This window comes from Melanotaenia boesemani, chromosome 4 (genome assembly GCF_017639745.1).
Source record: "Melanotaenia boesemani isolate fMelBoe1 chromosome 4, fMelBoe1.pri, whole genome shotgun sequence".
In the NCBI taxonomy this organism is placed as follows: Eukaryota; Metazoa; Chordata; class Actinopteri; order Atheriniformes; family Melanotaeniidae; genus Melanotaenia; species Melanotaenia boesemani.
The window spans coordinates 34,506,038-34,566,985 of record NC_055685.1 but is presented as its reverse complement, the minus strand read 5'-3'; the positions used below and the strand labels follow the sequence as shown (position 1 = coordinate 34,566,985).

Genomic DNA, 60,948 nt, shown 5'->3' with positions numbered 1-60,948 from the left:
ATCTAGACTACTTTTGGCACATATGGCTGAGTCACAGCACTGGCAAGCCTTGTGTGGGCCAGATGTAGTCCATATTCGGACTGCTGTTTGGGTAGGGTCCTGCCTGGTGTGGTGTAAGTCATGATCAGTGCCAGGCCGCTGTCCTGCAAGTTTTGGATGTTTCCTGCTGCAGCCCACATGAATCAGATAAGTCAACATACTTGGGCAGAACTTGACAACAAGCTGTTGAGGAGAGCAATTTAATTTTAATCAGGTGTGTTGGAGCAGGGAGACATCTAAAACCTTTGTGGTTATTGAGCTGGAAAACCCTGATATAGAGGTTTATCCCTCCATGATAGTTGCCAGTGGTGAATGGGGCACTCTAGGCTTTGACTTCCAAACCAGACAAGTGACTCCGATAGGTTCCAGCAAAACCATCAGAGATTTCTATCCAGAATCCAAATGTTAATAGATTTTCTTTCATGAGTTCTCTCAATTTCATAGACTTGTTGGATATTTTTCTTCATGCTGTGTTGCTGTTTGTAGCACTTCAGTCACAATCCAATTTGCCACAAAGAGGCTGTTTGGAGCCAGTAATACTCAATTTTCTCCTCATTGTAATGCTGCCTAACTGCTTGTATGTTTTCGCAATGAGCAGTCAGTGCATAATTAATTGGGCAATAACACTGAAGAACAGCCATAGTAAAAAACTGTTATAATTAAATGTGAAACAGAGGGAGAGCATGCTGAAGAAAAGTCAACATTGTCACATGACACATGTTTATGAGAAAATGTGCTATAGTAGACTTAAAACACAGAGGTGGAACAAGCACAAAAATAATATAAATGGGATAATGACATGAACTGTATTAAAGTGATAAAATGAAAAAAAAAAAAAAAAAAAAAAAGCTCAGAACTTCAGTTGTTCTGCCATTGGCAGAAATCCTGTACAATCTTGCCAATAAAGCTTTGGCCAGTTGAATTAAGCTGACCAGCGAGACAGCAGGAAAAAGGACAACAATGAAGCAACGTTCAAACGCTTCTGAACATCTGAGGAAAAAAACAAAAACAAAACAACCTAAAATGATTCAGCACTGAAAACAAGCCTTGCTTGAATCTCCCTCAACAAGATCCTGATCAAACATGGGGTTTGTAATCACCCTCTCCCAGCAGACACATAAAATTCAAAGTGAGAGGAGAGCTTGTATGAGGACTCTGCATGAAAGTAAAAGGCTGTGTTCTCTGCTGTGGTAATGATTTCTCTCTGCAGGAATCTCTTCAAGATTAAACTTTAAAGATAATGCCTGAATTTCCTCTCTGGGACCTGAATGATTTCAGAACTTTTTGGCTTTATGGTATAATCAGTATAAAAAAAACAAAAAACAAAACAAAAAAACAAACAACAACAACAAAAAACAAAACAAACAAAACAAAACAAAACAAAAAAACAAACAAACAAACAAACAAAAAACAAACAAACAACAAAAAACAAAACAAAACACAAACAAACAAAAAACAAACAAACAAAAAAAAGAATTGCTTTATATGAAATTTGGCCTTATTAAAAAGACGCTTTTCTGTATTTTTAAAATTATTGTTCTTATCAGTACCAGTATTTTTGGTGTGTGCGTGTGACTCCACACTCCATGTGCTGCTCTATTGGACATTTTCCTGATATTTTATTCTCACAACATTACTGTTGTAGCAGCTTTAATAATAGAGCAGCAGTTATCAGTCAGATACACATAATGTGCATCCAGAAACATAACTTTGCACACTGCTTGCTGATGGTTTTACCATAAAAACATTAGACGGAATGATTTTTCCCAGTAAGGATGCATGGTTATAGATCCAGGCCTTCAAAACTGGATACAATGAATATGTTCATTTGCGTTTCAGACCGAAAAGATTTTTCATTTTTAAGCCATTAACACCTAAATTTATTTATATTGATATTAAAAACAAAAAAAATGGTAAATGGTCCATATTTATATAGCGCTTTACTGTACCTGGAATGGACAGTACATGGCTTTACATTTACGTCACATTCACACACTGATGGCGGAAGCTGCCATGCAAGGCGCTCAACCACGACCCATCAGGGGTTCGGTGTCTTGCCCAAGGACACCTCAACAAGAGCTCGACTTGGCCAAGGATCAAACTGGCAACCCTCAGGTTACAAGACGACCGCTCTACCTTGCTGAGCCATGCCGCCCCGTTAAAAAAATGACTGAAGTAAAATGAAATATGATTAATTTAAAATAAATGAATAACTGCAAATAAATTAAAGAAATACTTAATATGAAAAAATACATAAATAATAAAATAAAAAAGGTTGGAAGTAGTTTGTCCCAACTTTGCTATAATAGTTATTAAGGAGTTACATCCAGGTGCTGGACCATTATATTCATAGTTTCTTTAGTTTTATAATGCAAACTTTTTACAAACAGATTTAAAACATTTGCAACAAGTCATATTGAGTAGTCTGAATCTTCTCCATGAGTTCAATATAGAAAAACTGTCAGTTACAACAAAAACAGTATTTATTTATGTACGTTTCTACTGCCTTCAGAGTGACCCATTTATAACCATTTGTACACATTTACATCAGCAACAACTACAACCATGGAAGCAACATAAAGAGGACTACTGTTGTCATGGAGAAGAAAGCCAAAGAAAAACATATCTGTGAAAGAACTGAAGCAAAGCAACTTTGTGATCATTGAAAAATACTGAAATAACTAATGAACAATAGATGTTTTGGAGAGATGCTGCAGGATTCATCTTTGTCTTCACTTTTTGCTCAGTTTCAGACACCAAAGCAACATCTGCCTGCTGAGGGGGGTGTGGAGTAATACCATCCCACTAGTTAGCAAAATGACCAAAATGCAGCCTCCCTTTATTAATTTACCATCTCAGTCTGTGTGTGGGAGCAACAGAGTTCTCATTTGGCCATCACCTGACCCTCGAACACTTACAACATGTGATATAGTTACATACTTCAGCCTGAGAAATCCTCCAAAAACATTGATTGGATTATGTAGTTTCATACTAAGCATTAAGAGGCAAACCAAATATCAGACAGCATGCGTTTGAATCGTTAGATGTTAATAATGGTGTTAACCTTGTTTATGCTTAAATATAATTAGCTATACTACATTTTTGACATGATTCAAAATGAATACAGATATACATATGCTGATCACTTAGGCTTGACAGATGGGAATAACTCATCAGTGAAACGATAACACTGAAAACAGCTCTAATGTTTTCCATCTGCCTTTACAGATACCAACACCAAAAAATATACAAGATCAGAAAACACCAATAACTATACAAGATAACAAGACATAACAAGGCTTAATGCCCCTTTGAGTATTTCTTGAACAAATATTTCTAATGTACACTGAAGCAGAGCTATCTAATAAATGCTGACAGTTTAGATGAAATATTCTGCATTTCATTCTGCTACAGATATAGCTGTACAGATACAGCTATAGATGAGCAAAAACTTTAGCTTATTTTGCCATAAAGTCGAGATATCAGTTCTACCTTTTATGACACATGTGAGAGATTGATATATCAGCAAGGAGGACGACAGTGGGAAATTCTCTGTTTCTGGTAATTCCAAGCTTCAGCTGTGAACAGAAACAGAGCTCTTAAGAGAAATGTACCAAGTGACTGAAAGAGGAGGAGGAAGAGGAGGAGGAAGGAGAGTGGACAATATTGACCTATATGCATGCAAACACATATGGCTAAGTGTTACACAATTGTTCCTCTAGAGATTAAAGAGCGGAAGTTGCACTGAGCAAAAAAAAGCAGTGGGTTCATCCATCTAGTACCAGCTGATATCTAATAGTACAAACTGGGACCAGGACCATCAAAATGTATCCATTTATATGCAGTGCCGACATGTCCATACTGTACACAAGGGTAAAAAACAAATGTTTTTGTCCTAACTACCTAACTAGAGGCTTTGTAATTAATTAATCTTATTTAATCATATTTTAATAGCATTTTTAGTCTGTAGCAGAGGTAAACATCTCCTGCATGACTGCAGGTGTGTGCTGTGTGTCTTTTGGACACAGGAGGGGGAGGGGCTTGTGGGAGCAGAAGTAAACTATATGTGCTTTCACGTAAGTCTCCAAATAACACCAGAAAACGTTGCCAGAGTTGTCACCAGTCGATTTTTTAATAGTCACTAAAGGGGTCTGAAAACGAGCTAAATTTAGCGCTAAAGTGTATCAATTTAATTGGTGTACCAGAAACTCGTGCACTAACAAACGTTCCTCCTATTTTAGAATTTAAACTATGATTAAATGCATTCACTTTGTAATTAATTCATCCTAATTAACAAGTTAACGTCCCACCCCTACTTATAATATTTAGTGAGAATAAAATGTCAGGAAAAAGTCAGTTTCTGATGTCATGTTACATTTTCAGGGAGCCACAACAAAGCACAATGTGGCTTTCTTTTAAATTTCCTCATGCAAGAGTGACTCTTGAGGCACGTTAGTAATGTTGAGTTCCTTACAGATCCCGTCTCTTTTCAGGCAAGTCCATGATGTCAGTTTTGATCAAATAACAAACAATCAAGTAATTAAGAGGGTGAGAAGAAGTGGTGGAGGTTCTTTCAACCTACGTTTGAGTCCTTCAAGGAGCTTGTTGTTTTCTACCTTGGGCATGTTACGCTCATGTACATGCAAGCACCAGTGCTATTTGGTTGGGTTTACAAAATATCTGTTCATGGTTAGAGAGATAAAGAAAAGGGTTGATGTTAAATAGAACTCTTACATTACCTGCATTTCATGATTTGTAACATACTGGCAGAGATACTGAACTCTGTCACTATTATACCTGTCAAAAGTTTAGACACACTTTCAATCCAATGGGAAAGTGTGTCCAATCATTTGACTGGTTTTGTACATAACTGTGGTTACAAAAAAACAAACAAAACAAAAACTTGACATGAGTACATAATTTCTGCGGAAACTGAGCTGCATAATATAAGTTTTTACCTACTAATCATGCTCATCCAGGAAGCCAAACCACGAGCAGTTATATCACATTTTTTAGTTAACAGTTTTCAAATATGTATCTGCATACCCTTAAACACATATGCTAGTGTGAAGCCCGCTGTTTGTAGAAAGGGAAAGGAGAGCACCTGCTGTGGAGGTGTAATAAGCCATGGTCAAGAGGAGTTGAAGATGAAACGCAGGACTCTGACGCAGGAAGCAGGCAGATGTAGGAACTGGGATATATTTAAAGAAACTAAAGGCACTGCAATACAGTATTAATAAAGTACTAGAACCAAAACTAAAAAACAAAACTCTTAATGGACAAACTGACAAAGGAAAACTGATAACTGAGGACCTGGCAAAGAGCTAATGGCTAAATAAGGATAAGGTGTGTTAATCAACAGCTAAGAAACATGTGAAACAAAGGAGCAGGAAGTAAATACCACTAAATATGTAAGTCGGTAATCCTATACACCAACACCAGAACCAAAACCCACAGATATCCTGCACATTAAAAACTTGGTATGAATGGCTGTTGATGAAGTGTCATTATGTGATAAGTTGGAAAAAGAACAAGCTTGATAATTCCAGTACCTTCGGTAATTATCTAGATTGTTTCTACTTTTGTATTGCCTGTTTAACCTTGGCCAAGGTATAAGTGCTTTACAAGTCCTCACTAAATGGCAGGACATGACACTATTGAACAAGTAGAGAACGCAGTTGTTGAGAGTAGCTGTCTTTTTTTACTCAGACTGATTCAAAATTATGGATTTTTACCACAACCAGACAGTAGGACAAAGCAGCTACTCATCAAAGCAAATTTATCTGAATTAAATCTATCTGAACAAAATAAAATCTGCAGGAGGAATTTAATCACAGTACTCTAAAGACTGTGTTTCCCAGCTTTAAGCAGCATGTGGACTTAAAAACCAGAGGAGAGAACATGCTGGACTTGGTGTATACAAACTAACCTGGTTGCATACCAGGCCACCTCCTGTCCCCAACCAGAACACCTATCTGTTATACTGGTGCATGTTTAGAAGCCAGTAATGAAGCACAGCAGGCCAGTGACTAAAACCAGGATCTGGACGGAGGGTGCAACAGCTGCACTTCAGACACATAAGCTATGTTTATGTGGACGAATATTCCATCGATCTGGATCAGAAGTGCTACATGTAAATGTAGGTACTGACTGGGAGATCTTCAAGACAGCAGCTTCCAGGTGGACATGTCTCTCCCTAGCAGACTCATCTACCTTCTGTTACACATTTTGAGGCATCTCATGTGAGAGGGTTGTGTGTGTGTTAGGTTTTGTTTGACCTTTGCATTCAGCTGTACAGCAATTTGACAATATAGTGGTTTGATTGAGTAGTTTGGTTTGTTCTGCGTTGTGCTGCTTTGTTTTTTTACTGCAGATTTGTCTGCTAAAATTTGACATTTTACTCAACTAATTTATTCTTCTGAGCCATAAGCTGTCATTCTTTTTTAATGTCATGCTGACACTACAAACAAACATGGATGTAAATAATGAATAACTCACTCAACCTGTTTATTTAAAATACACGTAGAACATTTACACCGAACGCCTCTGTTTGGTTTTTGATGTTGCTTTTGCATGTTTTTACTCAGACATGTTTCGAAGAGGTGGAAGGCAGAAAATGGAGAACAAAGATGAGCAAGCTGCTCTGCCCAGTGTGCTTTCTGATCTGAGCTTCATGAATAATTTCAGAGCGGACTTAGGAACTGGTGCTGTACTCCCATAAAGCTTGGGTTTCTTTCTTTTAACTCTCATAAATGCCAGTTTAAGAAAATGTTTTTGTGCTATGAATCAGAAGTTTTCCAGTCAAATCTGCTGACATCATGAATGTGATTTTCTTTGTGTCCTGGAACACATGAGGTTTAGATTATCTCTTTTATTGTTGACTGTTTCACTTAACTCACTCTATTTTTAATGATTATATAGATTGATAAATTAAACTTTATATGTGTGAAACTGCAACAGTTTTCTTTTTTTATCTGTGAAGGAGACGTGGTGCATCGATCTTACAGTCTCATGGTATCTAGTGTTCCTCCAAAGTACTGTAAATTATAACAATACAGCAATAAAAAACAGAATTTAAAACAATGAGCACAATTAAACGATACATAATCAAAACATAATAAGACCGTTAATCTTCAGTTTCATTAAGTAATTTAAAGTTTAATACAAGGGCTTAATGCATGCAAAACCACAGTCATATTTTCAATGTTTTTTTTCCAGTTTTGTTTAAAACTTTTGCATTTTTCTCACAAACTTTTTATATTAAATCAGTGTCGTAAAAACCTCTGCTACTATCTACTCTCAGAAACGGCTTCATTGTTTTTTGTGGATGAAAAGGAAAGAAAGGCAACACCTTTCTTAATAATATAGTGTCTTAATTGTCCTTATTCAGTTTTAAAAATTAAAAGCCATATATAAATCATACATTTAGATATGCAACAACTTTAAAGACAACTGGTGAGAAAAAGAAAAGATTACGATTCTTTACCTAAATGCCTGATATTAAGTTAAAAATGTGTTGCCTGATAAGAGGAAACAAATGGCAGCAGATGACAGCAACCATTGTGCTGCAGACTGTGTGCCACTGCCACACAACAGCAGTATAAGGTTAAACGGAAGTGGTGACGCGACAGGCACCAAACAAATGAACAACACTGGCAAAGAGAGGGAGGAAGCACTTGAAGACAAAGAGAACCACATTGTAAGAGAGAGAAAGTGAGCAAGATGAGGAAGAAACACACAAGTCTTTGTGACAATTGGACAGATGCTGAAAGAAGCTTGCTTCTCTGGAAAAGTGTTTTTTAGAGGCACTAATCATCCCAGTGAGCAATTTGTTAGTTTTATTCAAAACAATAAGACATGCTGAGTCACTACAAGAAGCACCAACTCCTTTGTTAAGCTTGATGAGTTTCCTATATGACGTCAGTGTCTGTAAGTGTTTTCAAGTCTTTCAATGCCTAAATGTCACACTTTTAAATGGAACCACTAGGGGACATGTGACAATGCCCTCCCGTGTCTCTCCTTCAAAGTTAATCTTTACACTGTAGTAATGAGGGGGGGTATGAGAGACACAGAGTGAGATGAAGCATTTAGAAACTGTCCCTCACTCATTCTCCATATTAAATCAACGCTTTCCAGTAAAATACATAAAGAATTTTAGGCTTAATAAAACTTGGAAAAATCCAGCTGAAATTCAGTTGTGAGAAGATATCATTTAAATCTTGCATGTTTATCACAGGCCTGTGAACGATGGGGCGGGCTGTGTGTTGTTACCTTGGCAACAGAAGCACCTTTATGTGGTGTCCCATCACTTTCTCTTGCATCCTTTCAAACCTGCTATCAGTGTCACACAGATTATTCTCACCGGCAGCAGACAATCCATTTTACTCATTTAGACAAATCAGGCTGTTAGAGGAAAAATCAGTTAATTTCAGGGCGTTTCACATCACAGAGTGCAGTGATGCAATCATCAGTTAATACTGCAGATAATGATGGATCAAAGTCCAGCAGAGAGTGAGTAAAAGTTGTGAACCAAATGGACCGACAGACACGCAGATGGACAGATACGCGGGCTGGCAGATGTGCTGGAGTGGGCATTGGCTGGGGAAGCCGCGTTTTGTTTCTGTGTGGGGAATACACAAACATGATGTAGCCGGTCTTCACACAAACTGAGGAGCCTGTGCCCACGCACTACTGCGAACCTGCTGTGTGGGTGACTGGCGCAACGCTGACTGACTGACGGGCCGTGGTGGCATTTAGACAAAGTTCACCTCAGCAGGCAGCTATGCAAACACACACACACAAACACACTAACACAGTAGGTGCTGTGGGTGTGTGAGAAGGGAAAACCAGTAAGGTGCTGGTCCCGGATGGCTGGTGGGCACTAGAGCTTGTGGTGTATCCACAAGTCCAGATAAGGATGAAGCAGGAGGTGTGAGGGAACAATAACACATAGCATGTGATGGATTCTCTCAATGAATCATTTGTTTATCATTCTTGTGGCTCTGTTGGCTTTGTGATGATTGGAGACTGTACCAACTGTGTGCATGTGATATGGGTTTGTATGGTATGCAGCCATGCATACACCCCTGTGTGTGACTCTGTCCTCCATCATTCATTCATCTGTTGGACCACCTGTGTGTTTCTATGAATGGCCATGCTTCTGTTGTCTATGTCGTCATGGCTCTCAGTCTGAGCAGCAGTCTACATTTATTTTCAAGGTCAGACATACAAAAAAAAGCTGGAATTATTCCCCAAGGTCGGTTCTGACCTACTCTGCATCGCCTATAACTGCAATTACAGTGGTACTACGAGGGTATTATCATTTCAAAATGTGTTTTAATAATTTTACATAAATAAAATGCCCTTTAGAAACTATGAAATAAAGGTTCAAGCTCAGAGTCTACCTCCACAGATGCAAAATATGTGTGTGAGGATTTAGAAATTTATGATTAAAAAAGCCATTCATAATCTGTTAAAGAGGACTGCAAAAGTTTGAGAACCCCTTCTTAAAACATACAGTGAATATTTAAGTGATTTGAAGACCTCTTGAAGACATTAAGTTAAAGATTAAACATTTTCAATATTTAAATGAAACGATTCGTTAATTAAATGATTAATTAGGGAACTATGAAAACCAAAACAATTGATGGTCACATAGCAGAAAAAGGTTAAGGAAAGACAGAAAAGTGGGCGGCTTTTTCCTCTTAAATAAGTACTTAAATAGGTACTTAAGAAATAGAAGGTGATAGGACCACCGAGAGTGCTAAGAAGCCAAATCAAAGCTCTAGTCTGACCAACAAGTCCTTCATTCAAAATGACCAAATAGGTCATTTACATAACCTTGAACATGACTGATAGCATCATCTTTCAAATGAGTGCTATACTGGTAGCAAGAAGGAAATATCTGAGTGAGCAAACATAATATGCTAGTGTTTCCTTAAACTAGGGATATCTTATCCGGTCCTCAAGGGCCACAGTCCTGCAGGTTTTAGATGTTTCTCTGCTTCAACACACCTGTTTCATTTTTTTAAACCTGTATGATGGTCTGTCTGCCATGTTGTGTTAAACAAATTTGTTTTGCCAAGAGCATCCTTTTGGATATGAGGCTCCCCTTGATCTGAAATGTTATTCTTTCTTTAAGCAAATGATGAACTCAAAATTGTTCTTGCTTTGCAGCAGGAACTTGGTGTAGTCTGGGTTTTGCTAAAAACTAATATCAGACCACAGACGTCTTTGTGATGTTGCTGCAACTGCCTGGATGATAAGTTTTAGACAGCAATGACCAGTAATTGGAGTGCAGAACATGTTGTCTATTCACTGAAACTACGATAAGATGTGGACTATTGCTGAAATGAGGTCAATATGGAGACGAGAAGTTAGAACTGGTTTCCCCACACCAGGAGCTTAGGAGCTAGAGATCAGAGGATGTTCTTTTTTTCACATTTTAATATTCCTAAATAATACAAAACAAGAAGATAAAACAAAACTAAACAAAAGAAGATTTGAGACATTTTAGTTTGGATCATTGGAAAGTGGACATGACAGTCTATTTTAGACGTTTTACATCTTTCTGAAATCAATCAAAACTTTGTATCATTTGAATTATTGATCAAATCAGTAAAAAATAAAAACAAAAAAGTACTTTTACAAAGTATTGTGTAATTTCAGTTATTACAAATCTACCAAAGTAAAAGTTAAAGAGTTTGTACAGTAAATTATCTCTAATTTGTTTTTGATAGAGGTGAGAAACCCTGCCCCCCCACTGTCACCATTCCTCATGTATTTGCCCTAATTACGCTTATTCAACTTAAATACATTAATTTTTCCAACATTTTGCCCTCCAAAGTTCATATAACTTTTTATAGATTAGTATTACTAATAACTAAATTAAAATTACGTTATATCTGCTAGATCGGGGTCTGCAACCTGTGGCTCTGGTGCCACAAATTGCTCTCTGGACCTTCTATAATGGCTCCTAATACATGGCTAAAATCTAAAATCCTACCTCTTCACCCATAATTAAGAATTACTCTTTACATCCATCCTGCTTCCCAACTTCTGGATTTAAGAAAGGAAACTATAATTCTATATATATACATAAATACATACATATATACAGACATATACGCAACCATACAATATATACACAGACCCATATATATATATACATATGCATGTACATACATCCCCGCATACCTGCATACGTGCCCCTGTAAATATACATACATACATACATACATGCACACATACACACACACATATATACATATACGCATACAAATTCATACATACACCTAAACCTATACATACATACATACCTACACACATATATACATATATACATACATACATACACACATATACATATCTATATGTATACCTACACACATACACATATATATATACATATACATATACATATACATGTATATATATATATATATATATATATATATATATATATATATATATATATATATATGTATATATACATACACATACATATACCTACACACATACGTACACATACACGCACATATATACACACATATACATACATATACATACACACATACATACATGCACACATACACCCATATACACATATATACATACATATAAACACATGCATGTTGCATCATATCGAGAACTGTAATCTAATAATATTATAGTTGTTTCCAACTACCAGAATGCAACACAAGGACCAAGAAAATAATACTCCAATTACCCCCCATGGAACTTGGAGCTTGTCCGTATACACATACAATTTTACAGTCCGACTCATAAATACTCCTTTATACCTGTAACTTTATGACACTTAAGTCTCCTTCAAACTCACCTCAAATTCTCATCCATGTACTTATTACAGAATATCAGTCTAAGTTTTTTTTAAAAAACAAACTCATGCATTAACATTCTTTCAGCTCTTGGCTGAGTTTATTCCAAACCCTCACCCCACTGACCGATACTCACATTTTTTTCAAGGTTGTTCGTACGCTGCTGGTTCTGAAGTTAAGGTTTCCCCTGTAACTATATCCCCCCTCTCTGTCGCTAAAAAGTTTCTGTATGTTATCAGGTAGTTGTTTGTTCCTGGCTTTATAGATTAACTGTGCCAATTTAAATTCTACCAAATCTGGGAATTTTAATAAACAGGAGTTTATAAATAACTCATTAGTGTGGTCCCTAAACCCCACTTTATGAACTATCCTAATGGCTCTTTTCTGGAGTGTGCACAGTGGTCGGAGTGAGGATTTGTTTGATATTCAAGAAATATTTAGCTTTACTGAGGACCGAAATAGTTTTGTTTAGTTTGGCTTGTACGTGTTGTATGTATGGTTTCCAGCAGATCTTTTGGTCGATTGTCACCCCCAGAAACTTTATTTCTTTCACTCTTTCTACATTTACACCCTTTATCACAATTTTAACCTCACTGTTCACCTTATGATTTCCAAACAATATAAATTTTGTTTTGTCCAGATTCAATGAGAGTTTATTTACATCAATTCACATTTTCAATTTATTCAGTTCTGATGAGATTTCCTCCGTGAGCTGCTGTAAGTTCTCCCCTGAGCAGAAAATATTAGTAAACAAAATGTCAGCAAACAAAATAAAGTGTAGTTTTTTTTTTAGAGATATTACATATGTCATTTATATATAAAATATATAACTATATAACATTTTCTATAAATATAAATATAATATAAATATAAATTATATTATTATTATTATATATTATATATATATATATATATATATATATATATATACATATATATATATATATATATAATACCTAATGACTAGCAAGAAGAGGACAAACCTTATTTTTTGAGATGTAGATATAATTATGTAATAAAAAAAAGCCTTTAGTTTAATACCTAATGACTAGAATATATATATATATATTCTAGTCATAAGGTATTAAACTAAAGGCTTTTTTTTAATTACATAATTTCCCACAAATATCTACATCTAATAGAATAAGGTCTGTCCTCTTCTTGTTTTTCTTATTTTAAACCCTAAAAGTAGAAGTAAAAATGTGGCTCTTATTATTGTTTTTATTTATAAAAAATGATCATATTCTGCAGTCATTTAGCAGACACGTTTCTCTAATCTGCAGGTGGTTAGGCACCGTTAAGCGTCTTGCCTAAGGACCCAACTGGAAGGTGTTGAAGTTCGTCCCTCTGGGCTTCAGTCTCAGGTCACCCACACGGGAGACAGATGCCCTGCCAACTGAGCTATCCAGCTACCAGAAAAGTAGTCTTTTTTAAAAGGCCTCATAACATTTGCGGCTCTGAACAAGTTTTATTTAGATAGGTTGAGGCAAATATGGCTCTTTGCATTATAAAAGTTGCAGACCCCTGCACTAAATATATTCCATTTAAAAAAAAGCAATGTTACATTTTACATATGAAGCAGTATGAAGCAACTTTGATGCAAGATATGAAAATGGATTTTACACATGCCACTGTGACCTTGTGGATGTTATTTTGACATGATATATAGTTGTTCTCATGAATGAATGAATAAATAACCCATGTGGTTGATAACTGGCAGGAGAATCTTTTCTCATTGTAAGAGACCTTCAATAACTTTCAGTAGACTCTAGAGTGGTATAGTGTTCTAACCTGACTTTTATGAAAATTTTCGCCTCAGTGTTTTAAGTAAATATTTAAAAAGGCCAGGTGAGTTTTGGAAACATTTCTTGAGGACAAAATAGTTCAAAATAGAACATTTGGCTGTGATGGATGAAGGAGTGTTTGAAGACTAAAAATAGCACTTCTGCAGCTGTTGGGCATGAGGGGGGAGTGATCATGGTTTGGTTACTGGGAGAGAAAAGAATGGATTTAAATGACTTCCAAAATATTCTGGAAAAAAAATACTGTCTATAAACAAGCTGAAGCGGAAGATAGGCATTTCACAAAAGGATAATAAGCTTAAATACACATCAAGCTCAAATATGCACTACTCCATATAAAGCAAACCATGGTGAAATAATATGGAGAACCTTACATGAGACCTACTCTCAATCCAAACCAAGAATCTCAAAGTTCTCAATTTATTTTACAAAAAGACAGGGTAAAAATCCCCCAAATAAGTATTATAAAACTCAAAAAGCACTTATGCAGTGGTATTTGAGAGGTGCCAGTATCGCTTTTTGCTACTAACCCTTACCCCTTTCTTGCTCATTTGAAACGATGAAAGATCCAAATAAAACAGAAAGTAAGACTGCATCCAACTGTAGAAAAAGCTAATGATAGAGAGCATAAAAACTGAACCAATCTGGAGAGATTTTGAAAGCTTGATTTAATTATCTACTCATCTCCACCCTAATCAGTGCCTTACCTCAAGCATGTCTGACTTTAACATTGTAAACACTGTGTCAACACTGACTTAAATGGCAAATAAGATTCTTAATTTTTGTAAATAATATGCACTGTTGAACTCTTGCATTCGGTTTAACAATAAAAAAGCATGGATGTCTGTTTTAGTGACTCATGGAACATAGGGTTTGAAGAAGTGATGAGAACAAATAAAAAGTCACAATTCATCACACTTTCATTGTCAACTGATGCTGTTTTAGAGCTGGTGTTCAAACACAAGCAGTGACAGCTTGAGGCACAGACACGCAGCAGAAAAGACTTGAAGCGGCATCCATATTAAGGCATCTGTTGTGTTCTGTCCTTTTTCTGCTCTGTCGATTCATTAGTGCTATATTTCCCACCAATTTATGAACTTAATTAACAATCGATCGTGTGCGATAGAAGCAGGGAAACTAGCTGAGATTAATTACACTTGAGAAGTTTAGATAAATTATTTATATTACAGGTTTTGTTTTAAGTAACCCAATTTCCTTAAATAGTAAAATAAAGTCCACTTTCATGTGTCCACTCTTTCCCCGTTGGAGTATTTGATGCCGTTTCATAGCTTCATCATCATTAATTATGTCACGAACTATAATTAAGACACAAACATCATGACTGCGCATGCCGCACTTAACCTCCACAAAAAATACTACTCAATCACGGTTGAGTAACTCGCTTTTGGCTCTGAATTCTCCCTTCTGCTTGAATCACAATTCGGGGGCATCCTTGTTCACCAAGACAAAACCATCTACGACTTTTTTCTGTATCTGTCTGGCTGCAGTGCGCCGGAAACAGACCATAACTGTCTGTACGTATGCCAACCAGGAAACGAACCACTCCTACCCATCCTCCGCTCCTCCACGGAGCCCAGTCACCATTACCGGGCACCGTGCCGTGGCTTGCTCCCGCCCCCTTCCACTGATTCTACATTCACTCTTTCGCACTCCCTCCCTTTTGATCCAATGTGCGTCGAAATGTCTCCTCCTCTCATAGTCTGAGCGCACGTCTCCAACCAGCTTTTACGCGCGTATAGAGAATCCCCTACGGTCGGCCCCTCCCCTTTCCGTTTCTTGCCGCCCTCATTCATTCATGACCCCGGCCAGTGACGTAGGAGATTCCACGGTGCCTACTGCCGTAGGCAATAACGGCATGCTTGAGTATAAATGGACCATTGGTGGCCCTCACCAAGCACACTCTCAGTCGCTCCGACTCGGGAACCAGGGCATCAGCGGAGATAGCAAGGTTTAACTTCCCTCTTAGGCTAACTCGCTTTGGGCTTTGGTTCAGGATGGACAACTCTTCTATTTCTCGGAGCCGACGATGCTCCTTCATGCGCAACTGCAAAAGTAAGTTTCTTACTGACTTCTTAGGCTTTGGATATATCATGGACCCCAAAGACGAATGATAGTCTCTTGATTTGTGTTAGAAATCGTTGCAGGATTTCTAAGGTTTTCATTGAAGATCTTTTTGATTAATATTACATCAAGCGTTGAAAGTGGATACATGTTTGGATGGATGATACAAGATGGAAAGGGAACTTGTGGATTTTTTAATAAGATACTTACATACTTCAGATTTATAGTGCCACAAAGAAACGGACGGCATGTTAGATGGAACGAAAGAAGAGCATTTTAATCAACTCTAAGAAATCATTACTGAGTTTTGACCGAAATGTTTGTGATAATGCTGTGCGTAATAGGCGCAATTGAAAAGCTGAGGTGTAAACTTCACTCACTGTAGATAAACAAGACAGCAAATTTTTTTTAACCTGTCAGGATTTATGACTGCAGCTAAAATAATATAGCAGTGTATAAAAGCTAATTAGAAAATAAGCAAATGTATTGAGTGCAAATTAAGCGCAAATGTTTGCCGATTTGGGCTCTGTGCTGCTGTACTAAATGGTAATAAACGGTTTCAGCACGTCGGACAGTTCCGACTCACCTCCTTTCACTCCTTGCTTTCCTTCAGGCGGTCTCTCCCTCTGGTTGGTGGTGTGGCTGGTCCTCGGCAAGCCAAGTCCGGCGTCAGCGTGTCCGCAGAACTGCGTGTGCTACCCGACGCCCATGACTGTGAGCTGCCAGGCGCAGAACTTCACCGCCGTCCCTGTCGGAGTACCGTATGAGTCGCAGCGCGTGTTCCTCCAGAACAACCGGATCACGGAGCTTAGAGTTGGCTCTTTTGGCTTTGGAACTCAGGTAATAGAGAATGAAGAAAACAGCATTTACAATGTAAAGATCTTCAGGAGTAAAAAACAAAACATAACACGTTTGCCACGTTTTCAAAACTGTTTTCTCCCCAACATATATAAATATATGTAAAAAAAAAAAAACATGCTTCAATTTCGCGATTTTTCCTTTTCAGGTTCTGTGGCTGTTCTCCAACAACATCACATGGATTGAGGCAGGGGCTTTCAGTGAGCTGAGGGACTTGGAGGAGTTGGACCTGGGGGACAACCCTAACCTCCACAGGCTGGAAGGAGGAGCTTTCCGCGGCCTTGAGAAGCTCCAGAGCCTCCACATGCACCGCTGCCGGCTCACTGCCCTGCCCCATGACATCTTCCACAAGCTATACAGCCTGCATTTCCTCTATCTGCAGGTAGGGGCGCTGGGAAGCCATGGAAATGCATAACTGATACATATGCAGCCACCCACACTAGTTCCTTCACACACAGAATCACATATTCAGTTATAAATGTTGCAAATTAATACAACCTTCTATACTAAACTATCTTTTTCTTTTCCAGGAGAATAATCTCCACTTTCTGCAGGATGACATCTTTTCTGACCTCATCAACCTGAGCCAGCTGTTCCTGCATGGCAACCGTATCCGCACCCTCTCAGAAAATGTGTTCCGTGGTTTGGTCAACCTTGATCGACTCCTCCTCCACGACAATCGCATCAGGCAGGTGAACCGCCGCGCCTTCCGCGACCTTGGCCGCCTGACCATGCTCTTCCTCTTCAACAACTCCCTGGCTGAGCTGCCCAGCCAGACCCTGAGGGACACCCAGGGTATTGAATTCCTCCGGCTCAACGCCAACCCTTGGTCCTGTGGTTGTGAGGCCCGTGCCCTGTGGGAGTGGTTCCGTGAGGCCCGTGTCTCTTCATCTGAGGTGATCTGTGCCTCTCCTTCCACTCGCCGTGGTCAGGACCTCCGCTTCCTTCGTGAGATGGACTTCGCTCTCTGCCCCCTGCCTGATCCTGGCTCCATCGCTGGTTCCACCACTACTACCTTTAGCACCAAAACCCGCTGGTGGTTTCACAAGAACAAGCCACAATCCTCCACTAAAGGTGTGTTTGAAAAGGCCTCAGAGACTGTCAAAGCTGGTTTGTATGGGAAAGGCCCATCCACAACCACTTCAGTAGTCAAGTACGAACTGGGGGAGGAAGAGTTGGCACTGCCCAAACTTGACCCAGAAGAGTACTGGGAAAACTATGGCAATGAAGACTCAGGTGTCACTGTGCGGTGCTTTGAGCTTGAATGTCCACCTGAGTTTGATTTGCCTCCATCTTCCTCCTCTCCTAGATCCACTGCACCCTCTTTCCTCACACTACTAGCCCTTTTGGTTTTCACCTTCTGCCTCAACCTCCACCAACTATTTGGCTGAAGAAGACTCTTAGTGCCACAACTTTTCCCTTCCAGCCTGTTTTAGAGGCTGGGGGATCCCTGTTAGACTCTCTATACCCCCTTTGCCCACTTTGCTGTAAGCACATTTTCAAGGAACAGCATGGGAGATAGGGGGATGGCTAGATTCTGAATCTACCACTTATAGGGCTTAACACTTTTCAGGGCTGCTAAAAGTTCTTCAGCTAAGTTCACATATATCTACAATACTCTACAGGTATGGCTTTCTGTGTCTTACCTGTATGATGTCATGTTACGATTCCCTGCAATCAGGGCTATGAGGGCTGAGTCCATCTCAAATATGAACGCAATTTGATAGCACTTGTGAATGATGATGTTGTCGGTTTTGTCACCTCAACTTAGTCAATAATCTTCGCTCTTTTAGTGCATCCATTTAACTGGTTGCAACAAATACAATTACTGTTTGAATCAGTGCACAGTAATTTTAATACTGTAATCACTTAAAGTGTCATGTAAATAGGTATGTATTCTGTGAGTGTTCAGACTGACATCTGTGGTCCAGCTAAATCACTTTCATCTTGATCCAAGAAAACTGTGAAGGCTTGTGCCTCTACATGACAGAGCACAGCGAGGGGAAGATAGAGAAGAACAAAGCCTAATGTGAGGAAGGGAGAGAGAGAGACAGAGAAAAGGGTGAATGCTTATTCTTCAACAGAAGAATAAGTGGTGGAAAGCAAAGTAACAGAGAGAAAAGAGGGGTTTCTTTCTTTTTGGAAAGGGAGGGGGGAGTGTTTATGCAGCAATAAGGAATGAGAAAGTGAACAGTGAGACTAAGTGAAGGACAGTGCTGGCAGTAGAAGCAGCAACCTGCAGGAGATTAGTAATAAATCTTGCCGTTAGTTGTTGTACTACCTATTTGACTCATGCCATCCACCATTTTCTGTAAATATGGTGTTGTTTTGCGACAACCACATGGATAGAATGCTTCCTGTCAGGAAGCCAGAGATTTTGATTTTGAATGTCTTTCTGTGACATATTAATATAATGTGTGATGATTGTTGACTTGAATGATGAAGATCTTGATAAAAAAGATACACTGAATATTTCCTGAATCCTATTTTTATTATTTGTGACAATTTTTACAAAGTGTGTTTTAACTGAAGGGGTTGTAGGAGACTTTACATTGGTAAAAATCAATTTGACCTTAAGAAATAATAAAAAAAAAAATTAGAAAAGTACACACAAAAAAGGGGGCAGATTGCCACTCTGTGACAAAGCTGTGACTAAAGGTAGACTGACCAAATGGCGACATGGAGTAGTTCTGGCTCTGATCTGCATCTGTGAGTATAAAAGAGAAAAAATGGATTCGCAAGCTGGTAATACTGCAAAAGGCAAATACGTCAGTGGGTTTATCACTTCTGTGACTCATCGCTGGGCATCACCAAATGGACAAATGAGTTGCAAATTGGCTCATTTGTAGATGTACTAAGAGAGCAATGAGATAATCTGGAAACAGAGGAAGCAGGTGATAAATTAAGACTGACAGAATGATGTGCAGACTGTTAGAGGTGGTATTAACTGACAAATTAGTGACCCAAAAAGTCAAAGGCAGGGAATTAATAATGCTGAGGCTGCAAAAATCTGGAAAAAGAATGTTCTGAGCCAGCAGCGGAAGCAAAGTAAATAAGCAGAAGGAAGAAGTCTCCAAATATAGGCATCCTCTTGTTCTCATTTTAGCAGTTTTTAACTCATCCTCTTGAAAGTGGTCTTTCTATAAAGCAAGCTAACCCACTGATAATTAATTCTTTTTGTCCACTTTCCTCCCTCTGGTGCACAATTTTTCTAAGACTTCATCCGTGTCTCAAGGGCAAGGAAAGCGTTTTTTAATAGAAGTGACTAGGGGAAGGATGAAATGAAGTAGGAGTGAAAGAGTGGGTGGTGATTTCAGTGATCAGCACGCACATATGGGCACACTTGCAGATACAATCAGAGAACCTTGCAATAGTTTCTTTTTGGCTTGAGTTAGAAGAGAAAGAGGTACTCTTTTGAGATTTATTGCCATAATCCAAAATGTTAGTGGGAAATATTCAGTGGCATCTAATGAAATTTAGTTTCTTCATGAGTCTCCTGGAGGAGGTCAAACTGCTCTTCTTCTGGTGCTCTTCTGTGGCCATGATAGTGAGGTCACTTTCAGACGACCAAAGTGCCAGTTATACCATTTCCCCCAGTTACCTTGTGCAGTTTGTCAGTCTGCATGTTTTCTGTTTCTCTGAAAGAGAAATAGTTACTCTGTATCATAGATTCGCTCATTTGTTATTTATTTTTACTGTAAAAGAAAAAAGATGTTATTGAAAAATAAATTCATAAGAAAAGAAATGCGTTGTTTCATGTGTGTGGGATTTTAATTCTATGTCTTGGCAACTGTCCAGTCAAACATCCAAAGCAATAAAAAGTGTACATGCACATGCACACCCACCCACACACAACATGCTTGGACACAGACATAGTTGGCATTGCGCAGGTAGATATCTATCCATCCTCCTTAGCTACAAAACCTTTAAAAAGGTAGTGAACAGAGTGTGAACACTGTTACTATTCACTGCATAGTGAGGCTATATAATAAGCAAAAGCACAACAATTAACACTGGAAATTACTCAAAAAATACTGGCAACATTAAAAAAAAAACCAAAAATATAAATACCAGCAATAAATAATGAAAAAATGACAGAGGATGAGCAGCTTCTTCTTGGGAACACAGACGGGACTTTCAAAAGTGCAAATAAACACAAAATTTAATGTTTTGCTGTCCAAAACTGATACAATACTGTCAGGCAAATGAACAAAAGCAAAAAGAAAACAAAAACAAAACATCAATGACATCAGTTCTCTGCAGACTTTGACCAGGGACCCTTTCAGTAATTTGCTGCTGGCTGTTTCCCACAGCTTGAAGACTTTCCCAGAATCCTTGTTTATTTCTCAACTGCAGGGTTCTCCAAGTAGAAGGATGCAATGATATTGTTCTGCCTGATAAAGTTGGAAAGCATCAACTGTTCCTGAGAATATTACACTGATAACACTGGACATTGGAGAGATATTCAAATTGACTCAAGTTTACCAAAACTCCCCCAAACCATCCTCCAAATGCTTAATGCTAGGGGTAAGGATTTGTGCTTTCATCTATCTTATGACATCAATACATAATTTGACCCAAAGCACTTCTTTATCCATAAGCCTTTTTTCCAGTTACCTTTAGTGTAGATGATTTAGTTCGGATGATCCTTTCCCCACTTCATTCTCTTTTTCTTGTTATGGAGGTACATAAGTGGCTGTCTCCAGACAGCTGATACTACAGGACATGTGTGATTAAGGCGAGCTGTCAGTTAAGATTTGTTATAGACTGAAGTGACAGACACACATATTCTCTGCAGGAGATGTTATGAGGAGCTCATCCAAATTCCTGTTCCTGCTATCGTTTAATTTCTTGAAAGACTGTGTAGTGTCATGTTTTCTGTCAGTTCTGCACTCTACATTATCACATGTATCTCACATGCGTTCATCAAGTTCTGTACGTCCACACCGTCATATGCATTCTGTTAACCCTGGACATTCTGTATGTGGGTAGTATTATATGTCTCTTATATACAAGTCTTATAATTAGATCCAAATGTTAGCTGAGGGAGTTTTTTTTGTCTCAGCTTCATATATAAAGTGACTTGTGACTAGAGTTTGTGGGATTTCCACATTGATTCATGAGTCTACCTGGATTATGTAGATCTGCGTTCTTTAGATACCAGTCTTTTTGTAATAAAATATGTTTTTGTAATTTATAGCTTTTTATGCCTTCAAGTCATTTTTCATATAATCACTCAGCCCAAGAAAGAAACCTCGACTGAATGTATGACATTGAATGAAAAGTTTTCAAGTGATTTCAGATGGCCTTAAAAGTCTTTTGCAGCATGGAAGAATATGAAAGTGCTATTATCTCTAGACTCTTTTGACATTTTTAATGACTTTCTGAGTGGGAAATGAACAACTATTAAGCATAAAGAACCTTAAGACCTTTGAATGAAAGTAATGTGCCACTGGAGGTAGTAAAACCTTTTTTTTTTCTTTAGTTATAGTTATATTTTTTGAGGGAACCTGTAATAAAATTTTGTGCATGAAAACTGGTTTTAAAGTATCAATTCCCTTCTAAATAATGAAAAAAAATCTATATTATAATTGTCACACTGAAAGAACCAAAAGAGATTAAGTGTTCTTTGTTGTCCAAACAGACTGTTAAGAGATTACATTGTAAGCAATTAATATGATTAATGTGTGACAGTCTAAGCTCACAAATCCTGTGGATTTTCAGTACATGATCATTGTGGACCCATTAGGCTTTACTTTGGCTCATTTGAGCTTTGAGTTAAATGCATTTGGAGATTATTGTGTACAAAATCTAAAACGATCTTTTCTAAAGCTGCTAAAAATAAAAGTGAATCAAACAAGTTACCACTGAAAAAAGGCTGCATAGTGTTGTCAGAAGGTGTCAGTAGGCTACGTTGCATCTGGCTGTAATTGTAGAAGTAGTTGTCCTACCAGGAAACCAACCTCAACGAGAAACAAAAGAACTGTGGAGGAAAGCCATCACAATGAAAAAGAGAGCTTTTCTTTAAGAATGTCTTGCCGGCTCTGACTAGAAGCAGCTGATGAGTGATATAATTTTGTTCTGTATTATGTCTGATGTGATTTGCAAAAATCTATTTAACTTAATGTGTATCAAGTCTTCTTAAAAGCAAACCAAAACCAGCTCACTATGAATAAACACTAAATTTTTTCAGTATTTATTTTTTTCTTTTTACGATTTCATCTTTACTTATTCACACATTCAACATTTTAATAAAAACAGCAATGGAAACCCAGCTAGTATTTAGTTTCCCAGGCATTGGTTGTGCAGGTTATGAATATTCTGATGGTGCTAAAACAGCAGTGGAAACCCAGCTAGTATTTAGTTTCCTTGAGGTAGGTGACATTCCAGCTAGTGAAGGAAGGGATGGTTCTTGTACACAGACTGTGGTACAACTGATTGCTAGTTTAATACTCATCCTGCACAATGTTTTCTATAATACTTGCACTTTTTTGTCTCTTCTACTTGCATCTTTTCTTTTCTGTTGTGCTCTTATGAATGACAAGGGTTAGAAGTTAAAAGTGCATGGTCCAGGTTAAATATTGATGTACATAGTTCTGCATATTACTAAAGTATATTGTTGATCAGATACAAAATTCTGCCTGGTTGCTGTGTTATGTGGAACAAATTTTCTCTGCCAAGAGGAGCTTTATGGGTATGAGGCTCCTCTTGATAATCTCATTTTTTTATTTCTTTACTTGTTTAAATATATTGTTTTATCTTATTTTTTTGGTTTCACGGAATTTATGTAAACTTGCCGGACCTGAGCGGAGGGGACAGAAGGAGAAAAAAGGACAGTAATGGAGAGAAGTAAAAATGAAAGTAGAAAAAAAAATGAAGTAGAGATAATAATATGGTGGACAGAAGCAATGACCCTTCAATCCAAAAATTAAATTAGCAATTCTTATCAGTTCACATGAATATTACCCAACAAACAAGCATGGATAGTTATTTGGGGCGAGTATACAGACATACTACATATTCAAGTGCTACTTAAATACACAAGCCAGACAAATTTTGATGGGACTCTAATATTTATTACATTCCTGGAGCCATCGTTGCCCTGCAACATCCCCATGTTGAGAAACTGCATTTGATAACTTTATTTTCTAGCCCAGGGCATCACATTTTGCTTCATGACACAGCTCCATACGCCAACAACTGGATGTCAACACACTGTCTGTTTTGAACGTGCACTGTTCAGTTTCAGCAAAGAAATGCATGAAGACATTATCGGAAGTGAAGAAAAGACAGAAAGAAAACAAAAGTGCAAGAGTTAACATCAGAGTGATATTTTTTTGGTTAGAGAGAACTCAGAGAGTAGACAGGATCCATTTAAATTATTTAGATTTAGATTCCTGGAGCCATCATTGCCTGGCAGCATCCCGAGGCAGAGAAACCACACTTCACAATTTTTTACTCCAGACCACTGCAACACTTTACAGCAATATTTTGCTTTCAACACCGCGTCACATGCCAGCAACTTGATATCAACACACTGGCTGTTTTGAACGCTCACAATTGTTGATTCATTAAAGAAATGCAAGATGACGTCAATAAAGGAAGCAAGGAAAAGAAAGAGAAAGCATTAGAGCAAGAGATAAGGTAAGAGTCATCATCAGACTGACTTTTAATGGCCGGAGAGAGCTCAGAGTACAAGTAGGATGCAAGATGGATGCTGAATCTGCTTTATAGGTCCTCAAATAGTTAGTCTGTAAATAGTTGTTGAACCAATGTGGTGGAAAGACAAAACTTTGGGTTAACACCAGAAACAATAAGAAAACTTTAATTATTCAGTGTTCTGAGTTTTCTTGCAATTAACTCTGCATTCTGCATGGAGAAGGACTGAGATGTGATTTTCAAATGAATTACAACATTCCTTGTGTGTTCACATACACACATTCATAAAGCTCTTACTCACTCCACATTTTTTCCTTTTAGTAGCTCTTACTTAAATTGTTGCATTGTTTTCATGCAACTATCTGACCAAATACTTACTTAATGTTCACTTTGAAGAACAGTATGCCTGTTGCAGACTGCATTTCTAGCAAATAGAAAGTTGTTACATGCAAAAGTCACAGACTTCTTCTGCAAACACACACAGTTCACACTCTGTGGCTCATTCAATGGAATCACAGCATATCATGTCTATATAAGGATGAAACCGGCACATAACACAGCTCATCCTTCACATTCCCACTGGTCTCCGAGCTTCTGTTTGGCAGAAAAATTCCATGACGCACCTTCTTCGTAGAGTACATCGAAACTGTGTGGGTTTGATTGGACATCGTCCATGTCATTTACCCATCAGAACAGGCACAATCTCAACCACTGTGAGCGAGGTGGAGAGGCGGGACGAGAGTGTTTGTCTGTCGGAGATACAGTATGTTATATTGATGAATATTAATGGCTCCCAATTTATCACAGAGAAGAGAGAGAGCAGTTGAGAAACAGGGAGGAAGCTGTGCACTCGTTCAAGTGCGTCACCACTTTGTCACACTTATCTCCACCTGCTGGGGCCTTATTTCTTTTTCAATCTCTCTTTCTCACACACATTCTCAGCTTGTTATCTGCATACGCAATTTCCAATTGCCTTCCACTTTTTGTGTGTTGAGGAGTTTAATTCATGCCACCTCTCAGGCTCTTTCTGCGCTCTTGTTTTCACACATTTCCTCTTTTTCTGAAGCCACGTTGACGTCAGGCTTTGTATTTCCTTCTCACCTTTCTAAGATTATTGTTATTTTCTTTTCTCAGTTACCTCATAAGCTGACAGGCTTCCCTGATTCAAGCTTCCTTTCACTCATTCATAGTTAACTAGAAATCTACCACTTTGATCCTCCCATTTGTTTGTGCATCTGGTTGGGAACTTTGATTATGCTAAACATCTTGTTGCTTATATTTTCCTTTTTCATCATTCACATCATTCTGCTGCATGTTCTTCAATAAAAAATTAACTGTGTGGAGTATTTCACTTCATTTCTTCTTTAGCTGCTTCTTGCGGCCAGCAGGAATCAAAGTGTCTCAGATTACAAAATGATGAGAACAGGAGTCAAATACTGCAACAAACCAACATGAGAAAACAAAACAAAACAAAACAAAAAAAAAAACTAAACAAAACAAAACAAAACAAATCTTTTTGATTAAATCTGTAGCTATGAAGGTCATTTAATTGCCATAAGTGGAGAATATTCAACAAACAATCTTAGCACAGTGTAATTTAACATAAAATGAATATACTTAAATAAAGCTATTTCATTATTTTACCAGCAAATTAAACTCTGGAGCTGTTTGATCTTCTTTTACTGCCCAAAATAGACAAACATGCTAAAACATGTCAGACATGTGGAAATATACAGGGTGCATATGTGTGTCTGCAACAAAAAGAGTGGAAAAAGTGAAAAGTCACTGACGCCAATATGGAGTGAACAGCAGAGCATGGTGGTGACAGAAAGAGATGAAAATATGAATTTGTGAGAAAGTGAAAGAGACAGAAAGATAGCAACAGAGTAGGTGTGACGTTTGAGTCACGTACTTGGATCTCTCTTCAGCTGAGAACATTTGGAAGGCTTAAGTGTGCAAGCTCACACACGTGCGAATGCACCCTCATTGGCAGCATTCTGCGTTGCTGGTACGCCTTAAGAGAGGCCGACTGGGAGACAGACGTTTCTCAATGCATCACACAAGCAGGATCCACGCACATGCGTGCCCACACAGACACAGACACACACACACACACACACACACACACACACACACACACACACTCAACATGTTTTCTCAGCTACGTAACCCCAAAATATTATATATCTGTTTCATAAGCATACGGTAAACATGCTTATGAAACATTTTTCAGTGGATGTCTTTAACTCTGTGGTGCCCTGATTTCCCCTGCACCCTCTCTAAAAATATTTACGGGTGCAAGCAAACCCATCTGCTGGTTGACTGGACTGTGTCACAAGTTAGCAATGGCAACACAAATGTAAAGCAAACAGATGGACACATACTGACATGATGGGTCAAACTGTCAAATTAAGCGTGAAGATAGAGAAGGATTAGCTGGAGTAAGCACGAAGAAAAAAAAAATAGAATAAAGAAAAAGTCACAAAGGAAAAATGTGAGATACAAACAACAGAAGGAAATGGTATTAAATACTTGAGCTCAGTTACAGATTTTACCCTTGGCTTTCTGTTGTGCAGGGGCAAGGGGCCACTTTTCTGGTGAGCATCAAGGAGTAGTTGTCATTTTGCCTTTAAAACAGAGGATTGGAGGACATTTACCTAGATAACCACCATCCGTCTGTCCGTCCATCCATCCATCTTCTATACCGCTTAGTCCAATTTAGGGTTGCGGGAAAGTTGGAGCCTATCCCAGCAATCGGGCGAGAGGCAGGGTACAGGTCGCCAGTCCATTGAAGGGCAAACATAGAGAGACAAACAACCACACACACTCCCGCCAAAAGAGAATTTAGAGTGACTAATTAACCTAACATGCATGTTTTTGGACAGTGGGAGGAAGCCGGAGTACCCAGAGAGAACCCATGAATACATGGAGAGAACATGCAAACTCCACACAATTCGAACCAGCAACCTTCTTGCTGTGAGGCCGCGGTACTAACCACTACACCACCGTGCCGCTCCAGATAACCACCAGTTCTCTAAAAAAAGTTGTAAGCCCAGTCTTACAGTAGTAAGTAGTAGTAGTAGTAGGGTCGGAGTTTGCATCCTGAACGCAGATTGGAAGGTGGTTCCATACTAAAAATTTATACAACAATGGCTGCAAGAATTTTCAGTTTTCACTGCAAATCTTTCATCTCACCTCCAATGAATTGTTTTCTCCTTTCATGATCACCCAGTGTTGAGCCCAGCGAACTCAGAATAATGTCATAGTAATCCTTCAAGAAACCAACAAACTGTTCCATAAGTAGTTTTATTTTTTTCTCACATAAATGCTAAATGGAAAACCATTGCAAGCTGCTTAGAAGTCAGCTGCAGATCTTTCAAAAGGTCCAAACACCTTCAATTAAATGATAGTGTCAGGTAGTTGGACAGCATATAGATTCAGTTGAATATCCTGTGGGATATTTGAAGCTAATAGTGAGTTTAGGAGTCCGGTGAAAATGGGTTTGTAACTGTTCTGTGAAATTTCCAGCCATAACATTTGCAACCTGATGTGTCTGCCTCCAGTATGTTGAATTAATTTTGTAAGACTAGCTTCTCAACATTCAGGTGATTTCACAGGTGATTTTAAACTATGTTTTTTTAAAAAGTATAAAGATAATAATAATAATAATAATAATAATAATAATACATTTTATTTAAAAAAAAAGTGCCTTATCAAAGCACCCAAGGACACTGTACAAACATAAGACACTAAAAGTAAGCAAAGTAAGTAAGTAAGATCCACTTAATTTGGAAAGAAATGATTTTAATTATGAGCGCTTTAAAGAAAATGTAAAAATATATGTATCTTTTGGAATTTGCTAATTTGAAAGGATAGAAGTTACTTAAGTCCATGTGAAAAATATAACCTTGAATGTTAACATGCATGTGTGGTGTTCAAGTATTCCAGCAAACGTCCTGTAAAGTCTTAATTTTTTTTTTTTCCGTCTTTTCGATGTTTATGTGGCAAATAACTTCGGGTCCACTTGAAACCTCTGAAGAGTGAAATTTTATTTTCGTTCATAAAGAATGTGGAGTGCTCTGGGAAAAAGATGTGCAGCCTGCTTTCATATGAAATATGACCCTAGAAAGACGAACACATTTTGTGGTGGTTAATAATTCAACATTTCCTCTCAGTGTGGGTATAGAGAGTTCATGCTGCTTACAGCTTCCCTACATCTCTCCATCTCTTAGAAATATGAAACAGCATAAGTGAATTGGACAACCCACAGTTTGCACAAATGTGCCTATGTCCCCCAACTTCATGGATTAAAACTGTCACCCACCAGGCTTTAAGCAGCCTTCCTTCGTTCTGTCCACGTTTTCCAAGCTCACATGAAAGAGCTCGACTCATTTTTTCTCTTTTTTTAAAGACTAAACACCTCTCTTATCCTGCAGCACTGAATGAAGCTTTGTGCTCATCTTAACATCTTCCCACTTCTTTATCTCCTTTTCTCACCAACTCCTCCTTCACACTCTTCTCTCCCTCCTCCTTTTCTCTCCTGTGTCACCCTCTTGTATGTTCTGTTCTGTTCTGCTGATGATGACTGACGGTGTCACTAAGGCGTTGCCCCAGTCGAGTCATGTGAGGTCATCTTTCTATTGTAATGTTTTTTCATGTGGTACCTTCATGTTTTAGTTGGATAAGCAAAGAAGTTGGAGACATGATTCTGAGTCCTGTGAAAACAAAAAACAAAAGTCAAAAGTGTACAATGTTAAGAGGATTTGTTTATTCATTTGGACGGTATGCAAAACGCAGCAGATACTGTTGAAGTGAAAATGTGAGGCTGGTTTGTTGAAGGATATCACAGAGTTATAAAATGTAAGAGCTCAAAAAGGAAAGATACTTTATACAAGATACTACAGCAAAAAACAAATTAAAAAAAGAACTTATTTCCAAATAAGTTTTCTTGGTTAATTTAACCGTTTTCATGACACAGACAGACACAGTTGAGCAGGAGTATGAGCAAACATCTATGTGCTGATGAGAACATCTCCAACCTGCACCAGTTTGTGAAGTTTGTTCTCTGATTAACACGAGTCCCAGTGTTGTCCTGTCACACATTCACGACTGTTAACTCTTTTCACATGTTTCAGAGTAGATATGCAAGAGGCAGTAATGCTTTTTTTTCTTTTATTTATATTTTATTGTTTATTGTTCTTTTATTGTTGTAACAAATAAATACAATTCTTGATATTTTTGACCGCTGTCTTATTTTTACTTCTTTTTTTACTTAAAGGGGCATTAAGTGAAATCGTTCCAGGTTTGCTGTTGTCGGCTGCGCCCTAGACCAAAAAAAGTGTGTTATGAGCCACACCTCCCTCTACCTCTTCCCCCCACTCGCCTTGTTTGCAAACGAAAGTGCAAAAACACAGCAAAACAAAATCATCATTTTGTGAAACAGTAACTTATAACATTTTGGTTGTTACTTATTTCCAGGAGAAGAGCTAGCTTCCAGTCAATATGTAGCTGCTTTAGCTCTTGCAGTGCTTTCCTCTTTGAAAATACAAGCCGGTGTTAATCCCGGTTATATTCCTTTCTCTGTTCAGCAAATTCTTTGCTAACTGGTCATCTTCTGGTCAATGTTTCGTCCGCGATTTTACTTAGAAAATATGGGCTGCCATTGCTCGCTGCTAAAGCCTTCTATAGGGTGCGAGGGCTCAGAGAGAAGGGGGGAGGCGGTGATTCACATGAACGTACATGAACGAGTGACCAGACCGGCTGGTGAACGTGAGGCTGGAGATAAACACAGAGAGACGACGTGTGACGTCATGCTACTCCAGATTCAATTACACATCTAGTTCTTCACCTAGACATTTTTTAATTCCTCCAATCTAAAAATGAATCATTTCTGCTTGCCTCTTTAAACAAGATGTATTAAATTAATTAAATCTGTATATTTAGACATCTGTCTTTTCCTTTTATTACACCCAGAATATATTAATTTATCAGAAATGAATCCACACAAATGAACAGATAATATATTTGATTTTGGAATCAAAATATCAGAACAATAAATATGTAATTAACACATAAATGATCATATTTTACTACATTATATGATGTAGTTGCAGTCAAAAGTTTGTAGGTTTGCAGGTTTTAATCCATCTGTTTGTGACATGGCGGCATGAACATTTAATGACTGGTAGTTTTTAGATTAATGACAGGAGTAGGAACTGGGACTGAAACTGGTGGTGACGCATCTAAAGCCTTATCCATTGTTCAGCAGACTGTAACAATCTAAGTTGTTAATAATTGTTGTGTCTGCATCGTAAACACTCTTTTCAGCGTGTTTTAGACATGTTTTTTAACAGTTTTACTAGTGAGAAACCTCAAAATGCCAATGGAAACTGTAGCCCCAAAGCTGGCGGAGAAAGCCGCGGTGATGTCGTGTGCACGTTCCCGATGGACCCTCCTCACTGACGTCACACTGTTCGTGCAAGTCATGTGATCAGTGACAAAAGCTGAGAATCGTCCATAGAGCTTGGGAAATAGATTTCACAGGGCAAAGCATTGTGGGATTTGCAGATATGCAAGCAAACAAATCATAGCCAACAATTTAGTCACAACTGGTTTGAAGAAAACTTTTTTCCGGTATATTTTTCAGCAGTGCTGAGGGCTTGTTGTTTTTGAACTGCCACAACTGTACTCATGACCGTAATACCATTGTGAGGTGGTATTCGATTCTTTTAGTTTTCCAGCCTCGGAGCTTACATTTCCAAGTTACCAGACGGCAATTCAACAATATTTCAAGGAGTATGCTTATTTGTTTGAGGTATTTTCACAGTAAGTCACTATTAATCGCATCTGAAGGTGGAGTAATTGATTACTTGAGTTTGCATTTTTTTTCTGCAACTTCACTGTTTGCTGTGTTTTCCAGCCGTCACGGTGATCTGTGTCATCTTCAGATGTTTGTGCACTTTTTCTTTATCAAGATAACAAACAAGTCCATCTAAATGTGCATGTAAGTATTTACATGTGTAAAAATTAAATCATTGTGGGTGTTGGCAGACCGCGGGTCTAACCTTAGAGACAGTGCTGGACTAGTGTTCGGTGAAGTCGCCTGTCACTGGCGGATGCTGCCAACTTAATGCCTTTGATATGGAGGAGACCAGACGGCTTGCACACCTCAGGTTGAGAGAATGTTTGGAGTTGCTTGGTAGTTCCTTTTAAAGGAGAAAAAACAGTCTTACTTAATAAAAATTGGTCTGTCTATGTTGTGCACTGAACAATATGTATCCCAGTGTTATTACTAAACCGCAACCGTAAGAATTTACTGCACCAGTTACCAGTGAATTAATTTACTGAGAAACAAATGTACTTTGATGTAAAGCCTTGAAATTCTATACATCAATATTTTGTGCAACATAACATTGATGGTTGGAGAAAAGTAAACAAATGAATTATTAAAGTATTTATGGAAACGCATTCAGTTTAAAATGTTTTTTTTCCCAAAAAAAAGAAACATTAATATTAGTACTATAATATTACAATGATATAATACAATAATAGTATATATATTAACACTTTAAATTAACTCAATACTTAAAAAAACACCAATTAAATCACTAGCAGTGACAAAAACTGTTAGCTTGTAATGGCTGTAGTCCAATATAGGGTGCAGTTACCAGCTTTTCTGAAGTAATCTGTAGAAATATACTAAACATAACATTGATTATTGAACTTATACAGGGTTTAATTCCTTAAAATAATTAGAACTGCAGTTCTTTCAGACTGATTGACAGGAACATAAACCTTTTGAAAAGGACTTGGACTGCAGTTCAGTGGAACATAAAACAAAGTGCACATGCGAAGCTACGACTGTGACCAGAAACAGTTCTCATTGGTGCAGGTGCCTTACTGAGCTGCACACATCCGAGACTTTTGGGGACCATTCCCCATGCTCTTGTCGGCCAATTCCGCCTAACATCTGGATTTCTTGTGGAAAAAACTCCCTTGTCTGTTCAGTTTTTCTCCATAAGGAACAGCACTCTCACGTTTTTCTTCTTACATTTATTTATTTCTTTTTCTTTGATCTAAAGGGGTCGCCGTTGTACTCTGCATGTCTGCTATGATGGCGGCAGCATTCTACAATGCACTGCAGGATGACGTAGTTGCCTGAAATCTATTGCTTGATTTGTAATCCAGCATAGAAGATGCTTTGGTTTCATGGTAGGCAGGTTTAAGGTGACTAATGAGGAAGGAGGAGAAGCATCAGTTGACACCAGAGGCATGGCGGGGGAACAGGGAGATGAGACAAGGACAGAAGCCTCCACAGTGCAGCCCACTCAAATACAAATGAAACAGCCTGGGATTTTAGTCAGGGCAGCGCTAACTCACCCAAACAAGGACAATTGTTTCCTACAGTATTAAGAAAGAAAACTACAGCGAAGGAACAAACATTCTTCCTGGCTATGATCCAGATCTCGCTTCTTTTTTCCAGTCAGAAAATGACTGAAGTTCCAAACAGCAGCTGAGTTCACAGCTGAGTTCACAGGAAATGGCTTTGTTCAATTAGTCACCAGAACAATTGCTTTTTTTCTGTCCTGCTGTATTATATCAGTTGTATGGTTGTAACAAAAAACATTCACCTTTACAGATCAGAACGGTCTGAACGATCAGAAGAAGCTCGTTTTGTTTTGACAACATGGTCTGAAACATGCTCTCTTTCGTAGGTGTGGGCTGCTGAGTCATATTTTGTAAATTATATAGGATTTCCTCTGTGGGAGGGTTTTATGGCAGTACACTGTTTGTTTGCTTCACATTTCTTCACACAAAGAAAGTGTGTCTTCTATAATGTCTTTAGATGTGGGTGCCTTTTGAGTTTACTGAGTCACCAGCTAATTTAGGCTAAAACACGCTATCAGTCATGCCACCACTGCACAGGGGTAAACAAATATGAAAAAAATAAAATGTGTCTGGGGTTATCAGAAGATGTGGATGATCAAAACATTGCACATCAGTCACAGGCTTATACAATATCACAGACTATACTCTGACAAGTGACCTTGAAATCAAACAACATAGATGATAAAAAGCAATATTTTCTTGCAAATACTGACATGATGTAACATCTGGAATTAGCACACATAGATAAACTTACGGAATTTAAGGTTTAGACTGAGATATTGTGACCTCAAAGTGAATCAATCAGAAAAGAGAAAATAAAGAAAAAGTAGAGAAAAACTGAAGAAAGTCATTTACATCAAAATGTTATCAACAGAAAAAAAAGATCAGAAAAGAGGCTTGAATAACCGAGAACATTCTGCTGGGTTTCAAGCTGTGACAGCTGAAGCACAGGCTATTATGGGCTGTTATCTTGCCCAATATCTAATTAAAAACAACATATCCAATGCTGAACAAAATTTCTTGTTCTTTGAAAAACACCATCAAGCATATTTACACAACACTGCATCATATTTGCTTTTAACAATCATCTGTATTTGTTTGGAAACACAAGACACCTGGAGTATTACTGCAGCTTAAAGGTGAAATGTATCCCTGTTCTTGCTTGATACTGTATGATTTTAGCTGCTAATAAAGGTAACAGGTCTGGGCAACAAGCAGACTAGTTTCTCTCAATGCCACTAAAACCCATATCATCATTATTGTTAGCTGTTAGATTTCAAACCATTTGTTTATAACAAGCTGGAGGCCCCTTTCTTAGTATTTTGCTGTTGCTGTTATATAACAGTTGGTCTCTTGGTACAAAGAAAACTGGCAGACTTTGTTCTTTAACTGCTGCTTTCTCCTGTCTGTACTTTCACCTTTGTTTTTTATATTGTTTCTGCATTTTACAAACATGTATGTAAAGGAAATAAAAAACAATTAATATTTGCATTTGAGCAGTAACCATTTATCATTTCAACTATTTTATTTTTTTATTTTTTTTTTTGTGAATTTACAATTTTCATACTATCCTTCTTTATTGTTTGAAATTAAATTGCATTTCTGAAGTCCAAGGCACTGGTCATATATGTCCTGTTGAAATTATAGTTAAATTATATATAATATTATATTTAGTTATATTAAATTATACATTGTATATATGTTTAGTATCTGAAATATTAAATAGCATGTGTGAGATATCGGTCACATCATCCTGATTACTCTGTAACTGAGCAACTTGTAGACAACTCTCCTTAATCAAATCAAATTTAAATTAAATCAAATCAAATCAAATCAAATCAAATCAAATCAATTAAAATAAAATCAAATAAAATCAAACTTTATTAATAAAGTGCTTTTCATGCTGAAGGCAACACAAAGTGTTTTACATGACGAAATAATAATAATAATAATAATAATAATAATAATAATAATAAAAACTACACACATGCTGACACCACACCACATCCGTAAGGCTGCAGTGCAGGACCCCAGCCACCCTGATAAGGGTGATCACCATGGCAACAACCCCCAGACCGAGCAGGCAAAACCCCCAGCGTGGAGGATCTTCATAAGGGAAAATAGCAGAGTTCAAACAAAGATTAAATAACCTTAAGAAGCAATAAGAATGACTTAGTAGCAATAATAAAAAATACACATGAAGGACTTTATAAAATAAAGTGCTAAAAATGTAATAAAATTGAATAAACTGAAAATAAAATAACACAAAACAAAATGATATGAAATAAATTAAGATATCTGGTAGTCTGTTCCACAGATGAAGGCCACATTAATGGAAACAGGCCTTGCCGTATGTTTTGGTCCTGACTTTTGGAACAACTAAAAGGCCAGTACCAGAGGACCTTAGGGTCTGCGAAGGTTCATAATTTAAAAGCAAGTCAAATATATAAGAAGATCCAAGACCATTAAGACATTAATAAACCATTAATAGAGCCTTAAATCAATCCTGAAATGCACAGGGAGCCAATGCAGCGATTTTAAAACTGGTGTAATGTGATCCCGCCTTCTGGTCCTCGTCAGAATCAGTACCCCAGAGTTCTGGAGTAATTATAAGTTTGAAATAGACTTTTTGGGAAGACCAGCGAGCAGGACATTACAGTAATCTAATCAACTAGAAATGAAAGCATGCATCAGCACCTCAGTGCGGGCTAGAGAGAGATGGGTGGACTTTGGCAATGTTTTTAAGATGAAAAAATCCTGTCTTTGTGACATTTATGATGTGTGGAGTAAAATCCAGCTCAGAGTCAGAAAAGAAAAAGAACACCCAGATTTCTCACACACTGAGAAGGATTAAAATAATAAAGTAATTTTGATAAAATAATCTCTCTCTTGTCCTCGGGACTGAAAATGAAAACTTCAGTTTTGTCCTGGTGAAGTACTAAGAAGTTCTCTGCCATCCATGACTTCATATCTGAAATACAGCTTAAAATGATGTTAAATGGCTCCAGGTCAAGCTGTGTATCATCAGCATAGCTGTGAAAATCAATGCAGTGTTTCCTGATGACATGGAGCAGGTATCGCACTTACAAAAAATTGTCGATCTGTGAGATAGAAATAAAATAATTTAAGAGCAGTACCCGAGAGGCCCACAAGAGTCTGTTTAATACACTCTGGTGATCCACTGTATCGAATGTAGCAGTAAGATCCAGTAGAACCAGAATAGAAAGGTTCTGTGAGTCTAATTTAAATCTAAGGTCAGTAACAATCTTTGAAAGGGCTGTCTTGGTACTGTGGTTTGTCCTAAAACCAGATTGATATTTTTCTAAAATATTGTGTTTATTCAAAAACTCATGCAAATGAATAAAAACAGCTTTTTCTGTCAATTTGCTTAAAAACGGTAAGTTGTATACAGGTCAGTAAGAAAGTAGTTTACTATGTTTAAAAGCTCAGGCTCAAAGAAGCCAGAAGATGTTTTAAAAGTGATGTAGGAATTGGGTCTAAAAGGCAGATTGTTGGGTTTAGTTGGGAGAAAACTTGACCAAGCATCAATACATCAACTTGGACTTGTTAAAATCTGTGTTTATTAAAATAGCAATAGTTTGAAAAGGAATTTTGGGTTATTTTTTTGTTATTGTAAAGAGGTTTGAGAAGTAGAGTTTTCTTGCCTGTTTTAGTGAATTATTTTAGATTTTTAGTTGTTCCCTTAAAATTTCATGATGGACTTTTAGTTTTGTTTTTCTCCATTTCCTCTCTGCGCTACTGCAGCTTCTTTTTAATTTCCTGGCTTCTCCACGGTTCTGGATTCAGTTCCTGATGTTTTTGTTTTAAATGGAGCTGCTGAGTCAATGGTTGATTTTCGTTTATTGTTAAAATGGTCAAAGATAAAATAATGCAGGTAAAATCTGAGCAGGAGTTTGGTCTAAAAATAACAATAAAATTTGCAGCCACTTCAGAAGTAATATATAATTTCCTCGCAGTTCTCACCGGGGCCTCTTGTTGGTTAAAACTGGTGAAAATTAAAAAAAAAAAAAAAAGTACTTCAGTTGTTCCTTTTTCCATGCTAGATGGATGTTTGGATAGATCACCATTTGCAAATGTTGTTAGAAAAAACAAACAAACAAAAAAAAAAAACTGTATCGTTCATCTCAGTACTAGTGATAAAAGGCAGAATCTGTACCCTTTATTTTAAAGAAAACATCATAAAACAAAGACTCCCAGACTGTTTTGTTTCAGACATATTTGTACAAATCAGTGGTCACAGGTTAATCTTTATTTCCTGTGTTTCAGGACTCCACCATGTCAGATAAATCTCATAATTCTATGAAAGCAGACAAAGCCACGGTGGAAGCATCATGTTTAAGCATGAAATCTTCTCTGAATGTTATGACCCCTTTTGAAAAACTAGGAGAATCGGGGTCAATAACAAAAAACCCACTGGACTCAAACTAAAAGATATACCAATATTTATTTACAAATCCCAGGTTCAGGCAAATAAAAATATCTATACACATAAAATTAAACAAACAAAAAGTGTCCTAGGTATTTCAATTATCAAACAATTAACAAAACAAATAACAAGAGGTGTTCTTATTTCAAGGTTAACAGTTTACAACTTAACACAAACAAATCTAGAGATTTTATCTATACAAAACAACCGAAACAATTAGCTTCGCAAACAAAAGGTCTTATCTCCAAAATACCAACAAAAGATCTCCTATTGAGACTTAATAAGCACTACAAACTTAAATCGGCTACTCAAAATTATGAGAGCGTCTCTTCTCAATTCACTACAACAAAACACAATCGTGCACCCAAACTAACGAAGGGAAATCTAAAGACTTTAACCACCAATTTCCACTAACACAGACACATTCTCTCCAACAATCCCAAGGCAAACTGTGGGCCACAATGGATCACAGCTGCCACGAATGAAGCCTCATTCAGTCTTTTAAAGGTCCAGGTGTTCTTGGATTGGTCTTGAGGGAGGAAGTGCGGGAGTGGCAGCGTCCAATCCTGACGAAGGAGGGTTGGTCTGCAGACGGAGGAAGAAGCGGCCAATCACAAAGGAGGATGGTGGAGGGAGTGTTAACCGGTTTGACAGCCAATGTTCGACGTGTTCCTGTTTAGCCGGCTTTGCATGAAACACGTTTTCAGGCCAAAGGCAAAAATAAAACCTGCTGCACAAGATCACGTAACAAAATAGGTTTGGTTATTATCAGGGTTTTTTGTTCTGACAGAATCAGACAAATAAATACTTTATGTACATTCTACATTGTATAACATGAGGTTTAACAACTGTAGCAGAGAAAAAATAAACTAATTGGAAAAGGGAATGGTTGTGAGTGAGAGGAAGCGTGCATTCCCACATTAGTGCGTAAAATGAACCAAGGAAGATGGAGATGATGTGTGGGTGTGTTTGTGATTCTTAATGACTTTTTGATTTGGATTTCTGCCTTCTTACTGAGTTCTAATTTAACATTTTTAACAAACCTTGCCTAACTTTGTGTATCAAAATACGTTTCTGCTTCAGCTCCCTGGAAAAGACTTAGGCTTTGCTTTACAAGTCAGAGCTGTTATTCATTTGAGTGTAAAAGAGAGAGAAAAGTGTCCTCAGCTTTGTTTGAGAAATAATTTCCTCACATTCTGAAATTATTATGAGTTTCCAGCAATCACTCTTTAAAAATTCTGTTATGACAATTAAAAGGTTTTTCCATCATCATCCGTACGAGCTCTTGGTAAATGCATTGAGGAGATTAATGACTGGATGTGTCTAAACCTTCTTCACTTAAACAATAACAAAACAGAGGGGATTGTCTTTGGAGCCAAACAGAAACGATTAAAGGTCACCACAGAGCTTCAGTCTATACACATAAAAACCACCAACCAGGCCAGAAATCTGGGTGCATTGATGGACTCAGATCTTAACTTTGAGAAACAAATTAAGGGAATTACAAAATCAGCCTACTATCACCTTAAGAATATATCAAGGGTAAAAGATCTGATGTCTCAGCAGGACCTGGAAAAACTAGTCCAGCTTTCATCTTTAGTCGGCTTGATTATTTTAACAGTGTTTTTATAGGTTCTACCTAAAAAAATCAATAAGACACCTGCAACTTATTCAGAACTCTGCTGCTCACATCAGTCCAGCTCTGAGGTCTTTACACTGGCTGCCTGTTTGCCAGAGAATAGACTTTAAAGTTCTGCTCCTGGTCTATAAAGCTCTGAATGGTTTAGGACCAAAATACATCAGTGACCTTTTAACCCAGTATGAACCTACCAGAACCCTCTGGTCATCAGGATCCAGTTTCTTATCAGTTCCCAGAGTCAGAAGCAGAGAAGGTGCATTCAGCTTCTATGCTCCACATATCTGGAACAAACTCCCAGAAAGCCTCAGATCAGCTGAAACACTTTATTTAAATCCAAGTTAAAGACCCACCTGTTCTCTGCTGCATTTCACTAGTTTTTATTTAGAAGTCAAAATCTACATTTTGTTCTTTTAAGCTGGAAATATGTTTTAATATTGTCTTTCCCCACACTGGAACTTTATTTCTTGCATTTTATCTATCTTATTTTAGCATCCTCCTTTTTTTATTAATTGCATTTCTTTTAATCTTTGTTTTGTTCTTCACCCTGCTGTAATGTTTTATGTAAAGCATTTTGAATTGTCTTGTGCATGAAATGTGCTATGCAAATAAATGTGCTTTGCCTTCTCTTCTACTGTCATTTTATTTCATTTTAAATCGTAATGGGCTTGGGGTTGAAGACGCCATCGTCTACCTGCTTCAGGGAGCTCACTCTCATCTGGACCAATCAGGCAGCACTTTAATAATCATGCTGTTTGATTTCTCAATTGATTTTATTACATCTCAGCTGCTCTGTTATGTGAGAAGCTCCATAAATTGCAGGTGGATACCTTAACAATCTCCTGGAGTTATGACTCCCTACCAAAGAAGGGATTAAGTAGACTCTGCTTTTTGAGGAGGCTAAGATCATTCAATGTCTGACCAGAACGTGGCATATCTTCTAAAAGTCTGAAGTGGAAAGTGCAATCAGCTTTGTAGGATCTGCTGTGGCAGCAGCATCAGAGCCAGAGACTGAACAAACTGATCCAGAAGACTGTCCTGGGGATAACTCTGCATTTTCTGGAGCTGATTGTCCAAAAATGCTGCTCATGCTGCTGAAAATATTTACTGTTCCCAACCTGTTTTCCCCGAGTACCCCCATCATGCAACTACTATAAAGCTGTGGACCCTCCGCCCATCCTGTATTGAAACCATGCTTAGTTTTATGCGTTCATTAGCTCCTTCTCAGCGTAAATGATACATTCTGGCCTTCTTTTGATAAAAGTTAAGGTAATTATCAACATATAGCCTTACTTTTTTCCCCTTAAAAATAAGTATGAATAATCTACACTGTGGTGTTTCTCAGACATGTCTCATTAATAAAATGACGCAAAATTAGTGTTTTTAGGCTCCTAAAACACTGGTTCCATGTGAATAAAACACCCAAAGGTAAAAACTTAAGCAAGTACATTTCAATTAATCTCTGTGTGGACATGGCCTTTATTTTATTATATGAACAGTCAAAGCCTCTAAGACCCCCTGTACTCTAAAGGGAACCCCTTTGGGGTCCAGAGACCCCAGGTTGGGAACCACTGGTCTACACAACACTGAAGAAGCAACATAATGTGTTGAGTGTGAGACTTCGTCAAGTCCAATGCAAGATGGAAATGTACTGGAGGTCATTCCTGCAAACAACCATCACCCTCCTGAACAAAGTAATAAATTCTTCTACTGCTATAACATTATATTAAATTTAATTTTATTCTGCCTTTTCATTTCTGCCCTCCTCCACGCCTTCATCTGTATCATTTCATGCATCACAGCTAAATACGTCACCGTGGTTAAATATAGAATCCATCTGATCCCATAATCATGTCACTTTTGGTGTGTTTGGTTTTGTCTCATGTGCAGTGATTCTTTTTAATCTCCACAGACATTTTGAGAATTTTCAGACTTGAAATGAGTCATTCTCCACCAGTTGTCTTACCTCATCTTTGCCCCTCGCCTGCTGCTCCCAGAGTCTATTTTAATGCAGTATAAATTCTGGTAATGACTGAGTTACAATAGCTGCACCCTTTGTAGTGCTCATGAATACACAATATTTTCTGCTGCTCTGCCTTAAGCCTCAAGCAAACATGGCAACAGTTGGTGTTTGTGTATTCTTTAATGTATTCATTCCACTTTCTGATGTTGTTGTTTTCCTCTATATTTTTTTTATTATTTACATTTCAGAGTGAATTTTCTGTTTTCCTTAGGCTTAAATGATATAATCCAAATTGTCTTCGTGGTATGTGCCTTATGAAGAAATTTTTTTTTTGAATGACACAACACACAAAATTTTGTTCCTTCCCCCTCTCCAACAGGCCAGGCCAGTTTGGCAAATTAAACCACAAAGATTTATTTTCATGTGAGAGGATTTATCTGGAGAGCCTTAATTATTTAAGCATTTATGTATCTGACAAAAATCCCTCTACCTTTTGCAAAATTCTCCAGAACTTTTTAGACTAAGTTCTAAGTGAGTGTTCACTGATGATTAGTCTGAAAATATAGAGCCGTTATAACCTGCAAACTCCTCCTGGTAAATATACTACGCTTCTAAATACTTTGTGAGATTTAGATATTAGGCCATTTTAAAGCATGCTGCATGCCTAACAATATAACCTCAACTTTGCATTTAGTTTTTTTTTAGTTGTGCTTTTCCATGTTTTCATTGGTGTTTTTGATTAGCATCTGAGCTAGCAGGAAATAATCTAATGTAACTGAGAGGCATCTTTCCAGATATAATAAAGCAGGTAATTTCAGATTCCTTTAGAATTCATTCAATTTTCTTCTTGTAGCCCCTTAATGGTTGTTTTCTGTAAAGAAAATAAGGAAAGTTATTTCTACATAATTCCAAGCACTTTTACTTGATATGAACGATATGAACATACAAAATGTGGTACAGTGAATTTTTGTTAAAGACAAGATAGTTTTCCATTTAAATGTCTCATTGAGCTCAGGAATAGAAATTCATTCAGATAATTTTGTTTATTTTTGTAATTTGATATATATGGAAGTGATTGTGTTATAAATGTGATGTAGTCCCATTGAATAAAATTGTATCGTAACACTGAATCAATACACTGTATCGTAATCAAACTTGAGATTTATGCCCCTACAGAAAACTGTCTGGTTCACATTTTTTTGCTGCTTTTGAAAAGATCGTCTCAGATTTGTTTTGGTGTAGAAACCACTGATGGAAATGATGATTTCCATTAAAACTAGGTATTCAAAATGGCCATTGTGTTGATATCCAGTTACTAGCATGTGGCCTGTGTCCTAACAAAAGGCAAGGCAGGTTTATTTGTATTGCATAATTTACCAGACAACCGAAACTGCATTATGTAAAAAAATAAAATCATTACGGCAAGGTGCAAAATAAACAATAAAAATAGCAGAATTCCAATAAAATAAAGAGTAAAATAAAACAAATAAAAACAGAACAAGACCTGTCCATCTCTGCAAAAACTTTCACTCAGTCTGGCCCTCCAGTGTTCCACAACTGGGCCTTCTACTGTTTCATCATTGTATTCGTCCCCCATCAGATATTTCTGTTCATCAGCAGATGTGGAACAGAAATCAAGGAATCCTTATATAAAATCATTCTAAAACACGGTTATGAGTCTTTGTTCTGCTTTGACTGCACAAACAACGCTGAAAGCCGCGCATCCCTGGTGCGTAAACAAGAGGGACAGAGTACTGCTAAAGGTAACCAGGACCCACCTCATCCTCCTGGTTGTTCCCTAGTAGAGTAGCATATTCACCAGAGAGGAAATAATAACAATAAGAGGATCTAAACAGAATAAAAAGATAAATACAAGAAAAACATGTTACAATTGGGAGCTAACTGTTTTAATAAATTGCAGCAGCAAATAAAAAAAGAGTTCATGCATCGCTGCATGAAAGAAGAAATATTTTTAACCTGGATTTTAAAGTGTGTAAATTTGGTGAAAGTTTGGTGAGAGCACGAACCCAAGCTGCCCCACCACAAAGACTACCCCGGACCCACCCAGAGGAAAGAAGAGGAAGGCCCCAGCCAGAGCCCCCCACAGTCATGGGTCTGAGGGCTGGGGCCAAGATCGGAAGCTGCCGACCCCACCAGGCACCGACCATCCAGGGCGGCCAGAGTGTCCCCTAATCCAGTGTTCTGGATGAGCTGCAGATGTTTAAATGCTCTCTGTGGGAACTCCAGTTAAAGATGATTACAGTTTTCCAGTCTACTGAAAATGAACGAATGGATGAGTTTCTCTGAGTCATTTTAGGAGACGAAACTTGAGTTGATTTGGTTAAAAAGCTTTCAATAGTTTTATTTAGAGATCCAAATCTGTATCTGTTTCTTTTCAGCTTTTTTTAACATTGTTTTTTTTATCAAATGATCTTTCTTTTTCCTTTTGTTTTTAAGTTAAATTACTCTTCTTGTATTCTGTAGAGCCCTTTGAATCACCTCGTTGTAGATTTGTTCCTTACAAATAAACTTGCCATGCCTAAAAGCTTCCTTGGTCACAGCTTTGATGAGCCTGTTGAAAATCATTGGTTTTGAACTTGGTTGTTGATTTTAAGAGCCCAAGTCAAAGTGTTTGCTAACCCCTTGTTACTAAAGAAAATAATCACAGTTTTGTACTTAACTGTAGAAAATTCTCTCTTATCTTGTTGTTTATTTTCTCTAAAAACTGAAACAGCACGTCTGGCTGCAGTTGTCTGCTGCTGTGAAGTGAAGCACAAAAAAAAAGGTTTAGTTTCTCAGCTTCAAGATGCTGCTGGACATCAACAGCTTGAGGAATGTACATAATAAATGTAACTGTGACATCAAAGTGAGTATGGAGTTTTAAAGTCAGAAAGTTATGTAGTTCTTCTTTAAAACAAATGCTGTGTAGGTGATCTCTAAACCTAAACAAGCATTTTTTTCTGCTTAAACTGAGTCAAACTGACAGAAAACACACGTTGTACAATGAAAGTAAAAAAACAAGAGAAAAAAAAGCAAGAAATGGCCATCCTCTCAGATAGTTTTGTCTTTTTAAATATGGGGTTTCTCTTCAGAGTTTCCTTGTGCTTACTCACATCACTTGTTTTTTTCTCTTTAATATTGTAAAGTATTGAACTTCAAAATTTCCTCAAATTACTCATTTTGTCACCAGGCCCCAAATGAATAGATTTAAAATATGAGCAGTGTCATTGTTTCCAGATTATTAACATTTTCAACTGAAGTCCTAAAAAAAGGTCCAGCATCCACCAGAAAGTGGACTGTCTTTAAGTCAATCTAACTTGTCAAGGTTTGTCTGACATCCTCTGTTTCAGGACAGCAATTGTCCTCTGCCCTTTATCAATCAGTCAATCAACCAATCAATCAATCAGTCTTTATTTATAAAGCACTTTTCATACAAAAATGCAGCACAAAGTTGAGCACAGATGAGCCTGGTAAGGAAAAAATGGGTTAACATAGAAAAATAAATAGGCTAGGGGAATAGAATAAATAAAAATAAAATGAATAAATATTAAGTAAAAGCTAAATTAAAAAGGTGGGTCTTGAGCCTGCTCTTAAAAACATTAACATTCTCTGCAGCCCTGAGCTCCTCCGGCAGGTTATTCCACAGACGAGGACCATACCACTGGAAAGCTGCCTCTCCGTGAGTATGTGTCCTGACTTTAGGTACAGTCAGGAGGCCAGCACCGGAAGACCTCAGGGGCTGCGAGGGTTCATAAGGTAAAAGCAAATCTGAAAGATAAGAAGGCCCAAGACCATTAAGACATTTAAAAACCAGTAAGACAATCTTAAAATTGATCCTGAAACACACGGGGAGCCAATGCAGTGACTCTAAAACCAGTGTAATGTGGGCCCGCCCTCTGGTCTTCGTCAGCACACGAGCAGCTGAGTTCTGTAGGAGTTGTAGAGGTGCAATACTCTTTTTGGGAAGACCAGAGAGCAGGGCATTACAGTAGTCAATACGACTGGTGATAAAAGCATGCATCAGCATCTCCGTGTTGTCCCGAAAGAGAATGGGACGGACTCTGGCTATGTTTTTTAGGTGATAAAATCGTATTTTAGTAACATGTTTAATATGTGGAATAAAACCAAGCTCAGAGTAAAAACTAACGCCCAGGTTTTTTACTTGTGATGATGGGTTTAATGCAAATGCCTGTAATTTAGCTAAGAGTTTCTCTCTCTGAGCCTCAGGACCAATGATTAAAACTTCAGTCTTGTCCTGGTTAAGCTGTAAAAAGTTTTCTGCCATCCAGGATTTGATATCTAAAATACAGTTGAAAAGGGCATCCATTGGTCTCGTGTCATCAGGAGACATGGAGATGTACAGCTAAGTATCATCAGCATAACTGTGGAAGTTTACTCCATGCCTCCTGATGACGCTGCCAAGAGGGAGCATATACAAATTAAAAAGAACAGGGCCTAAAACAGACCCTTGAGGCACACCACATGTCATTTTATGGATCTTAGAGGAGCATGTATCCAAACTTACCTTATAAGTTCTGTCTGTGAGATAGGAAGTGAACCAGTTGTGAACAGCACCAGAGAGGCCCACCAGGTGTTTTAGTCTGTTTAAAAGAATAGTGTGGTCTAATGTGTCAAATGCTGCGCTAAGATCCAGTACCACCAAGACTGAGAGGTTCTATGAGTCACAGTTAATCCTAAAATCATTTAAAACCTTCAGGAGAGCAGTCTATGTGCTGTGGTTCACCCTAAATCCAGACTGATATATCTCAAGGATATTTCTACTATTTAAAAAATCATTAAAGGTCCCATATTATGCAAAATTCACTTTTTAATGGTTTTGGAACAGTCATACTGTAGGAGACCCGTAAGTGTGAAACTCTTTCAGGCGCTCTCTCTCCCCCCTGCTCCACCTCTAGGGAAGTAAGCGCTGAAATGAGCTTGTTTGAAAGCGTGTACGTTATGACGTCATAAGGGACAATAACTACTCCCCACAGAGCGATGGACCCGCCTACCGGCTCTCAAAGCCCGCCCTCTAAAAATCACCTAGCGCCCAGTGTTTTTCCCTCTTCGGCAACCCTCGTTAGCGGACATGGCTAAGCGACAGAAGCACTGTTCTGTTTGTGGCTGCATAAATGAACACGAAAACGTTTTTTTACTTCCATCCACTGAACCCACGAGGACTGAGTGGATTAATTTTATTTTTGGAGGAAATGTACCCGGAAAACTTCCAAAGGTTTTGCATGTCTGTGGCCAGCATTTCAAAGAGGACTGTTTCCACAACATGGGGGCATGGAAAGCAGGCTTCGCCAACCGTTTGAAGCTGAAGCCAGGTTCAATACCAACTGTCCGTGACACAGCTGGAGAGGTAAGAGCTGGCAGTTATTTTATCGTTTCGGCCTTATTAGTCTGATAGCGATGGGCGGAGCCAACAGCTGAGCTGCTCCACCAGGGTTCCGCCCACCATAAACGGCACATTTCTGAAGCTGCTAAAAAGAGGGAGGTGAAGAGAAGCCGCTGCACTCAAACTGAGGGTCGATTTGTCCATACCATGGCGGAAATATTTCATTTAGATATTAATGAATGGTCTCAGATTGGGAATAAAGTGTATAATATGGGACCTTTAAGCTGAATAAAAACCAGTTTTTCTAAAATTTTACTTAAAAATGGTAAGTTGGATACAGGTCTATAGTTATTAAAATCATTACAATCCAAATTGCTCTTCTTCAGAAGAGGCCTCACCACCGCCGTTTTAAAGGCTGCAGGAAAGACGCCCATCTGAAGAGAGCAATTTATCATGCATAAAAGCTCGTCTTTAAAAAATCCATAAAATTATTTAAAAAGTAAAGTGGGAATTGGGTCTAAACGACATGTGTTGGGTTTTACTGTGGAGAAAACTTTATCAAGGATCTCAGCATTAACCAAGACAAAACTGTCCAGTGTTTCCTCAGGTAAAACCAAGCACTCAGATGTGTTCGTGTTCTGGTTGGATAAAATACCACATCTGATGGCACTGATTTTACCTCTGAAGTGGTCTGCAAACTGCTCACAGGGAGAGTCTGTTGGGATTCCCTGGGAGCTGTTAAAATCAGGGTTACATAGGTGATCGATGGTGGAAAAAAGCACCTTGGGATTACTTTTTATTGTTACTGATTATTTTTGCAAAGTATATGTTTCTTGAGTTCCTTAGTGTGTTATTGTAAATTTTAAGTTGCTCACAGAATCTCTGATAATTTATTGCCATTTTATTTTTCCTCCATCTCCTTTCTGCCGCCTTGCAATTTCTTTTGAGTTTTTTGACCTCCTCATTCCTCCAGGGAGATATAAGTTTTGGGTAAATCTTTTTCGTACTGAGTGGAGCAACAGAGTCGAGGCTTGTCTTCAGTTTAAAATCACAGGGTGCAGGTAAAATCACAGGAGGACATTTATCTAGAACTTTGATAAACTTTGCAGCCACTTCAGAGGTTAGATAGTGCTTCCTCACAGTTCGCCTTGAGGTCTGTTAAAAAACACACAATAGTGGTCAGAGACAGCCAAGGCAACAACAGAGGACACACTGGCAGAAAGGCCATAGGTAATGACCAAGTCCAGTGTGTGTCCTCTGTTGTGAGTCGGCTGTGTGACGTGTTGCGTAACATCCATATAGTTAAGAATGTTTAAAAATTCTTTTGAAACAGGGTCTAAAGGATTATTTATGTGCAGGTTAAAATCACCGGTTAAAATTATCATGTTATATGTTGTGTGTGTGATTGATAAAAATTATGAAAACTCATTAATAAAAGCAGCACATTTTTGGGGTGGTCTATAAACAGTGACACATAAAATTGGAGGGCTGCTAAAAACAATGGCGTGATATTCAAAAGTGGTAAAATTATCGAATAAAATATGTTTGGTGGTGAGAGTGTTATTGGTTAAAGATGCTGTGCCACCACCTTTCCTACCAGTTCGTATAGAAATGGAATAGTTAAAAAATTGGGGGGGAGGCCTCAGCTAGAACAACAGGTGCATCCACACCCAACCATGTTTCAGTTAAAAACAGTCTAAAATCAGGTCATTGACAATAAAAGACTTATTTAACAGAGAGCGTATATTTAAAAGTGCCATGTTGAGTGTGACTGGTGACATTTGAACTGAAGAGGCAGGTACTGGTTGACATTTTGGGAGAGGCCTGAGATTATTGATGTTTACAGTATGATATGGTTTGTGGTGGTGTGGTTGCTCTCTGAATGTGATGATGACATGAACTGATGAACTGTGTGGAGGAATGTTAGGTCCAAGTCCAGTATTGCGAGCTTTGCTGTTAAAAGTGGAACTGAGTAAGTAGGAGCTGAGACCAGGGGGGCATCAATCCTTGACGGACAGGTCAGCAGGTGCAGTGGGTTTGGTGTAATGAGTGGGCTGGGTGCAGGAGTACTGTACACCAAATGCCAAATTGGCGGCCAGAAGACGGCAGCCCCGCGAGTTGAGGTGGAGCCCGTCAGCCCCAAAAAGATGCCGCCCCTCCCAGAAAGCATCAAAGTTGTTAATAAAACCCAGACTGTGGGAACTACAGGTGGAGGAGAGCCAGGTGTTGAGGCTGAGCAGCCTGCTGAAGCAGCCTATCCCTCTGCCGCAAGTGGGGGAGCGCCCCCCTCATCCGCACGTTCCTCACGATGGAATCCCCGATAATGAGCGTGGAGTGAGGAGGATCCGCCGGGGGTCGAGGAGGGCCGGTGGTTCGCCCACCCATGACATCCACATCGTGGCGCCGGGGGTGTGATCTGGACGGCGATGAAACAGCCGAATCGCGGGGGCGGTTGCCCGGCAGGTGAGAGCTGGTCCGCGGCTGCTCCATGGGCCTGCTTCTCCGTGGAGCCGGAGTAAAGTGCAGCTCCCTGCGGCGAGTTCTGACAGCAGCGTGGGACTGCCCGTCGCGGCTCCGGGAGCAGGATGGTAGCGACGTCACAGACCCCGGTGACACAGCGGGATGGCGAGGGCCAGCGGCCAGAGGAGGAAAATCCACAGGATCCAGGACGTTGAACTTGTTCTCCAGGGATACGCCGTCAGTGAGGGGAGAGCACGACAGACGGCTCGCCCGGTCCCTTCTGCAGCCGTTGCGGGTCCCGACCTCGGTCCACGGCTCCGGCTGGAGTGGAGCTGACCGGAACTCTGGGTCTAGCCCCGAGTTGGAACCAGCGGTTCTCGGCAATGGCAGGAGCACCAGCATCGCAGGCATCTGTTGAGTTTGTGTGCCTAGGTTAACTATTGGCGGGAGCCCGAGACACATCATCTGGACAGGGCGCTGTGTCGGCTAGCTGAGCACTAGTAGCAGCGGCTTTAGTTTGGCCGAGGAGGATCGTATCCAGTTCGTGTTCAGCCTCCAGGATTTGGTAAAGAGTGGAAATTCTCTGTTCCAGCTTGATCACCTTCTGGCTCAGGTTGATGCAGCTTTCACAACTGGATGTCGAGGTAGGTGGAGCCATGACTCACCGGTAACCAGGAAGCTGCCCTAGTGTGTTGGTGGGGGAGAGAACCCAATTGCAGGCGGATCAGGCAGGAGCTGCACGCACTCAAGCCTTCTCTGATTTCTGGCTAAAACTGTTCTTTATAAAACCAGAATATTAAAAGCTACAGTTAAAAATAGTGTGACTGTACAGTTCAGATTTTTAAAAGGCTTAACACAGACTTAAAACTGCTAAAAGCCAATAAAACTTAATAAAAATTAAGCAAAGTCGGGCAGAACGTCTTGTACAGCGTCTGTCAGCGGATGCGGAAGCCAAAAGAAGAGGCTTCTAAAGTTGGGAGTTGTAATGTAAGTGCTATAGGCGGGGGCAGTTTTTTACTTAATGGTTTGTCTCATCAAACTAATCAGCTTTTTTTTCTCTCCTTTTTATGTACTTTTTCTTTCTCACTCCTGGCCTATTATAGATAAGCGGGTGTATAGTGGTCTCTAAACAAGTGCGAGGTCTTTATCTGCAGGGAGCCTCACTGATAAACACTCGTTCAACTTTAGCAGTGACAGTCTTAGCAACACCATGCTATCTCCATACAAATGTGACGTATAAAACTCTTGCATGCCATTGCTAAGCTGTCTTTAGTTTCTCAAGTTTGACATGGAGTATAAAGCACTAAAACAGGATGTTAACAAAGGAGCAAAAGACAAAAATGGACAGACTATACTGGTTCGTGAGTTTGAACCTTTTGACAAACCAGAAGTGCAGAGGATTTTTTCTGAAGGTCTGATGGAGATGATACCAGACACAGCCTTTAGAGGTTTGAGACATCACCCAGAGAGTCTTCTGCTTTATGCTGCAATGACAGGTGAGATACTTTTTTTTAAAAAAATCACATTTTTCTAATTTCTTATGTCGCTTTGGCATGTATAAGTGGTAGCTGCAGGAAACTGCTGAGTCCTGAGTTTCTGTGGTGTATCAACTTTCATATTTCTTTCCTTTTATCATTTGTTTAGAATATATTTGGTTTTTCCTCCTGACTTGCTACTTGGAATAACTTTTTTTTGCATTAACACCACAAATATCCTTTTCCTGGCAGTTATATGTTTCGCCATCACCATGTGTTGGTGGGTGATAGGACTCCTCCCAACAGCTGTGGTGTGTATGCGCTACTTCTACAGCAGACGTGTGATCCATGGCTACCTGAGGCTAGCCTTGAGCAGAGACATGGAAGACATCGAGGGATTTTACATGAAATCATCAGGTACTTGAAGTATAATGCGCAGTTGATGCACAAAAAGACTGTGATCCATCGTAGTACCATTCACAGCCACTTGACAGCCAGTGATCAGAGCATTGTGTCAGAACTGAACAGAAAGTTCTAGGCTGGTAAAAACTACAAACCATTGCATTAAATTACAACCAAATGTATGTTCTGAGTGTCAGCTTTGAGGTTAATTGAGGTTAAATATTCTGTAGTGAAATAACTGAACAGTTTTGTTTGTGGAACACTAAAAAAAGGCTGCGAGTCTCATAGATCTTGTAAAGCAAAAATAATCCAAAAGATCTATAATGATAAAAGAAATGTGCATGACAAACACAGGAATGAACAGTAATGCAAAATATATTTGATGATCCTGACTTGTGGAGTTTTATATGCTTTTTCCCCCTCAGGCTCTTGTTTGTGGGTAGCGGTGCTGCAGGGTAAAGTGGTGGGTGTTGTAGCAGCGGTCGGCCGGTCAGAGAGCACTGTGGAGCTGCAGCGGATGTGCGTTGACCAGCGCCATCGGCGGTCTAGAGTTGGTTTTGCACTGGGACAGAAGGTTTTGGAGTTTGCTGTCGCTCACAGATACTCGTCTGTTGTTTTGGGGACCACAGCATACACACCAGCTGCACATCAGCTCTACCAACGTCTGGGTTTTCACTGTGTGGGGGTCACCAATGGCTACATTACACCTGGTGCGAGGCAGTCCTTACTGGAACAAATTTTCTACAGGGTGCGACATCATCACTACAGCCTTAATGTTAGAAACAGTAAAAACACTTCAAACGAACATCACTGACTTTACTGACGGTGCAGATGATTAGTCTAAATTTGATCTTTTTAGCACGTTGAAACATATCTTAATTAAAAACTTTGTGTTGCAAAAGTTAGTGAATCCCAAAGTGTGGAGGCAGCTGAAGATGTGAAAAGACACAGAGCTTAGTTCATGTCAGCTGTGGTTGTACATGAGAATACAGTGTGTGCAGAATTATTAGGCAAATGAGTATTTTGACCACATCATCCTCTTTATGCATGTTGTTCTACTCCAACCGGTACAGGCTTGAAAACCTACTACCAATTAAGCATATCAGGTGATGTGCATCTCTGTAATGAGAAGGGGTGTGGTCTAATGACATCAACACCCTATATCAGGTGTGCATAATTATTAGGCAACTTCCATTCCTTTGGCAAAATGGGTCAGAAGAGAGATTTGACGGACTCTAAAAAGTCAAAAATAGTGAGATGTCTTGCAGAGGGATGCAGCACTCTTAAAATTGCCAAGCAACAGGGTTGCAAGAAGCGTGTTGAAAAAACAAGGCGCAAAATAACTGCCCATGAACTGAGGAAAATCAAGCGTGAAGCTGCCAAGATGCCATTGGCCACCAGTTTTGCCATATTTCAGAGCTGCAACATCACTGGAGTGCCAAGAAGCACAAGGTGTGCAATACTCAGGGACATGGCTAAGGTAAGGAAGGCTGAAAAACAACCACCACTGAACAAGACACACAAGATAAAACGTCAAGACTGGGCCAAGAAATATCATAAGACTGATTTTTCTAAGGTTTTATGGACTGATGAAATGAGAGTGAGTCTTGATGGGCCAGATGGATGGGCCCGTGGCTGGGTCAGTACAGGGCAGAGAGCTCCACTACGACTCAGGCGCCAGCAAGGTGGAGGTGGGGTACTGGTATGGGCTGGTATCATCAAAGATGAGCTTGTGGGACCTTTTCGGGTTGAGGATGGAGTCAAGCTCAACTCCCAGTCCTACTGCCAGTTTCTGGAAGACACCTTCTTCAAGCAGTGGTACAGGAAGAAGTCAGCACCATTCAAGAAAAACATGATTTTCATGCAGGACAATGCTCCATCACACGCATCCAAGTACTCCACTGCGTGGCTGGCCAGAAAAGGTCTAAAAGAAGAAAAAGTAATGACATGGCCTCGTTGTTCACCTGATCTTAACCCCATAGAGAACCTGTGGTCCCTCATCAAATGTGAGATCTACAGGGAGGGAAAACAGTACACCTCTCTGAACAGTGTCTGGGAGGCTGTGGTTGCTGCTGCACACAATGTTGATCATGAACAGATCCAGATACTGACAGAATCTATGGATGGCAGGCTTTTGAGTGTCCTCGCAAAGAAAGGTGGTTATATTGGTCACTGATTTGTTTTTGTTTTGTTTTTGAATGCCAGAAATGTATATTTGTAAATTTTGGGTTGTTATATTGGTTTCCCTGGTGAAAATAAATAAGTGAAATGGGTATATATTTGGTTTTTGTTAAGTTGCCTAATAATTATGCACAGTAATAGTCACCTGCACACACAGATATCCTCCTAAGATACTAAAACTAAAAAAGCCCCACTCCAACTTCCAAAAATATTCAGCTTTGATATTCAGAGTCTTTTGTGTTCATTGTGAACATAGTTGTTGTTCTATAATAAAATTAATCCTCAAAAATACAACTTGCCTAATAATTCTGCACACACTGTAGTTAAATCTGAAAGTCAAACTTAATCCAGGGATGTCCAGTTCGAGTCATCAAGGGCCACTGTTCTGCAGGTTTTAGATCATTCCTAGTTTCAACACACCTGATTCAGATGAAAAGGATCTTCCCAATGTTTTGTTCTCAACATTTTAAAAAATCTTTCTAATAGAAACGTCTTAAGATGCAGCAAAAGTCTCCATCTCTTCAAGGATGCATTCTCTTTTTCTGCAGCAGCTGGAAAAGCTTGCAAAATGTTGACTTGAAACCTTAAAGACGTTTGGTTGAGGTAGTATTACATTTTGAGAGATAGAAGTTCACCTGAGATCTGGCTGCCAGTTATTCCTTACATTAGAATGAATGGATCTTGATTCAGCTGTAACCACAACGCTGGCTGGACCAAACTTCCAGGAAGGGTGTAGGGTTGAGTTCTGTTCAAGCCTTTTAATAACCCATTCATTTCAATTAGGTGTGTTGAAGGAGGGAAACATCTAAAACATCTAAAAAAGCCCTTGAGGACCAAAATCTGATATCATTATTGAATTATGACACAATTTCTATGAAACGCAGGACATGAAAATGTCTGTACAGAGAAACACAGTGTCACATTTCCTTAAATAGTGATGAAACAACTGTTATGTCACATTTAAGAGGCAAAGTCTGGAGAGGTTGTATGGTGGAGAGCCGAGTTTGACTTAAAGGCTGAACACTGATGTTTAATAGTTACTTAATTTTTATATTTTCTCCTTGTTTTGCAGTTTGGGTGTTGGTTAAAGTTAAAATTTATTTGTTTAAGTTAAGCTTTATAAACAACATAATTAGTGTTAAGTATAAAAAAACCAAATGGTTAAGCCTTTAAATTGTTGGTGGTCCATGAGTGTGTGAATAAACTTTATCATTTGTGGAGTGTTCATGTCTGTGTGTGGTGTTTCTTGGTCTGGCTGTTGTGACACTTAAACTGATTGTAAAAAAATGCAGCTGTTTGAGCCAGATAATAAGAGGTGTAGCGGCTTATTGCAGCTCCGTTTAGAGACTTATCTTAATCTTTTCTTCCCATACTTGACTCTGTGAGCCATAAACATGTCATTGTCTGTGCAAAAGTGTCACTGACTAATTGTAAACATGTCCCAAATATGAATGAATCATTTCCAATTTCAATGCAAATTTTATATGATATTTAAATATGTTTATCCAGCTCACTGTGAATTTGTAACATTTTTTTTTTGTAACACTGTCTTTCTAAAGGACTTCCTGCTATAGGAAGTAGACTCCTGCCCTTAAATTACTTGGAACAATAATACTTGCACAATCATACATGTGGTCCATTTGTGGTTCTGTATCATTTCCCTGGCCCTTATTTAGAGTTTCTATCATAATTATCATTTCTTTCTAAATTAGTGTTAAATGTGGGTAAAGTGATCGTACTGGTTGAACTTTGGTAAAGGATCAGTTCTGTGATATACAGGAAGCCGCTGTAACTTTATGAGAACTGGACTGATGTGAAATATTTTCCTGATGGACTGATGTGATAAAAACAAACACACAACATAATTAAAGTCTGGATAAAAAACAAAGGGAAAACAAATGTCAGGCTCAACTTGTTTGAAAGTCTGTGCATAGAAGTGGGGTTTAAATCAGGACTTAAAACCAGAAAGTTTGAGCTGCTCTGTGATGCGAAGGCAGACTTGTCCAGTTTAGGAGCAGCCACCGAAAAGGTCCAGTCAAACCTGGATTTGGGCCTGGAACCTCCAGCAGGAACATGGTGATGTATCAACTATGATAAATATAATGCTGTCAAACCATTTAAAGCTTTTAAAACAAGTAACAGAACCTTAAAATGGATCCTAACATTTTCTGAAGAGCAGAAGGCAGGGGTGATCACGTCGTCCCTTCCCAGCCAACAGTTAATCTATAAACCACTTTCCCAAAACACGTGGGAATATGAACACATTCCTAATTCATTTCATAAAACTATGAATAACGTTAGAGACAATATTTTTCTATTTTCCATAATGATCTTCTGGTTTCCATAATTCTGCTTATTGGAGCATAATGACTAAAACAGGTATGAAAAGTCTGATTGCTTCTGTTTGAACAAAGAAATAAAAGTCAGAGTCCGTGCAAATGACAGTTGCAGTCTTTGTGCACAGACTTACAGAAACTTCCTAACATCTACCCAAATGAGGAAGAGCAGATTTCACAAAACTCAAAATGCTGACGGTGAAGTTTTCACATCAACATATTGTGACAAAGTCTGAGTCAGGTCATCTTTTCATGCTTTTCTCCAACATCTCTGATGGAAAAATTAAGCTGGCAAAACTTCCTTTTTAGGCACATTAACTTTGGTAAACACTCGATATTTGACAAACTCATATTTTACTCATGATTTAAATATCAAATGCACATTTTGATGTTACTGAGTACATTTCACACTTGTTCACCCTGTAAGAAGGAAGTTACTACTCTGTGAGTCACCTCTTTCCACTAAAAAGATTCTGGAAAAGTTTCTTGTAAATATGTTAACAACTAGAACTCCTCATGACTCAAACTTCTCAGGATGCTGAAACATCATAAATACATGTCTGAGGATTTAGCAGAACTGCTGTCTCATCAGTTCATTAAGGTTTAAGACACGCAGAGTAAGATCGAAACCACTTTTGAAACGTCATATCATTTAAATTAAAATCATTGCTTTGACTGATTTTTGACTGAGAGAGGACGGAAAGAGCCTCTCGCTCCTCCCACATTACTTTCTGTCCAACAGGCTACAAGCAAATGAGGACATATCAAACTCTGTTTGATAAAGTTTACATTAAGTTGTAAGAAGTAACTTAACTTTGCACTTCTATGCTGAAAACAAGCTTCTTCATTATTCCAGTTCCTCCACTGTCTCTTTAAGAGGTAAGACTCAGTTAGTTCATTGCTGTTAATGAGCATTTTAATCTAGATCTTGGATTATTCTGTAACAGAGGTTACAGAGAAATTTTAGCAGATTCATAGGAAATGTAAAACATACTTTTTATTCTTTGTTACATTACAGGAGCTGTGCTTCTCTTACACTGAACACTGAAAGCTCAGCTGTTATTTCAGACACTAATGCCGCTATTCATATTTTTCTTACTAGACTCCAGCCTCCAATAAAGATGAGTGTCGAGTACCGCGCATCCACAGTGACAAATGATGAAAGTAAAATTGCCTACAAGCAGTTTTTTGAAGGTGGCAACCGACTTCACTGCTCAGGTGACAATGATCTTAATTTCAAATGGACTTTCTCACATCAACAAAAATATCTAAGAATCTAAATTTCCCTAACTATGTATTGTATTAGCTGTAACCTTATTGCAACTGAAAGCAAGTAGAAAAGTGAAGACAGGACTTTTGAGTGTCAGATGGGTGTAGTACTTGTTGCCTCTGGCATCAAAATCATTCTGCACCTTTCTCCACTTTATCAGCTTTCAAAGCCAGATTATCACAAACCAAAGCACGTTTTCTGGTTAAAAGAGACATTAAAGATATGATCCATAAACCTTTAGGCTAAAACTGAGTTTTGTTTGGGCTCAAAGTGAAATTTTGTAGACATCTGGGCTTAGTTAAAGGCATTTATTAAATATATGCATTAAACCCGGATTTAGGCAGTAGTGTATAATCATAAGACAGACACCTAGAAGTTAAATGTAAGATCTTACAAACCCATTTTAATTATTCACTAATCTGGCTGATCACCCAAACCAGTGCTAGAATGATATTTACATTTCTAAATCTGGGAGGTTTATTATTATTATTATTATTATTATTAATAACCCTTTCTGGGATTTCTTTATATCTAAAACAATTGTCTTTTTTAAATATTGACTAATTTAACTGCCCTATTATAATCTATTATGATTTCTCAAAAGAAACATCGTGACAAACATTGAAAAAAAGAGAAAGAAAGAACGAAAGAAAGAAAGAAAAACCTCAGCAACTATTATTTCTCTTTCAACGAATAACTTAAGAGAGCTGTTGTAAATTATTGAAATGCATTTTCAGGGGTGGGTGAAAAATTCCTCAAATGTCAAGAAAACTAAACTCAGACCTGAAATTCTATCATTTTTTTTTTCCCTGGATTTTTATGGCATCTTACAGCCTTCAGTAGTTAACATAACATATTTACAATATATAATTTCCAACGGAGTTGGAAATATTTTTTGGTTGAAAAATACCTAAAAGGCATCTAGGGCCCTGTTTACACCATGACGCTGAGACAGTCAAACATTTCTGGCCTCTTGTTGACATGGTAACAGAGTTCTAGGTCTATAAAACAGATTTGACAGCAGCCTCCAGAGTGAAATGTCCTGTCAGTGTAAACTTGAACTGGAATCTTTTGGGGACGATGACGTCATTCATGTCTATCATCTTGAACTTGCACACTCTGCTTGACCCACAAAAATCAGAACAAGGTGTATCTCTGTGTCATGTTTGTGCTGCTGCATCTTTTTAATTGATCTGATCTGTTGATGAAAACGCCTCTGGATACAATCTTGGAGGACTAGTTGCTGGTTAGTGGTACAATTTCAAGAACCATTGTTGGCATTGTTGATGAACCCATAGATATCTTCAATAAAGACTAGATGTCTTAACCACGCTGCTGGCCAATGGGGTTGAACATCCGCACTGGCGGCCATCTTGCCATAGTCAGCTCGCTCACTCATAACATTATTTTAATAGTGAATGCACTTTATAAATAACCATAACTTGCTCAGTTTTATAGTGATTTTTTGGGGGGGTTTAGTTTATTATAAACGCCAGACATGTAGCTATGACAATGCATCCTTATGAATAATGATAATGAATAATTATAGCCAAAGATTCTAGAGTGGAGTTTTAAAGTGTAACTACACCCCCTACTTTTTGCGTAACTCCACCCACTGCCAAATTTGAAAAATGCCTGAAACTGCAAGGATTGGGGTGGGAGGTGTGGGGTCATCAGGGAGCAGAGAGCGGGCGGGTCGGGATACACAGGCAGAAATGATTGACAGACAGCAGCTCAGGTCACTAGCCAGATTCACAAAGCAACTACGCCACAGAGCGGTCTTTGAGGTGGAAGACATTTCCCCTCCAGAATCTCCTCAGCTACACATGAACAAGGTGGCCCTGAACCGCATCAGTCTGAGCCGTGAGCGCTGTAATGCTGGCCTGTCAGCAGCTCCAGCAGCTCTGGAAAGCTGTGGAGACTCGCGGCATGTTGTGGTAGCTGCAGGAAGTACCGCTGTAAGTTGCCGCTACTATGATTTGAGCTGCTGTCTGTTGCCAAATGAGGATCAGCAGGTGAAGAATAAAGTCTGGTGTTACTTTTACACCCCTCAAAAGCACAAATCCGCCCCATTGCAGGAATGTTTCTTTAGAAACTGAAAGAAGTTTGAAACTAGCAAATCTACACCATATAAGTTCACATCCCTTCATATGCATTGGTGGGCGTAGTTTTCTATGCCTGCAGGGCAGGACCGTCTATCTGCATGTGGAGGCAGGGGCTGTGGGGTTTTTTTAATTTTCCTGTGACGTAGATATCCTCTCTATGTCACGAAAACATAACCTGGTTTTACCCTGTAGAGGGGCTCACGAGCTATTTTTCATCCACAAATTCCTGTAAAAATAAATTTGAAAAATACAAACTTTATCAACAGTATATGTGGTCTTCATCATAATTAATTAATACTGTGTTGTTTACAGCTCAAAAAACAAATTTTTGAGGGCACTACCCCTTTAACCATAGACTTTCATTTGATAATAAACAGACAGGTGCAATGAACGTACACACGCACAAGGTATTTATGTTAAATCAATATTTAGGCTACTAAAACTGAATGACAACAGGATTTTATATGTATAATGTTCAACATGCTCAAGTATCCAGAATTATAGCCACATTAATAACTGTTGTAAGAAACCAAATAGTTTGTAAATCCGTCAAGATTTCAACGAAATAGAGTATTTGCGTTTGTGCAGATAGCTCACTTTCCCTCAGATACCATAGATCCATAGACCATAGAGCAAGCCTGTGGCAAGATGGCTGCCAGTGAGGACGTTCAAAGCTCTGCCTTGAAGCATCTAGCCTTTATTGTAGATATCTATGGATGAATCGGCATGGATGCTGGCAAACAACACTTTTATTGTTGTGTTTTGTGGTCTTATGAGCATGTGGTGCACACCTGGGTGTATCGTTTCACTGCCCACTAGAGGCCGGGCATGTGTACTACATCATTTCTGGTCTGGTTGTGCTTTCCCCTTCATGGAGGTATTTTTCATTCCCCTGTTGTGTAAATGAAATTTTAAAAATACCCAAAGGATAAAGTTTAGTGTTGAATCGTTGTTGTGTAAACAGAGCAAAATGGTCCTAACATCTCTTCTCAAGGTAATTTAATTTAACTTGGTTTAAAGTGAAAGTTTTGCAGAAGTATTGGCTTTGCCCAAGATGTTGACTCAGCATTTGCATTTACCCCAGATTTCACCATGTTTGGGAATAAAAATAAAATATTAATTTATTGGATTCACCAGCACCAATCCCACATTACCACAGGAATGTGTAACATGGCTGTTATCAGTGCACAGTACACCTGTTGGATAGTAATTATTAAAATTATTTTGCATTTATGCATTCAACTGCAGCCTCTACCATTTTTGACATAATCTTGATAACTATGTAGCTTCACATTCAGAAGTAAACACTTCTCTACTTGAGCTAAAAGCATCTAAATTTAGCCAGAGATATTAATGATGAATGAGAGCTACATATAGAGCTAACATTTAGATTCCTTCTAACGCTTAGATTAATGTAGAGATTGTTGTTAGAAGTCAAACATATACATGATAACATATAGAAAGCTAACATAGTCATGTGCAACATGTAAGACTCATTTCTATATTTACAATCTTTTTTTAGCCTTTGTTCAGTTTTGGTTTTTTTATGTGTTCTCATCTGAGATTGGCTTGTTCAATACACAGAAAATCAATGATGTGCTCTAATGGGTCCCTGGTGGCAGCTGGAAAGGCTGTTACTGCATTATCGCCAAAGAAAACAACTGCAGATTTACAAACACCATGAACTGTGTTGTTACTCACCAACTTATAAGTAAATTTCCCATTATGACACTCGAACATCAGAACAGAAGTCAGTAAAGCGTGATTGAAAGTTTTTAAATAAGATATGATGCACATAATACATTTGATTTTCAAATCCATTTTCATATCTTATTCTTTTACAATACTGCTGCAGTTTCTTATACTGAAATACTTTTCCCTGTAAAATAGCTGGTTGCACTGGGTCAATGAAGCAGATATTACAAATCACTGTATTGAATAAAAATGTGTAAAATTTTATGTCACTAATGAAATGTTTTACATCTTTCAAAATTAAACTTAATTGTTCATTTCCAACATGATATCTGGTTTAAATGAATGTCTTTGCACGCACATTTTGCAAGAACGCTCTGTAAAACCACAAGTTCCTTGGATCACTTCCTCAATTCTAAGCTTCTGCTTCTGCTTTGTTTGCTGTCACTCAGTTTATGCACTGAGGAACAGCCCTTTCAAGATTGCCACAGCGTGCCTGGGGATACTGTGTGTTCTTCTATTGGCTGGAGTCATAGGTCAAAGGGTCCACTGTGAGTATACCATTTTGTTTTCTCGGTCATGTGCTCACATTGTTTAATATTAAGATAAAACCACTGATTTGTGTAATCTCTCCTCCTGGCAGATCAAAATGTAGAAGAAGACAATCAGATCAATTTAAAATCCCTGATTAAGGAAAAAGATGCCCTGCAAGAAAACCTAAGACAAGAGCAAAACAAGAAAAAGAACCTTGAGACAAGCCGTAATGATTTACAGCAAAAGTCTGATTCCTTACAAAGGAAAACAGACCAATTACAGGCCAGTGTCATTTCACTGACTAGCGAAAGAAACCAACTTAAACAAAGTCAAAGCCAGTCACAGGCCAGTACCACTGCTTTAAACAAAGAGTTAGAACAGCTAAAAACCACTAAAAGCCAGCTGCAGAGAGATAAAGATTCCCTGAGTGCAGCCAAAAGC

The 60,948-nt window shown here is 38.5% G+C and overlaps 3 protein-coding genes across 3 annotated transcripts in view; all 3 read left to right on the top strand.

Annotated features, from left to right (window-relative positions):
* The first annotated feature begins 15,580 nt into the window (after positions 1-15,580).
* Positions 15,581-20,363, top strand: rtn4rl2a (reticulon 4 receptor-like 2 a). The gene is made up of 4 exons (XM_041984362.1): positions 15,581-15,751; positions 16,374-16,600; positions 16,767-17,000; positions 17,149-20,363. Exons 1-4 carry the CDS (start codon positions 15,694-15,696, stop codon positions 18,007-18,009), a joined length of 1,380 nt encoding a protein of 459 aa, XP_041840296.1. The 5' UTR covers positions 15,581-15,693; the 3' UTR covers positions 18,010-20,363.
* Positions 20,364-49,756: 29,393 nt separating this feature from the next.
* LOC121638547 (N-acetylaspartate synthetase-like) lies at positions 49,757-51,461 on the top strand. Its single transcript, XM_041983391.1, has 3 exons — positions 49,757-50,008; positions 50,240-50,404; positions 50,815-51,461. Exons 1-3 carry the CDS (start codon positions 49,801-49,803, stop codon positions 51,201-51,203), a joined length of 762 nt encoding a protein of 253 aa, XP_041839325.1. The 5' UTR covers positions 49,757-49,800; the 3' UTR covers positions 51,204-51,461.
* A 4,182-nt stretch (positions 51,462-55,643) lies between these two features.
* Positions 55,644-60,948, top strand: part of LOC121638951 (C-type lectin domain family 4 member M-like) — a 7,748-nt gene continuing 2,443 nt past the window's right edge. Inside the window, exons 1-4 of the mRNA XM_041984067.1 lie at positions 55,644-55,785; positions 56,009-56,124; positions 60,426-60,524; positions 60,617-60,948. The exon at positions 60,617-60,948 is cut by the window's right edge and continues 463 nt beyond it. Coding sequence (XP_041840001.1) covers positions 56,028-56,124; positions 60,426-60,524; positions 60,617-60,948 — 528 coding nt within the window. The 5' untranslated portion in view covers positions 55,644-55,785; positions 56,009-56,027. The remainder of the gene's footprint in view (positions 55,786-56,008; positions 56,125-60,425; positions 60,525-60,616) is intronic.

Bases quoted from the DNA above. Each gene is read 5' to 3' on its own strand.
- LOC121638547 (XM_041983391.1), top strand. From the start codon at position 49,801: ATGGAGTATAAAGCACTAAAACAGGATGTTAACAAAGGAGCAAAAGAC. The intron at 50,009-50,239 runs GTGAGATACTTT...TTTTCCTGGCAG, and splicing joins GCTTTATGCTGCAATGACAG to TTATATGTTTCGCCATCACC. The intron at 50,405-50,814 runs GTACTTGAAGTA...TTTCCCCCTCAG, and splicing joins ATTTTACATGAAATCATCAG to GCTCTTGTTTGTGGGTAGCG.
- rtn4rl2a (XM_041984362.1), top strand. From the start codon at position 15,694: ATGGACAACTCTTCTATTTCTCGGAGCCGACGATGCTCCTTCATGCGC. The intron at 15,752-16,373 runs GTAAGTTTCTTA...GCTTTCCTTCAG, and splicing joins CTTCATGCGCAACTGCAAAA to GCGGTCTCTCCCTCTGGTTG. The intron at 17,001-17,148 runs GTAGGGGCGCTG...TTTCTTTTCCAG, and splicing joins TGCATTTCCTCTATCTGCAG to GAGAATAATCTCCACTTTCT.